This window comes from Haliotis cracherodii, unplaced genomic scaffold (genome assembly GCF_022045235.1).
Source record: "Haliotis cracherodii isolate W230 unplaced genomic scaffold, xgHalCrac1.p SCAF_5, whole genome shotgun sequence".
In the NCBI taxonomy this organism is placed as follows: Eukaryota; Metazoa; Mollusca; class Gastropoda; order Lepetellida; family Haliotidae; genus Haliotis; species Haliotis cracherodii.
In genome coordinates, this window is record NW_027266308.1 from 14,041,254 (window position 1) to 14,113,342 (window position 72,089).

Here is a 72,089-nt window from a genome sequence, read left to right on the forward strand (position 1 = left end):
ATCAACGTTCCATGCTTTAGGAATAATTGAGTCTGATCACACTTATCATTTAGTCGACCCACACTACCAGCATAGGTTGATCGGGACATTCTCCTATGCCCAACAGTTACGCTACATCACAACAACACGCTTAATAATGGGACACTCTGTGCGTTGCACGGCCGAGATACTCTGGTGGGATAGACTAGACACAAAACTCTGTAACACCTTATGCACAGCTTTCAGCTCCCTCCATGTCGAGCTAAGCATTGCCTCGTTCCTTGACCACTGCCCATGAGAAGCGACATTATCCAGTTCCACACAGTAGCCACCGTAACCACCATCACTGGCATCTGGATATACTAGTTCCCTTGAAACTATTGTCTGAGCTAGATATCTAGAACAATACTTATGTAAGCTACATGACCAAAACTATAACTGTTTGATACTTGAATCTGACAACACAATATAGCTATGCCATGACGGGGATGCAACAACATCAATACTTAGAGATCTTGTCATCAGCTGAGAGATTGGACAATTTTCATAGATATTATCGGACCAACGACAGAAGCTATGTATTTCACTGGGACATATCTATGTTTAGATTGTAGGAACATTGTAATGCACTTCAATACCTTATCCCTTTTTCTGTCAGGAACACTCATGATCATAGATGTTGTATCAAACCTGAAACCTAACCACTCAATTGACTGAGAAGGCAACAAGAGGGACTTAACTACTTTAGGAACGAAACCTGGTCCGAGTAGATCCTGCTTAACAGCTGCACCCGACGCGTGTGCCTTGTCCCGTAAAGAACTGACAGGTCTTGCGAACTTTGATTCCTTTGGGATGAGCCTCCGGCTGCAAAACTGGACATTCTCTGGGCTGACACGTTGTTTTGGGGACAGTTTTTTTTTGCCTGAAGTCACCGCGCGTGAAGCATACGACTGCACATACAGCAGCTTACATTATTATTATAATGGTTCTTCCGCTCAGAGCAACATCACACCGTACGACTGAACATACAGAAGCTAACATTAGTATTAAAATGGTTATTCAGCACAGAGGAACATCACATCGTACGACTACACATACATCAGCTTACATTGTATTATAATGGCTCTGCAGCCTGGCGACAACAATACGCTCGAAAATATAACAAATTTGAATCTGTCCCCACTGTCACAAATCTGAAACATACAGACAACAGATTAAAACATTGAAAATGCAATACTTTTCACATAACGAAATAAAAATAATCTGATAACCGTGCTTGCACTTAGAGCGAGAATGAACAATTTAAATCTTGACACCCCTTAAGAACCCCAGTTTAACGCCACCTAGCGGGGCGGACTACCCACTTACATCAATGCTACACACCACTAGGAGAAAGTAATTTCCTATAATTCATCCTTCAAACGAAAGAAATAATATTTATCCTATGCCCAACAGTTACGCAACATGACAACAACACACTTAACAATGGGACACGCTGTGTGTTGCACGGCCGAGAGCTACAAAGAAAGTCAAAGACCATGAGAAAGTGAAACTTTCATTCTATTATTAATACTATCCTTAATATATCCGTCCTTAGCATTCTCACACTGCCATCTTCCATGTCTTTTAAACATACGGTCAGGTATGCCGCTGTTCGCTGCTGCTGTAGCACCACCACTACGTAGACTGTGCAGACCATAACTTTTAATGTTCGTTACAAAGGGAGACAATGCATCTAAGTTCCCTCAGTCTAATGTAAGAAATAGGATTGTTGCCTTTTCTTAACACATAACCAGACGCACATTTGCTGAGGTTTCTGAAAACATAATGATCAGAATCAGCCGGAATACATGCAAGTTTTAGATATCGCTCCAAACATTTAACTGGACACAATTTCGATTGAGTTCTACTGATAACAAGCCAGAACCCGTCTCTATATACATCTGTTTTAGACTTTTCAATAAAAACTGTCATGTGAGATTCATAAAATATTATATCCGAACGAGAAATATTAATCAGTTCAGAAGATCTTAAGAATCAAGCATAAGCCAACAAGCACATCGCTAATATTCTCAAATCAGACAAAGATCCATTTACAATTCTTGAATCGTACACCTCTTTAACAACAGACTTAGCCAATTCACGTTTAGCTGCTTCAAGCCCCTCACTACAATGTGCGTGCTTTAAGCTGTAGAAGGCTCTAATGACTGGTAACACTGTATCGCTCTGTTGGACAATAGATAAAAGATAAAAAGCACAATGCAGGTGCAAAATAGGTAATACCTTGTTCATACTCATAATAGTACTCTGTAAGATTTTTTAGAAAAATGCAAATCATCAACAACGCCATCATGACTGAAATACTCAACTGACAGGTCTTGATTCCATTGGGATGAGCCTCCGGCTGCAAAACTGGACATTCTCTGGGCTGACACATTGTTTTGGGGACAGTCTCTTCTGAAGTGACTGAAATCACCGCACGTGAAGCATGCTCCTGTCTTCTGACCTTTGGCACGAAAAGGCTGGTTTGTGATTGGTTGAATATGTTGCACAGAAGAGGCAGGAAGAAAGCACCTTGCACGGGCCGGGTAAAGGTTGCTGATCGCCTGGATGACCTACTTAGATACGGCGCTTGGCGTGAGCGTTTCTGACGAATATTCTTTTCCAGCTAGCAGTTTCTTAATTCTTTAGCGGTCTGACTGAATTCTTCCCTCAACTCCCTGATGCGGTCATTAAGAGACAATTCAAACTGTGCTCTTTTATTATCTAATTGTTGAATAATAGCATCAAGTTTAGCGTCGGTATTTATGACTAAAATAATCTGATGGTCGTGCTTGCACTTAGAGCGAGAATGAACAATTTAAATCTTGACACCCCTTAAGTACCCCAGTATAACGCCACATAGCGGGGCGGATTACTCACTTACATCGACGTCACACACCACTAGGAGAAAGTAATTTCCTTCTAATTCACCCTTCAAATGAAAGAAATAATATTTCTACTCCATACTAGTGTATAAATTCACGATGTATAATTGACGGCATTAGTGTATAAAGGGGCACCCAGCAATATTCCAGTATTATATATCACGATCGGATGTAAATAATCGATTGTGGACCAGACAGTGGTGATTGATATCACAAGAATCTATCCACGGAATATTGGGAAACGATGACATGCAATCAGCCAAGTCACTGAGCCTGACCTCCCGATCCATTTAATCGCCTCTTATGGCACACATAGGTTTCTGGGACCTATGTGCTTATCTGGAATCCCCACGCGTCAGATTGCCTCTGTTAATAAAAGAGAGGAAGGCAATGGTGCTAGCTGATCCTTGGTGCAATAGCTATTCTTTTCTACTGTGATCTATATTGATTGGAGAATAAAGTGTGTGATCAACTGCGACAATTCTGGACCAAATGTATCACAAATGTCAACACATGACATAACATCCAAACAGGATTAATACGAAAAGATCACTTATAAAGATTATTATAATAATTAATTCATTAGATATTTTAAACATGATTCTAATATACGGGGGCTGGTCAAAAAGTGTGAAACCTGACAAACAAAGCCAACAATTATGAAAGTACTTTCTTTATAACATACACTTTTCATATCATATGTCAGGAAGGAGTCTTCTGAAGCCACCGTAAAAAAAACACATTCACGACTGGTCTTCGTTGTCGTCATAGCGCTTTCCACAAAGGCGTTGTTTCAGTTAGGAAACAGGTAGAAATCACTTAGTGCAAGATCTGGCGAGTATGGACGGTGAGGAAGCTCTTTGAAACCGCATTGTCTCAATGTCGAAAGGTGTGAGAAGAGGCATTCTCATGAAGTAGTAGAATCCCAGCAGTCAGCATTTCTCGCCGCTTTTCTTTGAAAGAATCTCTCAGGCAATGACGCATTTCAGCAAAGTGGACACCGGTAATCTTCTTTTTACCTTCTTAGTAATCAAACAAGGATCACACCCTTTGCATTGCAGAATACAGTGCCCATAACTTTCTTAACTGATCTTGAAGACTTGAAATTCTTTGGTGACGGAAAAGTGGAATAGTGCCATTCCATGGATTGACGTTTTGACTTGGGATCATAGTGGTAGACCCCTGTTTCATCACCCGTTACTAATATCTTTTGGCATTTGACGAATTCCTTTTCAATTGGCTCTAAATATTTTCTGGCAATGTCAGTTTCTTTAGAATTTATAAACTTTGGCACCCAAAGAGCAGATATCTTTTTCATCTGTAAATGTTCATAAATAATAGGTCCAATGGATCCATGGTTTAGACCTGTGTTTTCCTCCAGTTCAGCAAAGGCTATACGTCTATCTGACAGTATAAGTTTGTCTCTCTCCTTGATTGAATCATTGTTGATGGAAATTGAGGGGCGTCCAGATCTTGGGTCATCATCACGACTTCTTCTCCCAGCGTAGAAGCGAGGGCACTTATCCCATGCGGTCATAAATATTTTGGAGAGTACAGTTATCTTAATCAAAACCTTGATAACTGCTCGTTCTTGTTCTTTTCCATTTCTGTGTCCATTTGGACCTACATCACGTTCAATTGGCTGTCACTTTTATACAAATGGCCTCAACAGACCATATCCACTTGCAATGAACAACTCAAACAATGTACTACATTGACTAGTTCACTTTCTTATGGCCCACAGTTAAAACTTTGTCAGGTTTGGAACTTTTTGACCAGCCTTCGTATATGAAAATGATTTATAGCAACTTTGAAAGTTAGATGACAAATGAGAACACACGATATAGAGAACTTTATTGATGAAACACTTCATTCTTGATCATGTAAACGTTTTAGTTCAGGGCATTTTGTCAAAAATGAAAGCAAATGTCATCTGAAGTTAACTGGGAACAACAATATGTGAATGCTTGATTTCATGACAGATAACTTCTTTGTGAAATGTGGGGATAAGATATTGGGGCATAAAGTAGGCATCCCCACATGTACCAAAAGTGCTCTTCCCCTCATTGTTGATTTGTTTCTCTATGAGCGTTTGAAGGATTGCTGCTCGGCTCAGCAACATTAAAACAGAGGAATTTAACCAAGAAGTTTAACATATGCTTCAGGAATATCGAAGATCTGATACAGTTCAATAATGGTCAAAGAGCCACATCCCTTCCACTGTACTAGAAATAAAAGGTACAGGTGAAACAGTCTCATCTGTTTCATATGTAGTTTTAAGTGACCAAAAACTATCCACAAGACTGTATGATAAGAGGGATCCAATAGTCAACTTTCCCCTTCTGTCGAGGAATAGTCCATCAACTCCAGCCCAGATGAACAATTGACTTGCTTGTGTATGGGATATGTGACGTGTGCCACCGGTGGTGAAGGATACGCTCAACCTTTTCGCGAACACCACTTTTTGATGGTGATTCAAACACAGGCTCATGATATAGTCGGAATCGTACAATCGTACTTCTTTAGTCTAATATATGTTTATAATTTAAATCTTGCCAATCTTGTCTTTATGTCTTACGTGTTCAAGTCACACATTTGTTTACATTTCAGTGGAGGAAAAGACTGTCTGACAAATATGGCATCATGATATATGCGAGTGGGATAACTACTGTTTGGTGATCAAATTTAATTCTTAGTGTTGTTTCTGCTAAGATGGGTTTTTGATAATAAGAGCTCACCCGGAAAGATATTCACCACTTTATAATATCAGCAAAGACAGAAACTTTAAACAAGTTGCTGTCAGCATCGACATTTAAATATTTTGAATTATTTTCTGCATTAATAGCCAGGAAAAAACCCCGTCAAAGCTGGAGAATAATCATGCTCAATTATCCCACTAAACAGATACCACTGGGTGTAAAAAGTAAACTAGTGGAATATTTTGATAAAAATGGATCACTGAAATCATGGGTGACACCAGGTGTTCGCGAAAAGGACAAGCACGCCCTGCCCTATCAGTAGCATCCGCCACAATTTGCAAAAAAAGTATGTATTTGTTGCCTGACACTGCACAGCAATTCCCCTGTCATGCAAAGCGTCATGTAAACAATCCAGACCATCAAGTGAAGGTCAGAAATCCAGTCACACGATAGAGCATTTACTGATTTTTTCAAGCAAAAAACAATATGTTAATATTTTGTTGGAAGTTCTTGAATAAAATTCAAAAACAGGAAGCAACAATTTCATGTACGCTCTAACATGGACTGTAATATATTATTTATGTTATCATACACCAAGGATGTCATGTACAACATATTGGACAAACGGAGTGCTTGAGAGACAGAATGGGCGTCCATAAACAGATAAAGGACCCCACGCAAGGTTCATCCCCTAAAGCGCTCGACAAATGCGCAGCGGGAAAAGAAATAGAATTTAAGACATACCCTTTCTGTAAAATGAATACTGCTGATGCCCAGCAGTGTAAAGATAAACAATTGTTTTCATTAAAAAGTTGTGCTCATCTTTAAATAAGTAGCACATGGTATATGAACTATATTTGTATTTATTGTGAAAGTTACCACAGTCATTGTAAAGCCGCGGTGTTATAACTGTAATCACTTCTCCCTGAAGATACAATTGAAGGTGAGGTGAAATGGGCTTTAACGTCGCGTCCAAGATTATTGCACTTATATAGCGACGTGCATGTACGTGTGTGTGTTTGTGTAGGTGCTTGTACTAGTCCGGACTGATGCCGATTTATAGTGCTAGCTCACTGAGATACCATGCCGCAGTTTAACATGAATACCCCACTCAGACACAGTATACTGACTCCGAGCCGACCAGTCCTTGTTCAAGCCCATTAATGCCGAGCGCCAGAAAGGGCAACAACAAGTAAAATCTTTTAGCGTCTTTTGGTATGAAGCGACCGGGCATCGAACTCCGGACCTTCCGCTCTCCGGGCGGACGCTCTACCACAAGACCACGGAGGCGGTCAGATACAATTGAAAAATGTAGACCAAATCGTGTCATTATTGCGTGACTTTCTTTTTATATGTATTTCTTATATATATAAAATCGTGTTGTCTATATATTAGATAGCTATCTGGGTCATCAGATCCCCACAAATGAACCTGTTATCTACTTTTCATGACATAACCGCGCACGGGAACATACCTCCTGCGTGCACCTGCTGTGCGCAGAATCACAACATCGTGACTGGCTGACAGGATTGGTGTTGGTATCATTTGAAACAGAAAGTATATAAGAGGATGAAACAAATGAAGACTTTACTTTGAAAGATTTTCGTTTAACTCCAGACATGAAAGTAACACTGGTTCTCGTCATTGTCAGCACTATTATTGGTGAGTTGAAGATACTAACGGCTTTAATAGTTTAGTTAGTGTCTACGTTAGCCGATGAGATTTGTTATGTACATGTATTTTTTATAATGATAATAGTTCATATTATTCATAGATAATATTATTAATTTGCATTGCGCCTTTTTCCATGCTGGATATCAATGCGTTCTATTATGACTCCGGGAAATGAATCCGTGCGCACCCATTTCAGCTCCCTGGGGAATATATAACCTGATCTGCCTATGAGACACTAGAAGACTAGTAGTCACATAACCACCTCACCGAAAGGGGAACCCACTCACTGCTGAGTGAACAGAGGCATGTTTCGAACAAAGGCATTCGCCTTTGGAAAACACCACATGTACTACTTGGGCTACAGTGTTGGTGAGGTCCAAGAAACTCTTAGGAATCAAGGCTGCCAAACACGCTCAGCCATCCAATTGCTTTCTTCCACAAACTGTGCTTAAAGCCTTGACCTGTGACCTCCAAACAGGATCACGTGCCCCAACTTCTAATGAGATATTGTTTCTTTCGTTCAGCTGTGATCGCCAGCGAGCCCTGCAGGGATGACAATGACTGTATTCACACGGTATGTGATAGTACCGGAAGGCTTGCCTGCTCTCATGGCACATGTACCTGTCTGGTTGCAGCCAATAGCTGCGTCACAGGTAAGTCAGTTTACAAAATAGTGACCATAATAACTGCAGGCAACATATTTCATATGTGAAGGTTTTATTTAGGCATCTGGAAAGGTTCTCCTACAAGAAAAGGTGGTGACTATAAGACAATAAACAAGTTGGGTTTCACGCCGCTGATATTTTTTTAGACAAATGTAGAAGGAACGACAAATATGATACAGAACAAAGATGATTACCATTTTGTTGAAACCATTGGCAATACAAAAAACCCAATCATGGCGAATCTGTGATTCAAACCCACTCTTAACACAGCATCAGCAAAACCCTTGCACAAAACTGCAAATAGGACACGCCCTTTGAATACAAGCCTGCATCAAATGAATGATTGAATCTAGTTCAAACCTCTGACAAATGTTTTTGTCCTTTGTTGTTAAGAATGAGGTTTATATTTAAGAAACTTGCCGTGACCGCCCTGACTGCGACAGCTGCATCTGTAGAGACACCCATGACGAACGCCACTGCTTCGACGGCCGCTGCCTATGTGGACGTGGTGCACCTGTCGGCCCTGGTGGACCTGGCGTGTAAGTAACCATAGTTACAGTTGGAGGTTGTCGGGTATAGTTTTGGTTGCTACACTTGAATCAGTTTTACGTTTCATTGACTATATAATTACTGTCGACAAAAAGTTGATAAATTTGTTTGCTAGTTATGCTTGTTTGGTTTTATGTCAGGGCCAAATCTCTAAATTTAGCCTGAATGTGATTTGGGACGTCAATGCTTTGATGGTGTTGGTTCAGAATGTTGGTGAAACACAATATTAGGAATATGATTTTAGTCGTGCATTTGTTTGTAAAACATACACAGTCGTCTTTGTATGGCATGCATATTTGTCTCATCTCATTTCAGTGGTAATACTTAAATCATTCGACATATAGTAACACTGTATAAGTCCTGTTTGTTTGTTTGTTGTTTAACGCCGCACTCAGCAATATTCAGCTATACGACGGCGGTTTATAGCAGTCCTATGCTATGTGTTTGGATATATGGTTGATAATGTGAATGTAAAACGTCGACGTTTAGCAATCAGTGTCGATCATCTACCTAAACAGATTTCATTGGGCGTAAAAGACAAAATTGCAGTGAAAATTATATGAATGGATCACTGAAAATCAGTGATGACACCAGGGGTTCGTTCCGCAAAGCGATCGCCATCCACATCCATATTATAGTTCTCTATATTCAATTTCTTACTAAATATTCAAGTTTGAAAATGCCACTTTTCATCTACCTTTTTAATTTCAGAGGTAAATAAATCCTGAAAGGAGGAAAACCCATGGAAATTTCGTTTCGGTGTAGATCCTAACACCTTTATCAAGCAATAGATGATAACGTCGCACTAATTGTAATAAAGAAGTTGTTCATCCATAGAACTCGTCTTACTTCATCACTCCAAATTCTAAATGCCACTGAAAGAAGTTATTCCTACATTGTTGGATACACACATGTACACATGTGAAATAAACCTACTACTACCATTTACTGGTTTGTTTTGATGCTGAATATGTTTACTCATATTGAATTGATGCGTAACCTGCTTATACCTATGGAGAACACCCTGTGGTTATTCCGTGTTTCTAGCATATCCTCGTCAGATCAAGATACAATGTTTGGATCTGGATTGGCTAGATTTACGTGACGTCGCTTTTCACTACAGTCTAGCGACAGTCGCGAACCTCAAACGGACTAGACGAATTGGGTGGACAGGCATGGTGGCTTAGTTGATTGATCAACCGATGATCTATCTGCTTCATATTCGACATATGCCCCAATGTTAAACCTTCGATTGGTTGGTTGGTTTGTTGTTTAACGCCGCACTCAGCATTAATCCAGGTGTATGACGGCGGTCTGTAAATATTCGAGTCTGGACCAGACAATCCAGTGATTAACATCATGAGCATCGATCCACGCATTTGGGATCGATGACCTGCATGAACCAAGTCCGGTTAGTCGCCTTTTACGACAAGCATAGTCACCTTTTATGGCAAGCATGGTTTGCTGAAGACCTGTTCTACCCCGGAATCTTCACGGGACTTTAAACCTCAGTGACAACATTGCTGGGATTGTTTTCATAAACCTTGGCGTTTCGAAAATATTGTAAATAAAAGCGACAGAGGACAATTCCTTAATCAATGGAAATCTCTATTTAAATTTTCAAACTAAATCAAAGGCATGTGTTTACGAGTGATGATAGTGAAAAAATGTGTACTTTGTGATGAAAACGTGAAACTTCGTACAGTCGTAGGTTATGACATTCCAAATAGTTAAAGATATGGGGCCACCCCAAAAATCCAACATGGCCGCCTTGGAGCGAGTGAGTGAGTGAGTTGGGTTTAACGCCGCTTTTAACATTATTCCAGTTATATCACGGCGTGTCAGCTTAATGTGGGAGGAAAGCCCGAAGTGATGCAGGTCTCAGACGTTTACCACTTCGGTGAAACCCACGAGCAAGGGTATTGTACTGACAAAACTAGAAACATAATCGGGGCGAACCGGGATTCGAACCCACAATCATAGGTTTCTGGCGTGCCCAAGACGACCGTTGCTGAAGATCAATTTCTAGCCCGAGTCGTAATGGGTCATGGATACAAGAAGTTTCAAAACATCAATAAAGTCATGTAAAGTCATAACTGATCTAGAAGCAGGTGTTACAGAAAGAAGACTTTCTCTTTTCTTTCTCTGACACTCAGCATCAAAATAAGATCAAATAAATACAACAAAATAAATTATGTTTAAGCTGACAAAAAATATGTACACAATTCTTGTTACAGATTTTTTAAGTGCAGTTACCTATTTCATATTTATCATTTTGTCCTCATTATTTAAACAGAAAATATTTGGATATCAATGGTGACACAAACTTTGGCTAAGGGGCTATCTTTGTTGACATTTTAAACTGTTGACTACAAATACAGATGAGCTACAGTGCTGTGGCACTCATTTTTTATAACCTGATACAATTTAAATAAAAAATAATTAGATATTTGAGCCCACCTGACTGAAATCAAGTGAGGTTATGTTGCAGAGCATTTTCCGTCTTTCCGATTGTCCGTTGGTCTGTAACGTTCACTTTCTCCACATTCGCTTCTATAAACCTTTGGCGCTAGAATTTTCAATGAATGAAATCAGTTGTGGTAGACGTGTTGAATCTCTTATGTTTACTCATGTAAATAATCATTTCGGGGTAAAATGAAAATTTTATATGCTGCAAGTATGTCATGTGCGGAAAAACATATACGTTTTGGGCATATAATTTTTTTATCTTTGATCTATCCATGACATTTGACGTTCATTTACCCCGTTGTTTCAAGTAATAGTAATAAGTACATTAAAAATTCCAAAAAATTGAATGCTCATTGCGTTACATTACTATTACCTCGTTAATGGATCAATGTGCCCTTCTTCCTCGGTGTCTTCTCTTAAAGTTCTAAGTTTACGAAGCTGTAATTTTGGCCGTCGTCAGTTAATGAGCAATAGCAATATTCCAGCAATATCATGGCTGGGGACACCAGAAATGGGCTTCACACATTGTACCCATGTCGGGAATCGAGCCCGGGTCTCCGACGTGACGAGCGAACACTTTAACCACTAGGCTACCCGACCGCCTGTCAGTTAATGAACATGCTGTGAGGATGTCTGTTCAGTAGAGACTTCTATTATTTCTTTTGATTGTACTTTTATGGGCCCTGGAATGATATGACCTTTCTGATCTAATGTAATATTCCGTAACATTTCAGGTGAATGTCAGGGCATTGTGTTTTATCATCCAAAACTGGCTCCCACGGGAGATATCGCTTGGGTGAGATCAAGCGATATCTACACTGTAGATATCGCTGCAATGAAATTGCATCACAATGCTTTGCCGACCATTCTGACGTCATTGTTACATGACGTCACAATCAAATGACATCACTAATGGCTCTGCTACTGAAGCTGTTAGCAGTACTTTTTACACTGAAGACACTGCTAATTACTGTCTACAAATTGAAAAAGTTGGAAGAATGATGTTGGATGGTAAATAAAATCTCACCCTCGTGTCTTTTGATATCAAATATATCAACACTCGTTGATAAAAGTGGAAAAACATTTTTCCACTTTAATCAACTCGTGTTGATATAATTTATTTGATTTCAAAAGACACTCTGGTGAGATTCTCCATGTGTTTGTCTTACTTTACCATCTTCGGTGTTACTGAATACTCCCCGTATAGGAACCTGCATGAAGGTCACTGATGGTCTGAACACCACTTAACAAGACCGTCACAGGCAAAAGACAGGACATCTTCAGGACTGAGTGTTGCACTAAAGTAGTCTTTCATAATATGGCCTCTATATCAACACATGCTCCATTACGCGAAAGTCATCTCCCACCTCTAATGGTGCGTCTACCTGCAGTTATGAAATCATACATTCGCTGGCTCAGTGTGCCTGTTGAGATTATGGCTGAAGTCACTGCAGAGTTCAGTCGAACAGACAAGGGGAGTGAATTAATCAGTGAATATTACATTTATTACGCAACAGTCAGACCTATTTCTTCAATTTGGGGAATGCAGTTCAAATAAATTGATAGAAACGTCACAGATATTCATATTCCTGAAGCTCCAGCCCTTGGTATCTACATTTCACAACTTTTGAGGTACAATCGCACATGTTTTTTCTACAAAGATATCAATAAACTTCATACGACTCTTGCTCAGAAATGTTTTGATCAAGGCTACAACATTCAAGGCCTTAATTAAGCTTTCGAAAACGTTTTATTGTAGACATGTGGAGGACATTTCCAAATGTGACGCTTCATTAACAAAAGTCATGCAATTTTGACTTGTACCATGTTCTCGTTTTTTGTTTAAGAGAAACAATTGAATTACCTTTGCATGTGTTTGTGACGGGTGCCACCGGTGGGGCAGGATACGCTCACCTTTTTGCCAACACCCGGTATCATCACTATTTGATAGTGGTTCATAAATACATGCTCATAATATAGTCGGAATCGTACAATCGACTCTGATTTGAGCAATGATTTTTTATTGCTTATCTTTTTTTTGCGAACACCTGGTGTCATCATCGATTTTCAGTGACCCATTCATATAGCTTTTACCGATTTTTTCCCTAAAACCCAGTGCAATCGGTTTCGGTGGATAATCAAGACTGGTTATTCCTTGGCGTTGGTGTTTTATATTTATGATTATAGAAAGGGCTTTGTTGCTTTTATTTGCAAGGTTTAGTTTTACACCACACGTCACTATTATGACGTCACACCGCTCATTCTGGTGCAGAAAATGACTTTACAGTTGGATGCAGAAAATAGCTAAATTTCATGCTCGCTGCGGCCCTAAAACTTCATACTCTTAGTCAATTAGGCATCGTTTTTTCTGGTCAATGTATTGTCACGCATACTTTAAACATTGTGGTATTTGTAACTTATAACTGTACATGTTATTAATTTTAAATGCATTCTGACAATGACTGAGAAAGAAGTACCTTATTCTAAATATTTGCTTTGGGGTGAAGGGGTCGTCAAATCGGTTGTTTCAATCAGAGGCGATCATTTTATACCTCTCATTAACTTATCAGAATACAGTAATTTCCAAAGTCATGGTAGAATTGGGGTTCAATGCCGCATTCATCAACATTTCAGTCTGTGACGGCGCTCAATACATGTTGAAGGTCAGCCTATGTTTTTCTCGGCTATGACTTTATGGGCCTACCTTTTTGTTTTAAGCTTTACGTGTATGTTTGTGTATGTGTTTATCGTTTAACCCAGTAATCGATCATTGGGGTACCACAATGAAACATCAGACCACTGTTTTTTTCTTTATTTGATGCATATGTGTATAACAATAACCTTAAATGTTTGGTAGATTGTTGATTTGTTCCGGGATTTATTTGCCACTGAAATAAAAAAAGAAAGAGTTAGTACCAAAAGAATTTAGGTAACTTTCAGAAAAGCTATGTTAATCATTAAATAACGATCGTTTCACAGAAATTTACAGATCTCAATTCTACATCGGCCTTCCTCAATATTGAACTGACACGAAGTTCTATTCTTGAAATACTTGTTAACTTCAACTCTCTCATAGACTTGCTCAATCTAGAGTTTTATCACCCTTCTCTTGATGAAGAACTAATATAAACCCATCCCTGATCCTTACGTCCACAGAGGCAGTGCCAATCGTAGCAGTGGTGTTCAAGCTTCAGTTCAAGCTTCAAAATTATGCAGTATGTTTCATCCAAAGACATATGGATGTAACAGATGTATTACGTTGTTGATCACAATCTAAAGTCATGATTTAATAAAACACCTTACCGGTTATTTTTCTAAGGGTAGAATCGTCCTGGTTACTTACATGCCAGGTCCAAATCCACGTCCACAGAGACAGTGCCCATCGTAGCAGTGGTGTGAAGCACGGCTGTCTCTACATTTGCAGCCGTCGCAGTCGGCACGGGCTGTGCAATTGGCTGTAAAGTCAATTTCCTTCATTCAATGTTAGGTATATTGAATCAGTATCTGTGTGATTGACGATTTGGAGAAATGTATTTTTATTAGAGATACGTTGAAATAGCGTCTTTGAGTTTGGATGAAAATACAGGTATATTTGAAGGATACTACTTCATATGCTTTGATCATGTGGTTCAGATGAACCGCCCATACTTCTAATGCCTCTCCGTCACGGGCCCTTGCGTCGTTACTTAAATATAGCTTGATCTCTTAATATCACACGAGTTCCAGAAAGACACTATACCGTTATTTCTTTACAGAAGACTACACACTCCGTATGGCAGTGCTCTATGTCTATCGATCCCAAATTAACTCCCAAGTCTTTTTGGCTATGATATAATATCGATAGCAGACCCAGACTCAAACACAAATGTCCATCACTCCCGCTCAAAATTGGGGTTTGTCAGAAAGAAGCTCTCTGATAAGTGGATATTGTGTGATAGTCGTATTTGTATTTTGGGGCAATTCAGTTTGTAAAACTTCGTCTGCCTAGTCTGAAAGTCTGACTGCTAAACAACACTAGTTCATTGCTAGATTGGTGTAAGTGAACAGTTTGGCCAAGAAGTATTGAACGGTCCTTGACTTATGACCTGGAAACAAAACGTGACGGGTTGGGGACGGATGTCGGACATAATCTAATTTTCCAACTTTCAGATCACTTTCGGGGATAATTAAAACAGGTCACAAAACTACAACTACTACTACTACTACTTCTACTACTACTACTACTACTACTACTACTACTACTACTACTTCCACTACTAGACAAGCCCAACTTGAGCGCAGGAACCGACTTTAGTTTGAGGTGCGCGACTGTGGCTTGCCATATCAGCATCTGTTCAGCATACAGAGTGTTAGCCGACGAAATAAATATCAGTTTTGTTGATGAACAGACCTTGTGAGCAGGAACCAGACGAGACTGCACCGATTACAAACAGTCATTAATGTGTTAATCTTGTCAATTTGAAAAAAACAAACATGACATAACCCATAATAAGAAATGAGTTTTCGAAAAATGGTCAATACCTTGAGCGCCACTTATCGTAAACACTGTCTAAACGTTATCATACCTTGAGCGCAGGAGCCAGATGTTGCGGAAGTCAGGCAGGTACATTCTCCATGAGAGCAGCCCAGCTTTGAGGAACTATCACAGGTCAGGTGATCACAGTCTTTCTCATCCCTACAGGTCTCGCTGTAGATAACAGCTGAAAGGGAAAACAGTGTCCAGTGAAATCGTTTTTCAAGGTTTGCTTCGTTTTGAACTTTATGATTCAATGTGCTGTGGATCACAGCTGACAAAAAATGGACACCAAAAATGGGTTTCAAAAGTCTTTCATTTACTTTTTTTAATTATTTATATTTTCATTTAGTTTTAACTTCTTCGGTTTAACTAAATACTCCTTTTACGGGATCCTATAGGTCCTTGTTATGCGAGTTATGGTCTGAACATTACTCATCAACAACGGCACACGCAAGGGCAACAGACACGGCAAACTTCATGACTGAGTGGTTCACTTAAGTTGTTTTCAGAGGTGAAACACTCGTTTGCTTTTTACATGGCTTCAGTATCAGCACCTATCCTTTTTTAGAGAAAGTCACGATTGTTTAATCTCTTAATGAGTAGGTCAGCTACCTGCAGTTATGAATTCCAGACCTCGCTGGTTCGGTCTGGGTGTTGAGATAACGGTTAAAAATTTAGACACCAAAGTTCATGTTTGAGGTTAATCTTTAAAGGGCAAGTTCACACGGAAATGAACCTTTTTTTCTTTTACTTTTTCCACATTAAAAGTGTTAACATAGAAGTGTCATAGACAAAAATATAAAAACATCATATTTAATTAACATATTTTTTGCACTAAAACGATTTATATTTTTCACATTTTCCAAGTGTTCTATTTCCATAACAAAAACACCATGGCTTATGTCCCTTGCAATATGACGTCATTGGTGCCAATTGATAAACATTATGACGTCATCATGCTTTGTTAGAGCCGCTTCACGTGGTGTAGGTACAGTTTTGTGATTCTAGCATCTCAGATGCCAGCCAGAATTGTGTTATGCTGAGTCACCACTGCGCCGGAGTGTGTCGTAGACCATGTTGTTTTACCGCAAACTGGTCCTTGATATCTTTTGCGTTGAGAATAGACAGGGACCCAGTTGAATTGGCACCAATTACGTCATAATCTAAGGGGGATAACTCAGGCCTATTTCGCCCGTAAAACGAAGGCCTCATAACGGCATATCACTTTCACACTATTGTGAGCTTCCTACTTTCACTGTGAAAAAAAATGAGTGTATATTTTCAAACACAGATACTAACTAATTCTAAAATTGCGTTTTGTTTAGAAAAAGAAAGAAAGTGATTTTTGCGTGTACACTTCCCCTTTAAGAAGGAATCTGACCTGTTATACTCAATATTCACGGTGGGCGGGTGGGTGGCAGAGGGGGCTATTCTAGTAAAATGAAAGTGAGATGATCTAAAATGAGGTTTAACGTCGCGTTCAAGATTATTGCACTCTTATTGCGACGTGCATGCGGCAACATATGCGACAAGTGACAACTTTTACATCGGCGTATTGTCTCCATTGTTAGGTGTAGTGACGTTGAATACAATTGTTTAACTATACATTCCCGTTGTGTTTTGTTTCAGTCAATTTCACACATTGAGTGATAATTCGACTCTCAACAGAGATATTACTTTAGAAGAAATACGCTCAGCTATCTCGCGACTGAAGCGTAATAAATCCTCAGGCCTTGACTTAATTGAAAATGATTATTTGATTGATTCAATTGATATTCTGGGTGACTTTTACGTTTCGTTTTTTAATTTGATTTTATCCACTGGTGTTATCCCTTACTCTTGGTTGACGGGAGTGATTCGCCCAATATATAAGAAAAAAGGTGACTCTCTTGACCCGAACTCTTACAGGCCCATTACCATTCTGAACTGTTTAGGAAAGTTATTCACTTGTCTTTTGAATTCCAGATTAAATAGTTACTTAGAATCAAATGAAATTCTTAGTTCATCACAGATTGGCTTTCGAGAAAATATGTCAACACTTGATAATATATTCATCTTAAATATGCTAAATCAGTATTTTAAAAAATCAAAACGAAAACATTTTTGTGCTTTTATCGATTTCACAAAAGCGTTCGACAGTATTTGGAGAGAAGACCTCAAGATGTTATCATACAACATAGAGGGGAGATTCCTCAAGTTTGTGAAAAACATGTGCAGTAATATAAAATCTTGCGTTATGGTTGATAACCAAATTTCTAACTTCTTTTATAGTTTTCCCGGGGTTCGACAAGGAGAAAATCTCTCTCCATTATTATTTTCGATTTTTCTCAATGATTTAGATGTATATCTTGAGAGCAAAGTTTGTAGGGGCGTTGACATCAATTGTGTTCATGATGATTATGTGTATATGTGTATTAAATTCTTTATTTTGTTGTACGCAGGTGATGCGATACTTTTAGGTGAATCCCAGAAAGATCTCCAAAATTCTCTTGATGTGTATAAAAAATACTGCGATGTGTGGAAACTCAATGTTAACATTGCCAAAACTAAGATTATTATATTTTAGAGGAGGCGTAGGTAAAAATCTAAATTATCTTTTCAATTTGATTCTAAACCAATTGAAATTGTAGATAATTATCCGTATCTAGGTATCAACTTTCATCGCAATAGGAGATTTAATACCGCAATAAACAAGTTACTGTCCAGCTCTAAAAAGGCCATGTTTGCACTCCTGAAAAAATCAAGAAACCTCAATCTAGCACTTGATACTGTAATCCAATTGTTTGATATCTTAATACTACCTATAGCCTTGTATGGATGTGAAATATGGGGTTGTGAAAATGTTATAAACATTGAAAAATTTCACCTGAAATTTCTAAGGTTTGCTACTGGGTTGCGATCATCAACTCATAACTTTATGGTTTACGGTGAACTTGGACGTTTTCCTGTGAACATTACAATTGCTAAAAGAATGATCTCATTTTGATATAATTTAGAAACCATATCTTCTCCTTTCAAGTAATCATCACGCATCCTTAAACTGTTCAAATTAGATCACACCCTCAATATTAGTAATAGTAACGTATGGATATCTCACATAAAAAGTATTTTAAACAGTTGTGGCTTGACCTATGTATTTGATCATCCTGGTTGCGTTTGTAAACAGTGGCTTGTCTCTATGGTAGAAACAGTACTTACAGATCATTTACAATGGAGGGATGACATAGATAAAAGTTGAAAAGGTAATTACTATAAATTGTTCAAAGATCTACCGTCGTTTGTGTTATGTTAGTTATTCCTTCAAAATCAGGACGGACGCAGGAGTGTGTTTGAGACACGTTAATTCGTGAGTGCTACATCATGACAACTGTGGTTGTTTCCCTTTGTGCATACCACTACAGTTTTGAAAAATACCTCCTGCTACCTGATTATCTCTCTCGACCTATTATGTCATCTCGGACATCGAATCATTATTTACCTGTAGAGACAGGCCGCTGGAAAAATATACCCAGAATCAATAGAAATTGTAACCTATGTAGTTCACCGGCGATAGCCGACGAGTTTCATTATTTATTTAAATGCTCCTTTTTTGATACCATGAGATCACATTATATTCCAATTTATCTTTGTAAATGGCCGAATCTCGCAAAGTTCAAAGTTTTGTTTACCTCAAATAATTGCTTAATCGTGAAAAATATCTCCAGATTTATAAGAATTATTAATAATGCTGTCAGAAGATGAGTACAACACTATAATCTACAACTTACCAAGTGATCACTACAATTTATTGTTTATGTTATAACTTTATATGAATTGTTCCTGTACCACCTATGGTGGTTTGTTGGAATAAAACATTGATTGATTGATTGATTGAGAGAGCAATCCAAGCGCACGATAGCAAGCTGTCAACCGGGTCAGAGAGCCTGACACTTTAAGCCGCCTCAGACCTGCAAAGAGTAAATTAAATGCTTGAAATATTCTGTCAAGCACAAAGTACAGAGACACCATTACATGTCTTTGTATATGAAACAGTTAGAGATGAGACTCCCACATAACACATGTCTTAATAAAAAACAACTAGTTTCACAATTAATAATTCAGTGTGGTTACTTAATACTACTTGTATGTCTCCTCATCTCGTTAAATTTATGTTAAGTCCATAATAGTAGAGTGAGTGAATTGGGTTTAACGCCGCTGTTAACAGTATTCCAGTTATATCACGGAGTGTCAGCTTAATGTGGGAGGAAAGCCCGAAGTGATGCAGGTCTCAGACGTTTACCACTTTGGTGAAACCCACGAGCAAGGGTATGGTGCTGACAAACCTAGAAACATAATCGGGGCGAACCGGGATTCGAATCCACAATTACAGGTTTCTGGCATGTCCAAGGGACGCAACTCTTCACAGCGAATCGCGGTGCCTTAGACGACTGGGCCACCCGTGCCCCCTAATAGTAGGATGAGCTTTCGGAAATCAGAATCTGAATACGCGAAAAGGTGGAGTCGTTTCCCTCTTGTTGTGTTCAAATGGTAGTCGAAGCAGTTAAACTTCATTGATATCGCTCGATTACCTGACTTGCCTTCACTTCGTTGGGCCAATATGTACGTACGAAAGAGCTCCATGTTGACTTTGGAGTGAAATCGTACGGGAATATGTACATAAAGGATAAAGAAATGATAATTTACCACCTGATGTGTAGTTACATACACATACATTATTACTCAAATGAGCACTGATTTAATGACTCTCTTAACATTATCACATGTAGGTACGTATAATGTCTCAACATTCGGAAACATTATAAAATGATATTACTGTGTTAAGTACATATTCTTACTTCACCACATTGCCATCTATCTTCCTCTTGGCAAGTTCAAAGTCTATATTGGCCTGGGAGGTTGTAAGGTGAGGTGAGGTGAAGTTTGGTTTAACGTCGCATCCAAGATTATTGCACTTATATAGCGACATGCATGCACGTGTGTGTGTGTGTGGCTGCTTGTACTAGTCCGGACTGATGCCGATTTATAGTGCTAGCACACTGAGATACTGTCGCAGTTTAAACATGAATACCCCACTCAGACACAGTATACTGACTCCGAGCCGACCAGTCCTTGTTTTAGCCCCTTAATGCCGAGTGCCAGACCAGGTAACAACAACTACCATCTTTAAACGTCTTTTTGTATGACGCGGCCGGGGATCCAACCCCGGACCTTCCGCTTTCCGGGCGGACGCTCTACCACTAGACCATGGAGGCGGTCTGGGAGGTTGTAGGTATATGTAGCACGTACGTCTTAATTACGTGTTGACGATTACGTATTACGCTAAAACATGAGCGTATCCTTCCACGCCGGTGACATCCGTCACAAACAAATGCAAAGCCATGTCAACAGTTCTCTTGAAGGGCGGTCGGGTAGCCTAGTGGTTAAAGCGTTCGCTCGTCACGCCGAAGACCCGGGTTCGAATCCCGACATGGGTTCAATGCGTGGAGCCCATTTCTCGTGTCCCCCGCCGTGAAATTGCTGGAATATTGCTAAAAGCGGCGTAAAACCAAACTCACTCACTCACACTCACTTGAAAAAAACACTCCATGTCTCCACAATTAAACATTTTGAATGATTACTGAGGCCTTGAACGTTGTAACCGTAAACAAACAACTTTGGGCAAGAGTCACATGACGTTCTTTGAAATCTTCGTAGAACGATCATACTCGATTGCACCTCAATTGTTGTGAAATGAAACCATCAAAGGCTGGAGCTGAAGGAACAGTGCTCGAGAAAGAGGTAAAGTTGACTTTGGGAAAATTGAAGTCATCCCTCTTGAGAGTTTATTCTGTGACTCAGAATCGTTATGCATAGGTCGGAATATGAAGCAGATGAAATTACATCGAAGACATTGTGAAAAATGTCACTTAAAATGAGAAAGTAGTCAACAATACTACTTACTGGACGGGATATGAATGTATAATTTGCAGACGTATCTTCTTTTGAGAAAGCAATTTTCCCAGTGTTGTAATACTCTTTCGAAGTAAGCTAAATATGTCTTGTTAAAAAACCTACTGCCACCCGCCAGATCAACGTCCGAGATTGTCAAATCGTTTGGCGTCACTATGAAATAGGCCATAAGCTGAAATACATTTTTCAATAGTTGGTTTGCATTTAAACACATATTTTCAATCAAGCAAACGTTAGCACGAAAACATACATAAGCGTTCTTTCTGATCATTTAGAACCTTTATTCCTGGTCGCAAGCTCCGACGTTCATACAGTTTGGCCCTCACTCTATGAAGGTTCATACTCCAATGAACTCACACAAAGTGAAGGTCAATTCTTAAATACCTTTGTTTTTTTCGTATCGTAAGTATCCTAGTTTTCGTGACCTTATGGACATTCCTCGCAGATTCTGTCCATGCCGAGCAAGAGGTCTGTCTTGTTGAGATAAGGGCTAAGGTGAAATGGAGTTTAACCCCGTGAGCAATGCCTTTACTAGTTCGGACTTAAAGTACTTGCCCACTGAGATAAAAGGCTGTCCTTCAGTTCAGAGTTCACAAATAGACGTATTTGTATCTGAATTGGGCAAATTTTACGTTATTTAGAGAACCTGTAATTTTGTCTTATATACTTACGCTTCTTAACCATTTTGACTTCTTTTTGTATTGGATGAATAGAAAGAATACTAGTTTTCAGGAATGTGGGGTCCAGATTGAAACGGATGTGATTCACCCTCCTCCATTAAGTTTCCTTCCGAAATTAACAGATAATCATGTTGCTGACGCATATTTTCTCACCGCTGTTCCCCCGTGTGCATTACAGGATAGGGCCCGCGAAGATCCGGGGTATAATAGGTCTTCAGCAACCCATGCTTGTCGTAAGAGGCGACTAACGGGATCGGATGGTCAGGCTCGCTGACTTGGTTCACCTTTTCGCGTCAACCTGGTATCATCACTGGTTGGTAGTGTTAGTAGATATTTTTTATGATTATGGAAATGGTTTTCGTCGCTTTTATTAGTTTCCCAACCACGACACACACACAAACACACACACACACACACGCACGCACGCACGCACGCACGCACGCACGCACGCACGCACACTTCTCTTTTACTATACTCCCTCTGAAAGGGTCAGCTATGAAAATCAACAATGATCGTGAGAACAGCGCCCTACATTTTATTCATGTGATAGTAAAGCGTTTCACATATTTAGAACATGAAAACAGTCGTGATGAAGCTATCTCTATCAGTCTATTAATAGAACGATAACCTAGTAATGGTTCTGTACTTCAAGATCGTTGAAAGATGGAACTTGTTGTTTCGCTGCCTGATGGCATACTGGCTCTGAGTCATCACAATGAGTTTGAGTGAGGGGATCCCCGTTAAACGAGTGAATGGTATCTAAGTAGGTTAGCATTATAAAAACTACAAAATAATACGTGCGTACTATAGCTGGTACGCAGCCACACACACATACGTGCATGTACGTCACTATATGAATGAAATAACCTTGAACCCAATATCACCTCACCACCGTTAAAGTCAAACGTGGTTGTGTTTTTGTGATTTCTGTTCGTCCATTTAGTTCAATAATGGCTCTTTTCTCCATTCCCCACATGCGTATATATCTAGAGTAACAATCTAATGAAACGTTTGTTTTTTTATTGATACTTTATCTTTATCTACACTGGATATATAAGTAAATTCCTCCGGGATTAAAGGAATAAAACAAGGTTAACGGTGTAGTATTGTATGCCAGTGTAATCTATTGTCAAACATTGTTGCAATTGTATTACATTGTCTCAATTATGATTCAGTACAAATTCAATGACAATGGTTAGTTGTCATGAATGTAGTACTAGCTAATATAAGCAGTGGTATGGAAGTTACTATATTTAGATGCTTTTGGAGTCATGTCTAATCTAGGAGCTTTTGCAGGCTAGACAATTCCAACACTGTTTAGAACCTTCTGGTAGGTATTTAGACTATATAAGAGGGCAAGTGCCTGCCTAACTCATCTCGCATTACATCTCGCATTACATCAATACCAGCAGTTGTGTGAAGATCGCTTTTCACCTTGGATATATTTTGGAGTGAGTAGGTTGGAATTGACGCAACTTTTAGCAATGTTCCAGCAATATCACGGCGCCCTTTTTTGGAAGCTTGAACATTGCTGCTGCTTGGGGAATATTATTATCACAATATCTTTATATTTGACACTGCCATTGAATGTTGTACTGACACTCTGTTGTGTACTACCAGTGTCATAGCTATGCAGGTATGCATTTGTTAGACCCTACCGCACTCGAGCCTGTCACACAATATCATCGAATTATCTGCATAAGAGCAATCAGTGTTTCTGAACATAATGATCGAACACAATGTATTATTTTTAGATATTTCATTTCATAAATGAAGAATACATGACTCGGTGAGAAGGATCTGTTCATTCATCTGTTCCCGTTGTCGCCTATTTGCCACTGAAAGAGAAAACCGTATTATCAGAATTCAGTGGTCTCTATCATTGATTTGCTAAAATAGGCTTTACTGATTGCTGTAATATATTACTTTTATGTACGAATAATATATTTTGCGTCGCTAGGTGTCTGAAACAATGCTAATTCAACGTTAAGTTTTAACTTACTTTTCTCCGCTGCACACAGGCTCCCAATATGACACCTTAATCACATCAGACAGGAAAGAAAGCTTGTTAGCTTCGAACCTAGTTATGTGGTAGGATCCAACACAACTGACTCACATCCCACAGAGTAGACTTGGGAAAAGCTACTACTACATGCCAAAGATTTACTTACAAGCCCCCAAAGCCACAGAAGCAGTGACCGTCGTAGCAGTGGTGTGATTGGCGGCTGTCTCTACATTTGCAGCTGTCGCAGTCGGCACGGGCCTTACATGTGGCTGAAAAATACACTTCCCTCTGAACATGAACCACTCATGACATATATAGCTGTTACATGTGGGAATTAGAGTCGATTATCCTTTTGATGCTGGATTGTATTTAAAGGGCATGTGTTATTTGCAGTTGTGAATGTTGCCTTAATAAATCTTCCGTTTATGCTCTACGGATTTAAAGGGAAGTAGAGGTACATGACTTTGGCAGCACCATGGCCATGCCGATGGGTTTCAACAAATTGGTAAACGTCAAAGATCAAGACCATTTCTCTGTGCTTTTCTTTGAAAATACTGTTTAAAGCAGCGTTAACAATATGTATAAACCTATTCATTGGGATCGCATAAAGTAAGAGACTTCTTTCTATAGGCATTAAAACCTATTGTTAGGTTTTACTTTCCAGTCGGGTTAAATCTCATAAACAGGGACTTTGTAATGTCCCTGGGATTTTATATAATATCCCAGGGATTTTATAGGATAGTCAAGTCATATTTGCTATAATATCCCAGGGGTTTACATAATGTACTGGGTATTTTATTAATATAACTTCCGTTCAGATAGTAACATGTAATGTAATGTAAAATCAAATGCAAATGTTTTCTTAATAATTCCGAGGATCGAACTCCCAACCTTCATATCTGTAGCCAAGTGAGTGTACCACGAGGCTACTGAGATGTTGATATGCCACACTGGTTTTTAAAAAGTCGTTTTCAAGATCCGTACGCCAGCAACAGATATTTTACGAGCGTTTCCTAAGGTTCATGGAAAGTATGTTCGAAACATAAAAATGTTGATAAATGTTGTTTTAAGGTGTTTTTTTTTCGGTTTATAAGTATGGAAAAACACTTTCCCTCGGTTTTGGTAGACAGAGCATGCCCTGGGGGTCGGGAAAAACCGCGGGGGCTTCGCCCACTTGGTTTTTCCCTCTCCCCAGGGCATGCTCTGTCTACCAAAACCTCGTAAGCGTGTTTTCTGCAATACATAGTCTGCTCGGTTCAGAATTTAAAGGGAAATGTCCGTTGATCACAACAATCTCTGTCCCTCTGAATGACACATTTCCAATAACACATTAATGTGGTAATATTGTCATTTTGAAAACAACATAATAAAATAAGCTTAATTAAGAATAAGATGGTCATGGTCAAACAGTTCCTCATACCTTGAGCGCAGGAACCAGCAGTGGCGGAAGTCAGGCAGGTACATTCTCCATGAGAGCAGCCCAGCTTTGAGGAACTATCACAGGTCAGGTGATCACAGTCTTTGACGTCTCTGCAGAGCTCGCCGTAGATAACAGCTGAATGGGGAAAAAAGTTTCAAATTAAGTTACATTTGAACTTGATGATACAATGTATACTGTCTTATGTAGGACTCGCCCTGGATCACGTCTAACCCCTAAACAGGCAACAGGTATGTCAGATGCTGAAACGAATTTTTCTTCTTTTTTTTTATTAATGATTGAGATAGAAGCATTATGATCGAGGGTGATCACCGACAACGCCGTTATTTCCCCTATATGAATTTATACTAAAAGCTACAAAACCCTTTTCCTTATTCATAAGAAATCTCCAAAATCGCCAAAGGCAGCCAAGCTTGGAGGAACGATCGCAAGTTGCATGGTCACAGTCCCTCTACGGTTTTATTTGCTCCCGACCAGTGGATCCGTTTGCCTTCCAGTTACCATTCTCAACTCCCTGGGGAGTATACGTTAACATTAACATGATATTGGGGTGAGGGCGGCCCATTTGTCCAATACGTTTTGAATCTTAGCCGTGTCAGAATCCGCAAATAGTGGTTTCGAAGTTTCCGATTATTAGCTTCATCTGAACCAGTGCGCATGGCAATATGTGAGTGAGTGAGTTAATATTTAACGTCACATCGGCAATATTTCAGCCATATCGTGACGAACATGGCAATATGTACGATGATCACTTTGTTATTTGTTTCACCTAGGTTTGGCTGATACGTTGTCATAAAACCGAAAAATTTTAAATCAGCATAGTGTACCTCACTTTCAGGTGGTATTATTGCATAGATAAGAAACTCCAGTAAAGAAATTCAATGAAAAAAGTCTAATGTCTTGGTTGTTGTTTTACGCCGCAGTCAGCAATATTCCAACCATATGACGGCGGTCTGTTGATAATCGAGTCTGGACCAGACAATCCAGTGATTAATATCATGAGCATCGATCCACGCACCCGATCTAGCGACTCGGCAAGAAAGAAACGCAAAAGTGACATTAGATGTATCACATAAACATATACGTTGTCAGATGAAAAATGTTAAATCAGCACAGCATACCCCACTTTCAAGATACATAAGAAGCTCCAGTACAGAAATTCAGTGATAAAAGTCTAATGTCTTGGTTTTTGTTTAATATCGTACTCAGCAATATTCCACCTTTATGACGAAGCCTGTAAATAATCAAGTCAGGACCAGACAACTCAGAGATTGAAATTTAGAACAGAAGAACATTAACACGGAATCATCCAGGTCACCGAGCCTCTAAGAACAAGCATGGGTTGCTGGGAATGCCTGGAACTAAACAGCAGAGCTGTACTCTCGTCTGTACTTACCAACAACAGCGCAGGAGACAGCGAGGAAGAGGGTGAGCTTCATGGTGGAGACAGGGTTTGTTATGTTCTGAAAGAAACGTTGACTTTTTTCCTTATATATCTTTGATTTTTATCTTATCGTCACCTATCCTATTTAGGATTTGATCCTTGGGGGTCAAGAGTTCTGTCTGCTTGAGATAAGAGGCGGAAAGAGGTGAAATGAAGTTTAACATCTCGATCAAGACTATTGCACTTATATAACGCGTGCGTGTTAGTGTATGTGTGTGCGTGCGTGCGTGCGTGCGTGTGTGTGTGTGTGTGGTCCTGACTAAAGCCGGTTTTATAGTGTTATCCTACTGAGATTCTATGCCACAGTTTAACATGCATATAAATACCTCACTCAGACACATCATGCTGTCCGACCAGATCTTGTTTTATCCCCTTAAATTAACGCCGGCTGTCAGGCAAAAATAGGCGAATTTGAATAAATTTGGGTAATTTCTTGTTATGCACTTGCTTCTTAAACATTTCAACTTCTTTTTATATTTGACAATTAAAAAAGATGATGTTCTAATTCATTTCCTGGCTATCTCATTGAAAAGGAATTTATTCGCTGAAAAAATTGTGTTGTTTAAGAGATTTGATGTGTTGCTTAGTCACCATACTAACTCCTGAAAGGGTCAGCTGTGAAAATCGACAATGATCGTGAGGACAGTGACCTACATTTTAAACATCAGCTGATAGTACACACCGTTCCACAGAACAGGAAAACATTCGTGATGTAGCTATCTCTACTAATCTATTTATAAAAAGATAATCGTTTTTTGATTCTGTACTTCACTTCAACCTTTGTCTCAAAGATGGGTCAACATCAAAGTCGACTTTTACTCTTATATACACATCTAACCTCTGGTCCTTTAGATTCTACATGTTTACTGGGAGTTGGGATAACACAGGGTTCGGATTACAAAGTTCGTTTAAAGGGGAGCAGTTATATGTCATATTGAAATATATATTTCCATTCTTGGCGTTAACATTTCGCTGTCCTGTTCAGAAAAGTGGTTGATTGCGTAATTGTTCTTTTACGAGTGTCGTCTTCTTGACAAACAGGGGCGGTCGGGTAGCCTAGTGGTTAAAGTGTTCGCTCGTCACGCCGAAGACACGGGTTCGATTCCCGACATGGGTACAATGTGTGAAGCCCATTTCTGGTGTCCCCCGCCTTGATATTGCTGGAATATTGCTAAAAGCGGTGTAAAACCATACTCACTCACTCTTGACAAACGAGGAGGTCAGGTAACCTTCAAGACATGGCCTAGTTACAGAGAGAAACAGCTTCGAGATCCTGGAATTGAATTCGAGTTTAGTGTACACCTCTAATTCCGGGATTTTTTGTGTCAAGTGGAACTGAAATTAATTAAACATCCCAAGGCATCAGAGCTATTCAGACAACAATCACACAATCTGTATGGCAGGGTGTCTTTGTCAGCAATTACACCCTGAGAGCGACAAAACCTCTTTCAGAACCGTAAGAAATATCTGCCAAAAGCAGAATTCGTTGTACGATTCCAACAACTGCATATGTAAATGAATCACATGATATGGCAACCGTCTTTCATTTACTCAGCAAGATCTTGAAAAAAATGAACGATTGGGTCCCAAAACAGTATTTGTCAGAAACATTTGTCATAATTCAATTATGCATTTTCAGAGAGCGTCATACACCTCTTCCTCAAACCTTGTCACCTTTTCGTGAACACCTGGTGTCATCACTATTTTCTATGGATTCATAAACGCATGCTGATGGGTCGGAATGGTACAGTGGGCTCTGACGATTTTATTTATATAAAATACATCATTTTACAAACCTTCCGTTGCCAACAGAACAAATCGGTACTGTTAATTATGAGTTGAAAATATAAATATTTTCGGACAGTTCCGTATGGTTCCCAATAGAGGGTGAATCAATTAATTAACATATGGATGAAGTGATAACAATGTAAGTTTACTTTACAAGAGTACCGTGAGGAGGTTCAGGTAAAGTAAGGGACGTAAAGCATTTACACGAGAGCAACGAGGGTGGTTTGGAAGTTTGAAACTGCGGTGATAGATAGATTGTCTTCATTTTCCCCAGTATTGAAGATACATTATATAAGATAGATACATAAATAAAGATAAAACTAAACAAAATAGTTACATGTCATAGTGAAGGGGGTATGAACAAATGCTGCCACTTGTTAACATAATGAGAGACTAGTAACATAGTTTCGCCCCATATTTCAAGCTCAAGGTCTTTCATGCAATCAGACAGTCCGCCTAATAGGAAAGACACGACAACATCATCATCATTCGACCAAAGGTCAACATAGGAATTCGCATCTGTGATTTCAAATATATTTTTGAACATTTCATTTCTTTCTTGCATATTAATAGTACATGACATAAAAATGTGTCTGACTATCTCATGAGCTACAGTTCCGCAATGACACTCTCGCGATTCTATCTTATAGCATCCTATTTTGACCATATTAGACAGAAGAAAAAACTTTGAAGGAAATCGTAAAGAAAGTTGCCAAATCCTGATCTGATACTAGTATATCTTAACAGGTCCTGTCGGTCGCACATTTGTTTCACAAGCCCCACAGAATCTACATTTCTTATCTTTTCATTCACAAGACTAGTCCATTTACATTTACTGGGAACATAACAATAAGCTATGTAATCATTCCAGACATGGGAAAGATCGTATTTATGTAAAAGGCGCAGCATGTTGAAACAGGTAGATTTATAACATCTTTTTGTCAAATCTGGTTGACATTTGTATTGCCCAAGTCTGCAAATAAATAGTTGTTTGAAATAGAAACAAATGTTACGGTTTATGAAGGAGGGTGTGAATTAAATCCTACCGTTTAATTTTGATTTGACATGTAATTGGTACTACTTGTGTTGCAGTAATGTCTGTGCCTATCATACGTAAGAGAAGTGGATCCGATGTGTATGGAATATCATGTGGTTAACATGCTCGACTGCAGGACTGTTGAAGCAGTGACTTGCACGATGTTTTGTTTAAATTCTTGTGCTTAGGACTATTTAGGCTTGTGTTGCCAGTGTGGAGTTCACTAATAGTCTTGGCCGTTAATTTGTTTTCGTGGTGTCATGTAACTTTGTGTTGATGTAATTTTTACTGTTTGTTTAAGATCTCTTGTACCCGTTGAGTTTGGTATTGAGTTGATCATTTCGCTTTGAGCTTACGTAGGGTAATAGCTTGGGTCTGATATTGCTGCGGCTGAGTTTGGAGTTTACCGTGTTAAAGCCCTGATTTGGCAGCTTTGCGGGTTCTTCGTTTTTGAAATATTCCGATGTGGGTTAGCACCCAAGCCAAGTGAACCTCCCTGTCCTGTTTTTGGATCGTTTTTACCATTGAGGGTATTTTACCTGGTTACCCCTCATTTTAGAATGATTATTTTGCAGTCCTTTTAAGCTACTTTGTGAATCAGTACGTATTGCAGTTGTGGTTGTTTGTTTTGGAGAGGAATGTACAGGGCGTTGTAGATGACAATGAGCTCATATGTTGTGGAGATGAATGAAGTAAAAGGCGCGACACCTGACCTAAGCTATGTCAATGGCGATAGTGATAAACTGTCTTATTGTTGCCAACAACAATAACCCTGCATTGTAAGGACGAATCATTCTGATTAATTGGTTTGTTATAAACATATTTTATTCCCAATAGTGAAAAGGATGGGGTTATAGCGGTCTAACTTAGAACACCTTATCTATAATATTTACATCACCAGGCAAAAAGAAGGGATAGAGAAGCAGAATAGAATAATTAATATTTGACGAATGTAATTACAAAGCAATGATTTGTATGGTATATATCATATTTGAACAGCATTAACTATACATTCACTTTCACTCGCAGTGAAAAATGCATTGCCGTTCAAGACTAATTTGACATCTAACGGAAATGTGTATTATTCAAACTTGTTGACAACTTTTCTTTGAGGGGCAATTAGAAGTTGGAGTACTAAGTAAGGATAAGATATATGGATGAACAACTTCTTTATTACAATTAGGAGCGACATTTCCCACATATCATGTTTGATAACGGTGTTAGAACCTACACCGAAACGTCGTTCCTAAGTGTAATAAAGAAGTTGTTCATCCATATATCTTATCCTTACTTGTTGACAACTCATTACGTTGTTTGTTTGTTTATTGGTTGATTTGTTGTTTAATGCCGCACTCAGCAATATTCCAGCTATATGACGGCGGTCTGTAAATCATCAAGTCTGGACGAGACAATCCAGTGATTGACATCATGAGCATCGATCCATGCACTTGGGATCGATGACATGTATCAACCAAGTCATCGAGTCTGACCACCCGATCCTGTAAGTCGCCTTTTACGACAAGCATAGTCGCCTTTTAGGGCAAGCATGGGTTGCTGAAGACCTATTCTACCCCGGATCTTCATGGGCCTCATTTCCTTGTACAATTATATCAAGCATACAATTTACATAAGAAAAAAGTAATGAAATGAGTTTTCACATGGATCACGACAGCAACACTTTGAATTTATAATAATACCTATTCTATATAAATTTTAATTTAAACGGCTAGTCATATATCTTAGCATGGTATGAATGATATCATAAGTTTCCTTTGCCAAAGGAACAATATTTAGGCGCAATCGAATTATCTTTCTGAAGATTTGCCCTGAAGTTTGATGAAGGTGTTGAGTTTCTGTAAAGAAGCGATATATCGTTCCTATTGACGAAAGGACAAATGATAAATGAGAATGTTTTAATCTTGTAAACGGACATTGCGAAGAGAATACATGTTCTTTGATCCAACACTGCTGGGTATGATGTCTTCAAGATAAGATGCAAAGTGGGAGAGTAGGTGATTATTGCTTAACTCCGCATCAACAATCTTGCAATAATCAATGCATAATTTGGAACAGCGGTTTCTATTCTTGCAGCTTCTAATTGAAGATTGTCTGGTTGATCCCTCCGTTCCAGCGTACACCCTTCACAAGCTTCAGTGATGTTCAATGCAATTAGCTATTTTTACGTGTACTATATCTTTTTTGTGTAGTTTCAGGTGAACACATGACTTGTCTTTGCACGGGTACGATCGGACATGTACACCTTTTCGCAAACACTTGGTAAAATTACAATTTGACAGGGATTCAGAAACACATGTTTATCATATAGTCGGAACAGTTCAATGGACTTTGAGATTCCTAATTATTATGGAAATGTTTTTGTCGATTATATGTGTATGCACATTCCAAATGCGACCAAATAAAAACTGCATGTACTTCCTATTCAATGTATTTCTATTAAACATATACTTCAACCTTCTCATCGAACATTAAATGTTAAATTTGTTTGTTATCAAACATCAATGGAATAATCACCAATCGTGCTTATCAATGAGAGAGTTACCTCATCAGCGGAACAACGTCTTCGGGTGATTGGAAGCAGGAGAATCGCTGTCAGATGTAGCCAGGGTATGTGTTCTAGAGCACCATCTCTAGCATGGTACATCACGTGACCCATCCAGGTCAGATTGCTCTGTGTTTCTACGTCATCAACATTTGCGACAAAGACGTACAACAGCTTCCTGTACAACGGCAATAATTGTAGGATTCTAGGATATTTGTCCAGACAGTGCGGGACTGCCACTGTCAGGCATGTCAGAGGTGTTATTATCGCATCGACATCGTCTACCACGACATCAGTTTTGAAGTTCTGATGAAATCAATGAAATTGTGTGCCCAACATATCCACAGAGAATATCAAATGATCAGTCCTCACGAGAATGTGGTCCTTCAGCACCAGACCTTTTACCTTTTACCGTCCTGGGCGCGTCACAGAAACAGAGCTCTCCGACAGCAGTGCCGGGCAGCAATAGAATTTATACAAATGTAGTCCGGGCCCCGGAAAGAATCCGTTAGTGACAGGTCACTGCTGGAAAAGAATAAATACTCTGCAAAAAAAATAAAAAAATGCTAAAGTAGTAAAATTGTAAATATGTGACAGTGTTGCCAACACACATACAAAATTAATACCAAATACGAATTTCTGCATGCATGGGTTGGTTTGTGTGGAAAGAATGAGGTACTGCAGAAAGTTGGTGAAACATGGAAAAAATCGCAACATCACTTGTTGGGATATAAAAAAAACCGTTGGGTTTTCATTTGCATGCCATCACACTCTGACAGCAAATGAACAGCGAAACCATGCCACGACTGACGGAAGCCCAACGCAGCCACGCCATCGGCTGACGGCAAACAGGAGAATCGTTATGCACGAAACTGAATACAGGAAGTTGACAGATTTGGTGTTGGTAGTGTGATGATGTGGGCAGCCATCTCCTACACGAGTAGAACATACATGGTGCAAGTTTCTGGGAATTTAACGGCACAACGTTACACGGATGAGATTCTTCGGCCACGCGTCATTCCAAACATGCAACAACCGGACGTTATTTTCAAACAAGACAACGCCTGACCTCACACGGCAAGACCGACAACAGCCTTTTTCAGGAATCAAAACATCCAGGTCCTGCTATTGCCCTCCACGTCACCAGATTTAAACCCAATCGAACATTTATGGGATGTACTGGATCATCGACTGCAAGCACATCAGCAACAACCACAGAACCTCCGACAGTTGGCACAAGCTCTGCAGGCAGAGTGGGTGAACATTTCCAAGGCCACGATTCGGGCTGTCATTGCTCCCAATGCTGGTCAGTTGTGAACTCTAATGGTGGCCATACACGATCAACTTCACCTTGAAAATCTACTGTTCCATGTGTACCGTATTTTACCTTGACCAACGACAATGATGTGTGCCAATTTTGAACAATCGATTACCATCTGTTGACTATTTATGTGACATATGCGTCTTTTTATTATTTGGTTCAATGAATATTTTAATGAACAAAATGACTCCTAATGTAGAAATTGACCACTTCATTCCTCTTTACTTATAATACACCCAGGCAGCCTGAGCACAGCAAGCCCTGTGCTGATGCCTATTCAATAATGGGTTCATCAAGAGAAGACATCTTCATATGTGGTCTCAGGGAAATGTGGGGTAGCCATTTCTCATCATCATGGTTCAGTTGTTGATGACTTTTGGAGTGAGTCAGTGAGTGAGTTGGGTTTAACGCCGCTTTTAACAGTATTCCAGTAATATCACGGCGTGTCAGCTTAATGTGGGAGGAAAGCCCGAAGTGATGCAGGTCTCAGACGTTTACCACTTCGGTGAAACCCACGAGCACGGGTATGGTGCTGACAAACCTAGAAACATAATCGGGGCGAACCGTGATTCGAACCCACAATCATAGGTTTCTGGCGTGCCCAGCGAATCGCGGCGCCTTAGACGACACATGCAGGAATCACAGTCAGCGCGCAGCACAGGTGGCTGAAACACAAATAGTCAAGGTTGGATTGTCAGTAAATTTTAACCACGACCACTTTGCTATACATGAACAGTTTCTAATGCTTTTTTCTGTGCCTACCTACCAACCAACCAAGCGTGCACTGCTATGGAGGGACCGACAAGAAGCTTAAAAGACGAGTGACGTAAAAACATACCACACATCAGTAATAACAAATATATACTGCGAGCCTTAGACACGGTCTGGTTATACGTCGTTTCCATCGTAGTCACCGTCGTCTGTAAAGGTTTGGCAGTTGTGTGTGTGTGTGTTTGTGTGTGTTTGTGTGTGTTTGTGTGTGTGTGTGTGTGTGTGTGTGTGTGTGTGTGTGTGTGTGTGTGTGTGTGTGTGTGTGTGGCTACTTGTACTAGTCCGGACTGATGCCGATTTATAGTGCTAGCTCACTGAGATACCATGCCGCAGTTTAACATTCTTAAACTCAGTTTAACCCCACTCAGACACAGTATACTGACTCCGAACCGACCAGTCCTTGATTTAGCCCCTTAATGCCGAGCGCCAGACAGGGTTACTACGAGTACCATCTTTTAACGTCTTTTGGTATGACGCGGTCTCCGGGCGGACGCGCTACCACAAGACCACGGAGGCGGTCTTTTGAATTTGACCCTGACTTGACTATTGCATTTCGTCTATGCTTAAAGCTGAATTATTCTTTATAGAAATGTAATAAAAGTTTGTGTACGTGTAGTTAATAGTGGGGCTCGACAATATGTTTTTGTATTTAGTTGATTTAGTTGAGCTTGATTTGACCTTTACATTTGGACCAAGCTCTCTAATTCTCTCACAATGCGTATTTGGCGCTGTAAAATCTTCTCTTTGAAATCACCAGGCTGAGGGAGGCTCTTATGTTTCTTCTTATATTTTGGTGTGAGTATGAACACTGAAATATTTCGATATCAGTGAAGACAACAACTTTTCTTAAGTTTCTCAGTTTTGTCACTGATGTCCTCAACATGAACAAACTCTTTTGAAAACTTGACTTGAGGCCTTGAATGATGTAACCTCGATCAAACCCATTTTTAACGTCGTATGACCTCCTTGAAATCTTCGAAGAAACAACATGCTCGATTTCACCTCAAAAGTTGTGAAATGTAGACAACAAAGGCTGTAGCTGCTGGAATATTACCTATATGTTGTTACGAGTTGATTAAACTAAATAATCGGTGTTATAATCAATAAAAGGCAATACAATGTGTCGAATGTTCCAAAAGCAAAATATAATAGGCCCTATTACATAAGTCAGTGTACTCATGAATATCCAGTATGGGGTACAGTCGATGTGTTGAGTGAGGCACGTGCTCCAATCTGTAATCCAGGAAACGGTGTTGGAAGCAGACAGAAAAGTCAACGATTTCAGATAGGTATCCCGTCCAGACGGGGCAAGTGCAATAGTCAGATCGTAGAAGGCTTCGAATCGCCCTCGTCTCGCTCACAACCAGCTGTCTGGAAACTATTTCCACGTGAAACTTTTCTAAAAATACAGCCTATCCAAGTGTTGATCCACAAAGGAGGATAACTCTGAAGTACTCTGATTGTCGCACAGGGTTAATGAAATATATCTTGAAAGAACGGCACTTGACATTTTACGAGTGCTTCAATCTGCTGCCATCCAACAATCATATACTTATAACCCCTAGTACCACATCACAATGTATTATACCGCTCTTGAATGTAGCAATACATGTGTTGGTCTTGGTATCATGATGTGTGTTTATAATATAGTCGGAATCGTACTATGGACTGTGTGTGTGTGTGTGTGTGTGTGTGTGTGTGTGTGTGTGTGTGTGTGTGTGTGTGTGTGTTGATTTGATGTATGCTGTTTGTGTTTGGTTGTGGTGAGGCGTAGAAGATGGACTGGGCGCGGTGTGTGTGAGGAGTAGGGGTGATGGTGATGGTGTAGGGTAGTGGTTTTAGATTTGGTGAGGGTTACTCGAGTACAAACATGTGGAAAATATGACACAAAGACACTTATTAGGTGATTTGGGGAAATCTTGGAAGTAAGATGTTATTTGTGATCGATGTCATTGTTGAATAATCATAAGCTCTAAACGAAAAAACACGAAGATGGAAAGCGAAGATACAGTATGACTCACTCTGCGGGCAGGGTGCTGTGCTTGCTCCCTCCAGACACGTGGGAACATCCAAGTGTCGTCGAGGAGTCGCATCTCACGTGGGAACAGTCACCCACGTTACTGCATCGTTCAGAGGTCACCAGGACTACATTACATATAAGGAAAACCTAAAGATATACATTAATGCATCGGAATGAGCATAGAGAAATATATATAATGGCTGTATGACGCAGTCAACCAAGTTCTATTTTCGATCCCAAAAGTGTTCAGGTTCAAGTGTACTTATCCAGTGCGTGTGCGAAATGAGGACCTAATCGTGTAAATGTAGCAAGAAAAATCAGGAAATATCGAATCGTCGATAAAAATGGAAGAAATCGTTATATGTAATACTTTCTTTGAAAAATAACAACATTGCCTCGGGTTGTATTGCATACTGGATATCCTAAACAATCTGTGTGGTTAAACAAAATATCAGCTTGTAAAATATTGAAACGTGAGTGAAAGAAATCAATATCCCAGCTATATCATGGCAGTCTGTAAATAATCGAATCTGGGGCCAGCCAAACCATTGAGTGAAAGCATAAACAGCGAAAAAACGTAATGTCTTTTTACTCGATCCTCATCATTTTTAAAGTCAAATGTCAAAAATAGTCAAAGACAACCAGACATCACATTAAACATATCATCATTCACCCAATCAATGTATTGTGTTGTGCAGACTCTATTATTGACAGGCATATTACTGAGTGCGGGGTTAAATACTAGTAACACACCAACAAACATCATTCACCCACAACAGCATACACCAGTACGAGAGTGCACTTCATTGTTGTAGTGTAGTGCAATGTGTCAGTGAGCCACGCCAGTTGTAATTGATAGTGATGGTGTTATCTAGGACCAATAGTTTGGAAGGTGTTTCACTGACAAAACAAACATAACTGATCTGCGTTTAACATTAAAAAAAACCACGCGTTTCCGACCTGACCTGGATTATAGATCGTGAAACAGAAAGATTGAACTTTTTTGGTCTGTTACACACCTCGCGACCATGTGTCTTGTTTACACTGATAGACAGGAATCGTGACCATGAGTAAACGTGGACGGGTCCATGTGACAGAAAGTTAACCCAAATAGAAAAAGATTGATATATTCTCACACGAGTTTGGGGGAAAACAAACAACACCCCAATGTAGTGATATTCTTTATCTTCTTCTTATGATTATGATGATGATGATGTACAGATTGAAATAAAAAAAAGCAAAGAATGTTTGGATGATCCTGGCAGTCAGGCTGGTTAGGCTCATCATCAGCTCAGGACCCTTGCCTCCTCTACACGCAGCCCAGACAGCGAATGGGACTTCTCCCAGGAAGCACTGCCTAGTCAAACCCTCCCAGAACTTTTCGGAGATTGTGAAGACTCCCCAACACTGCAGCCTTCTGCATTACCAAGATTGTCAGAAGGGTTGTATTCCTGGGCAAATCCGGGTACTCTCCGGATGTCAGTCAACAGATTGGGAGGTACCAAACATAACACACCGAGAACAATGGGGAGTTGGACAAGTTGGTACTTGGAATGCAAGCATGACATTTCGAAAGCAAGGTCTGACATAATTGCCATGTTTTTCTCTGAATCTTGTCAATACCATTAGTGTCAAAAGGAACAGAAAACTAAATGATATAAATTATTTCATCGGAATTATCAAAAAGGACAATATCAGGTTTGTTGGCCTGGATAGATCTAAGGCTGTATACGGCCAATTCTAAAGAATTGTGTATTTATCATTTCCATGAAACCCTCTACATATTCTGGGTCGTACCATAGATGGACCTCTGAGTCAAAACCACAAGCATGGCAAAGACGGTAATAAAAGGATCGAACCACTCGATCATGTCGCTTAAGTTACTGTGTTTGTGCCAAAGCTGGGCATCCACTGACAATGTGTTGGACAGTCTCATTAAATTCATTGCATAATCTACATTTCATATTTACATTATGATGCAAGATCACACATTGACGGTTTCGAGTGGGAATTGACTGGTCCTGAGCATCAAACAGAAAGCCTTCTGTTTTACTTTTCAGGACAGCCTACCTCATCGCAGCTAAGGACTCTGCAGGGTTGCTATTTATCTCAACACACTGCACATAAACTCGATGCTGTGGTCGTTCAGATAGCCACTCATTCCACCCTTTTATATCAAGGAAACAGTTTCCAATACTGACTACATCAAATTCAACAAACTCAAAGAAATCAAGTAAACTGTTTTAATAAATCAGCATCTCTTCAGGTGTAGGCATATTGCACTGATAGTTCTCTAATGATTTGTTATATTCAGAAGGATTAATCGAGAGAAGAGAGTCCATCTTGGAGCCACATAAACTATGGCCCCGCCATGACGTTATGTTATTAGGAGACGTTAAACAGAGTCATCATAAATAGAGAGTAGAACATGATCATGAGTGCCAAAGTTACCAAAAAGGGCGTCAGAATATGTTTCTGAAAGAGACCGAGCCTTAATTAATTACTAATTTCTGCAATATTTGTATGTTTGTTGTTTTACGCCGCAGAAGGCAATATTTCAGCTGCATCCCATGGTGGCATGTGCATAATCAATGGAAGTCATTGTCTAAAGCATGAGAAATCATCCATGCCCGATCTTTCCCCAAAATGGGGTGATGTTATTTGCTTTTATAGTTCGGTACAATTTCGTTTTTTCCCCATCGGAACATGCCATGCTTAAAATCCCATAAACGAATGGAATACCAGGAGATGGCGAGGTGAAATATATGGTATGCACTTACATACATATGCACACATATATACAGCCATTCACATATTAGATGTGCTATCAAATCTAACAGAAAAGCATACATTCAGAAAACAGTTTATTCGCATAAGTAACAAGCCATTGGTCGCCAGAGTCTTCACTTTCCGCTGAAAGAATGAGAAACAGTATTGAATGAATAATACTAATGATGATCATCTAACTATTTACAAAAAGTCCCACTTCACAGTTGATATGTAATCATGTGGAAAAAAGAGATACCCTCTATTTCCCTTTCAATCATCTTCCCGAGGCAAGAGAATTAACTAACTTTTAAAGTCCAGTTTCCACCCTTGCCGAACTAGGCTGGAATTCCTGGGCTCGATCGTAGCTCCACCAGTAGTTATTGCGAGTTATGTCCCTTCTAAGCCTCCCCTATGTGCCAATCAGATTCTACCTCTCGTATCACTTGCATTTATATTGTGATAAAACGGGTCTTACATCGTGAAGTGCATCAAATCACTTGAACACCTTGATTAAAAACATGAAAAGATTTGGAAAATATCTGTTGACAGCGAGTTGTCGATGCACATGTTTTGCAAATCCTGCAATCGACCGAAATCTGCACGACAGTTGACGAACCGGATTTCGATTTCGTTTCGCGATTTTGATTGGACTATGCATAGACTCGTTAGTCCAGGCAAAATGTACCTCCATAATACCAGCCTAGTTCGGCAAGGGTGGAAACTAAACTTTTATAGTCAGTTAACTCTCTTGCCTAGGGAAGATGCTTTCAATCTGCTGTAAACTCTTACGACAATGAACACAACGAGACATTTCACCATGACTTGATCGTGAGTGAAGAACATAGAAATTACCTCGTGGAATGTGGATTCAAAATGTATCAATATTAATTCTTATAAGAACATTGTCACATTCACTGTTTACCTTTGCGTTTTTCTCATCATCTTACTATAGTTTCTGTTATGGGCCATATGACATTTAGATGTATTAACTTACAATCCGAAGCCACAAGTACAGCGTCCGTCGTAGCAGTGGTGCTGCCTGTTGCCGTGACACGAGCAGGAATCACAGTCAGAGCGCGCAGCACAGGTGGCTGAAACACAAAGGTCAAGGTTGGACTGTATTTTCTATTCGTATGCCTTAACCACGACCACTTTGCTGTACATGAACAGCTTAACGCTTCAGCGTCAGTATTTAAATATCAATGTTGAAACTACTTACTACATTCACATATGAGCTGCAGTGTCGTGGCAGTATTTGTCCTCATAAATTGATGTGTAATGAAAACTATATTGAACATGAAATTGATAAATTCAAACCCAGAATAGTGTTTGAAAATGGTTTAAAAAATAATCCCTTAAACGCAATTAAACAAATGGTTAAAAAATAAAAGCAACAAAACTAATTCCACAACCATAAAAATTATTCACTAAAACCAGACTCCGTTGTATGATTCCGACTCTATGGGAGCATGTGTTTATGAATCACTATCATATACTAGTAGTTGTAACAGTGCACCATCGACGGCAGTCATCACAAACAATTACGATGGCAAGTCAATTGTCCACCTAACAAGCACGGGAACATATGGTACCAGTCAAAGTAGGGAATTGTATCGGACATCAGTTTTGTCACTGATGTCCTCCACATGTCTTCGATAAATGTTTTTGAAAACTTGACATGGGCCTTGATTGTTGTAACATTGATCAAACACATTTTTAAAGTCGTATGACCCCTTTGAAATCTTCGTAGAAGCAACATGTTCGACTGAACCTCAAAAATTGTAAAATGTAGACAGCAAAGGTTGTAACTGGTGGGATATTGCTCGAAGTTACGACATACGTTACCTATATGTCGTTACGAGTTGATTCCCCAGTTAAAAAGAGAAATTAACTCCAAAATCGGTGTGTACAGAACTAAATCAAAGAATAATTAACCAAATGGGTCGAATGTTCCAGAGGCAAATATAATAGCAACCATTACATATATCAGTGCACTCATGAAAGTGCAGTATTTGTCACAGTCGATGTCTCGGGGGAAGCAGGTGCTCCAATCTGGAATTCAGAAAACGGTGTTGGAAGCAGGCAGAAAGGTAAACGATTTCAGATAGGTATCCCGTCTAAAGATACAGCCTATCCAAGTATTGATTCACAAAGGAGGATAACTCTAAGAACTCTGATTGTTGCACACCGTCAATAAAATATATCTGGATAGAACGGCACTTGACATTTTACGAGTGCTTCAATCTGATGCCATCAAACAATCATCAGAAATATACTTATTACCCCTACTGCAACATAATATGGTATAATATCGCTCTATGCCTCATCACGTTTGCTTATGATATTGTCGGAATCGTACAATGGACTCCGCTTTTTACAGGCATTTCTTGTGATTACAGAAATGGTATTGTTGCTTTTATTTATAAATAAATGTGTGTGTTACTCACGTCAACGTGTGATAACATGTGGAAAATATGACACAAGGACGATACTAATGGTGATTTTGAGAAATGATGGACGTAAGATGTTATTTGAACATGGAAAGGGAAGATACAGTATGGCTCACTCTGCGGGCAGGGGGCTGTGCTTGCTCCCTCCAGACACGTGCACTCTCCGTGGGAACATCCAAGTGTCGTCGAGGAGTCACAGCTCACGTGGGAACAGTCACCCACGTTACTGCATCGTTCAGAGGTCACCAGGACTACATTACATATAAAGACAACCTAAAGATATACATTAATGCATCGGAATGAAAATAGAGAAACAAATACATTGGCTGTATGACGCAGTCAACTAAGTTCTATGTACAATCCCCTAAGTGTTCAGGTTCAAGCGTCTTCATACAGTGCGTCAGCGTATGCAGGGCCTTATCGTGTGAATGTAATTACAAGAATCAGGATGTTTTGGTAGACGAAGAAGTAAATATGCATCGGTAACAATGGAAGAAATCGTCTCATGTAAGGCTTAGTTTGAAAATAATTACCTAAGGTTTTAAGAAGTATATCAAAATGCTCGCCACACATGCTGGGTATCCTGAACAAGAGAATCATCTGGTTAATTATTGAAGCGGGTGTGAAATTAATGCCTAATACAGCTATATCATTGCAGCCTGTAAATATTCGCGTCTGGACCAACCAAACCATTGAATGTTACATACAATCTTATTACACGATCCTCATTTTAGTCCGCGCTACATTTTTCAAAGTCAAATGTCAAACACAGTCTAAAGAGAACCAGAAATCACATCAAATATATCATTCACCCAATCAGTGAATTGTGTTGAGCAAACTCTATTATTTAGAGGTATGTTACTGAGTGCGGGGTTAAATAACAAACCAACAAACATCACTCACCAACAACAGCACACACAGCAGCCAGAACGAGAGTGCACTTCATTATTGTAGTGTAGTACAATGTGTCAGTGAGCCACGCCAGTGGTAATTTATAGTGAAGGTGTTATCTAGGACCAATAGTTTGGAAGATGTTTCACTGCCCAAACAAACATAACTGATCTGCGTTTATCTTTAAAAAATATTCACACTAGATTCCGACCTTACCTGAAGTTAAGATCTTGAAAAAGACATTTGTGGTCTGTTCCATGTGACTAGTTTACACCGATAGTGGGGAATCGTGACAATGAGTACCTCACACGGTCACATCATAGAAAATTAACATGTGCATAGACTCTGAAATATGTTCTAATTTTCGGAATGAGGTATAGCCTGACACTAGTTTCCCAAGGTAATGATACATTTGATATGTTATCTAACTTTAGAATTAGCTGAGGTAGAGCCTTGAAACATATCTATAATTTTATCGAATTAAACGGGGGAACAAATCGTTCCATAAAATTCTTTTAAATTTTTATAGATTTTAGACTGTTGTAAAGAAAGACAATGCCTGCAGCAAAAAATACACTGTTGCAAGGTGTTTTTCTTTTTAAAAAAAAACAGGCTACAAAATCAGATTTAAAAAATTTAAAACTTAAAAAATATTTGTGGCTGTCGCTGAAAAACAATATGGTGTTGCGGTCAGCAGATGGTTTACTAGCATCTCTCCTTTAACTGATTGTAATTACCGTAAAGCTACACCAATTGGACAATTTCGGAGCATAGAAGATACACGGTATTATCATTGCCGACCTGTCCTTGTTTTAGCCCTTTAATGCCGAGCGCCAGACAGGGTAACAACAAGTACCATCTTTTAACGTCTTTTGGTATGACGCGGTCGGGAATCGAACCCCGGACCTTCCGCTCTCGGGGCGGACGCTCTACCACTAGACCAGGGAGGCGGTCCATACCAAAAGACGTTAAAAGATGGTACTTGTTGTTACCCTGTCTGGCGCTGGACATTATGGGGCTAAAACAAGGAGTGGTAGGCTCGGAGTCAGTATACTGTATCTGAGTCGGGTATTTATGACAAACTGCGGCATGGTATCTCAGTGAGCTAGCACTATAAATTGGCATCAGTCCGGACTAGTACAAGTAGCCACACAAACACACACACGTACATGCACGTCGCTATATAAGTGCGATAATCTTGGACGCGACGTTAAACCCCATTTCACCTCACCTCATGTGATGTGTGGCCCAAATAGGCCTACTCCTGTAGCTTTTCCCCTTCCACAACCACCACCTCGAACTTCAATTCAAAGAATATTCAAGTAGACGCGGCTATAAATATTGTGATGAAGCTTCGACATATGTAAATGTTTTATTTATCAGCGATGCTCAAAACCTTTCTAATATGATTGCAATACAATACGAGCAGCAGGAGGGACCTGACATTGTTTTGCACTCAGCAATATTCCAGTTTTATGATGGCGGTCTGTAAATAATCGAGTCTGGGTCAGACAATCGAGTGATTGACATCATGAGCATACGATGACATGCATCAACCAAATCAGCAAGCCGCCTTTTACAACAAGCATAGTCGCCTTTTACGGCAAGCATGGGTTGCTGAAGACCTATTCTTCCCGCGGATGTTCACGGGTCGGACCTGACACTTTAGCTGTCTTAAGGGCATCTGGGATGTGCAAGTTTTGTTAATTCCGCTTTGAAGTATATTTCAGTTACATCGCGCAAACCAGCTGTGATGGGAAGGCTCGAAGAGACGCGGGTCATAGACATATGCCGGACCGCAATTAGACAATATGTGACGCTCAGCAGATACTGACAGGACAAAGGGAGCGAACTCCCCAAAAGGGATTTCGGCGCCTTGTTCACTCTAGAGGTGTGTATACGATTATATTTAATCTAAAGAAAATACATGATGATAGCAGGACTACAGAAAATAGGCTTTCTACAGAGATATTGAAAAGGGTGAAGTATCTCCCGACTGAGACACACCACTGGGACACATCTATCAGCAATTTGACATGAAGACCTATTTTTTTCGGACTTTACTTGGTGTTGTGGTAGGTTCAGTGAGCTAGTTAGTGAATCGGTGAACAGGTTCGCAGTTACACCACGACATGCCAACTTCATGTGGCAGAAAAGCCCTAAAAAGCACAGACCTTACAACTTTAGAGTACGTGTGTGAGTGAGTTTGTTTTAACGCCGGTTTGAACAGGATTCCAGTTATATAGCAGCGTGTCACGAGATTTCGAGTTAGAATATGATCCCCCAAATCCTATCATTGTCGTATGAAGCGACTTACAGAAACGGGTGGTCAGGTTCGGTGACGAATTGGTCCCGTCTAGAAACTTCTCTAAGCCTGTATTTTCATTTGCACAGCAAGGGCAGATAACTCTAATTCTAGTAAATAGATAACTTGCTGTTCAAATCTGGCCACGACAGCTCTTGGTGGAGCTGCTGGTGGAAATGTCACTGACAACCGCCACAAACACCCACAGCATTCTCCACCGCCACCAATATTACCGACACAGAACAATGGGTTCTCAGAGAAATGCGGCTATCAAACTGAGAATCAGGGGCTATAACAAGTTCATACTGCCAGACAAACTTCAAATCACGATCTGACAATTGAGAAATCGTGCGGTTGATCACAACGGCAGATTAAAAGGTTGGTGGGCCAGTCGGTTGTGTGCTTGTTTGCTGAGAGCATTCGCCACCAGTCGCCTCTTTCCGTAACCTGCAAGAAGACTCGTCCCCCATCGATGAATGTTATGTGCGAAAATACGACAAACCAACCAGAATGCGCGTATGATTTCAAGTTCTTCGTCACAGAATCCCTCAGAAATATTTTTTGATTTTACATATGTCTTGCATCTTAAAATATACCAAAGACTGCATCTAAAAATATACCAAAGACAAAGTTAAATGTGTTCAATCATACTGTATAATTCCACATGTCCATATGTGCTTTAAATTGCATATGAAATATATATAATATATTTTGAAATATATGTGAATTATTACGCAACGTGTTGACAATTGTTTTGGGTATGCCCGTTTGCGCTAAGACGGAACCCGGTCGCAAAAATGGCCATGAGTCGCGATTCAGCTTGTCCCGGAATAACACGAGCTGGTGACGAATGTGCTTAGAGCTCAGTTTCCTCATATGCACTTGCTCCACGTGAATCACGTCACATTCTACTGCAGTCCCCTACTCAATGGAAATGGATTCTTCCGCTGCACTGTGTTCACGTCCAGTTTTCAAATACATGTATTTGCTCAATGGTGATCATGTACAGAATGTATATATTATTTCCGTATCGGTACATCTTCAAATGTGTGTTTCGGGTAAAAAAAGAACTCGTTTCAACGAGCATTTCAGAAATTATAGAATCATATGGATATCCCCGTGAAATCGTGATAAATTGTTAATATAAACTCGTCAGCAGGAATACTAACTCAGTCTGGTGTGCCCCCTCATGATATTGCTAAAATAGTTCTTAAAGGGGCGTAAACCCACTCTCACACACTCACTAACTCACTTATGTTACCTGTTGAACACCTTGACTGAGCTCTCGTGAGCGCTAAGCCTGGTGCGCGTAGCAACAGTGGCACCAGTTTATCAGATTCACCCGGACTATTAGTGGCAGGAGTTGTCTTCTCCATATTTACTGCATACCTAATGAAGATACGTAAAATCTGGCCAAATCTACCCCTTCCGTCAAAACAGAATCAATGGTTGTGGAATAGTCGTCCTGTCAGTTCTTGGGCTATATTTAATCAAGAGCTACAGTTAGATTTTGTCTCATTTCTACTTGCTATTCTTCTTCTATGGGAATTCAGAGGTACTCTAGATCTGCGTTCATATATGTTCATAATAGATCCCAATTGCGTGTATCGATTTTCATGATATTAATCACTGGATTGTCTGGTCCAGACTCGATTATTTACAGACCGCCGTTATATAGCTGGAATATTGCTGAGTGTGGCGTTAATCAACCAACCAATCATAATAGATTATGCTTCCTCAATACATGTCCACATCAAACGATTCTGTGGTGTCAACAATACAACACAAATGCAACGTTCAATTTACTAGTGACCCGTGAAGATCCGGGTTAGAGTAGGTTTCCAGCAACCCATGCTTGTCGTAAGAGGCGACTAACGGGATCGGGTGGTCAGACTCGCTGACTTGGTTGATGCACGTCATCGTATCCCAATTGCATGGATCAACGCTCATGTTATCAATTACTGTATTGTCTGGCCCAAACTCGATTATGTACAGACCGCCGTCATATAGTTGGAATATTGCTGAGTGCAACGTTAAACAAACAAATTATTTTACAAGCCCCCAACAGTGACGAGAATGTTAGTTCTAATGGTATATGATATTTATTTCAGAGGGAGGTAGTTGCTGGGGAAGCTTAGGCGGAGACGTGGCCAAAGACGACATCTTCAATGGTTTTTTTTTAAATGTTATGAATAACATTTTCATAAAAACTCAAAAGAATCCCGTGGAGGTTCGTGGTCGGAATGGAATACCCAGTACCCCATGCTTGTCTTTAAGAGCTGAGTTATATGAACTTTGTGACTTGGTAGACTGCGAAGCCTACATCGATGGTGTGTGGACCGTTCATAGCGCAAACAGTCACTGGCTTGTCTGGTCCATATTTTCACTGCGTTGTTTATTTATCATCGTTTGTCACATGCATTCTTTGGCTTGATAATTAAGGTTTGGGAGTGTTGGTGTATGACTGATAATTTAGGAACATTTCTTTTATTATATTTTTTAACTTTTTGAATGACCCCCTAACGATGTAAGGATTCGAACTCTCACGTTATGGGTTTCAAGCGAAGGTTCAGCCTAGTGTGCTACCATACAAGAAACATATAAAAAGATATGGGTTCCTTTACTTGTGAATAGGATCGTAGTGGCTGTCATTCATTCTTCAATCTCTTCGATATTATGTGTATGTTTGTTATTTGTGGCAATAATTTGGTTACGCCCGATAAACTAAGAGGTTTGAAGGTTTGCCGATGCGACATTAAATTTTAACTCACTGACACACATTCACGAAGACGACTTTACCATGAGAAACACTATTTGCGTTAAACAAGAGTTGTCTCCCTTCCATCAAATTCTAAACCTATAGCAGGAATAGGGGTTCCCAGAACAATGTTGCGGTCTGATATCTCTTAAATTCCTTTCTTTGAAAGTATCATAATTATATTTGCTAGCCATGCGACAGAAAATGATCAACAACTACTGAGGCATACGTTTCCCCCTTGCCCTACATAACGATGTTGTACCAGAATGTTAGGACGGGGCATAAAAAGAGAGTTATCTCCCTTTCATCGCAGACAAATGACGACCGACCCGGGACCCTCTGTCGACAATCACGCCACACTATTTATGCAAATCAAGTTTTTGTCATCCGTATGAATCACCTCTATTTCAAAGTCTGAAGAATTGAATTTTTAATCTCTGTTAAAGGCCCCCTCGAAAATTTATTTTAACGCTGTAAATTGTTTTAATTTATTCACTATAAATTATCATATTACATGACTGTCGAGAACTTGCGAGAGCACTGAGCGTGAATGATGCACATTTTTTTCAAAAATAAATTTTCATCTAAAATTTAAATTTGGCAGAAAATAATTACTAAAAAAAGAATTAATATCATGATAATGACAGTTTCGGTGCAAATACGAGTGCAAACTTTAGTCATTTATGATACAGGATCGAAAAAAATGAGACACCTTCTGTCAATGTCTAGTTAGAAAACACAAGCAGAATATTTCCGAATGTTAAGTTATGATATTGCAAATAAAACGTTGAGTATTAGTAAAAAAAACCTTAAAGATAGTCAACATTTTTTTAATTGGGTGAAATCTGGAGTTTGCTAAAGTGTTGGCTTAACGAAACGAATTCTATAAAACTGAAATTTTCCGATCTAATCTCGTTCCTGTAACATTGCGTATATATCGGGTTAATAAATCTGGAAGAGTTATATTAATACCGAAAACGTTTTTAACCGATCCGACATATAATTGACAACAGATTCAACATTTACCGCACATTCGATTGAGTACAGCTTGCCCGTACAAGATATATAGACTATTCCTACGCGCGTTCTCGCGTAAATTGCACGCGCTTTTATACGTACTGACCCGCTGCGCTTTTAGGGGAATTTCAAAAGCTTTTTTTCACGTGAACAGTGGCAGCTGTATGAATGTCGACTAATACCGTGCTGCGAATTTAACTCCATTTCATCTGTTAAACAATCTACTGTAATTCTAAGCCTGATACTTAACGTAGCCCCGAACAGCTGTTTCAAGATTACCGCATTTCGATGTTAGGCACAACGCGATGAAAAATTGCTGTTTCTTTCAGCTGCTTGAGATCATGTTTGTTCAACCGAAGAAATTGGAAATCGGGAATTGTTGAACAGAGGTGAAATAACAAAAGATGTCCAAATATCAACGCGTGCGAGGCTATATATAGTTTATTCTGGAGGTCCATCGCTCTCTATTGAAATGTACCCTGATGAGGTGCCCTGTTCTGGTGCATTATGGAGGCAGGTGCGCGGTATTAATGGGGGAGCGGAGGCAGATGACCACATATGCTTTGTGTACCTTTGACCCCATCAGGACGCGCAGAGGGGGTATGCTATGAACAAAACTTGGCTTGATACGCACCGAGATAGGATGCAGCCGGCACAGGGTGTACAATTAACAATGAATATATTTCACCGATTTATCATATGCTGGATGGCTATAAAATAACGGTCATTTGTCTCTTTTATGTTTTAACATATGTCGCTTTGTGGTGGGGTGTGTGTGTGGAGTTTTTGTTTTGTTTTTTGGGGGGTTGGGGTGAAGAGGGGGTGGGGTGGGGGAGGGGGGTTGGGGAGTTGAGGATGAGGTGGCGTCGGGGGTTTGGTGTTATTCCGACTGTGTGTACAAAATGCCTTGTAATGTTATCCAAAATGAAAAGTTTGCACAGTGAACCCATACCATACGAAAAGCATACTAACACATACGATAGTGTGTTTAGTGGTAACACTGTAGTTAATGTATTGTGGTTTTGCAAAAGAATATATATATATATAGTTCAGTGCCTTGTTTGAATTTAAGGTATGTTATATATTGCGAGATTTCCCCAGGTGAACGATAAGAGAAATTAGAAAAGGGGTAATAATATGTCATAAATCTTCTTATTGGCTATTTGAGCATTATGATGGTAACATATCGGATGATGATGGTTGTTGATGATATGTGTTTATTAATAATGCGCCAAATCCACACCCTGAAGCAAGCTCAAAGCACTGCATTGTGTGACCCCAGTCAATGGATCGGTGTGCGCGCAATTTTCAGTTTCAACTCTCTAGGAAGTGTACAAACTAAACTACCCGTGAGGCGCTAGAAGGCTAACAGTCACATTACCATCTCATCCTACCGGGTACCCATTCACTGCTGGGTGAACAGAGGCGCATTTCAAACAGTCACTTGCCTATAGCTAAGGAGAAGCACTAGAACGCTCAGGAGTCAAGCTGCCTACGCGGCCACCCATTCAGCTACGTTCCCGCGACCAACGTTGCTTAGCTGCACCTGATTTATGATATTTGTGCTGTACACAGGACCACGTAACAGCATTGTTTTTGTACATGATCGTCGTCGTCGTCGTCATTATCATTTTCATCGTCGTCGATGCTATCATAATCATCACCAGTACCATCATCACCATAATTATCTATGTAATGATCATTGCCGTAATCATTACTATAAGTATCACCATCATTATCATCATCAATATTATCAGATCCGTGTTAGAATTGGTCTTCAGCAACTCATGCTAGTCGTAAGAGGTGAGTACCGAGATGGGTTGTCAGGCTCGATGACTTGATTCATGCATTTCATCGTATCCTAATTGCGTAGATCGAAGCACATGGTGTCAATCACTGGATTGTCAGGTCCAGACGCGACTATTTACAGACTGCCACCATACAGCTGGAATATTGAAGAGTGCGGCGTAAAACAACAAACAAACATCATTGTTATCAATTTAAGAAAAGAATGAACACCCATTTCAGAGTTGAAATACATCTTTAATGAGTACCAAATATTTAAAAATATTATATAATTTTAAGAAACATACTTTATCTAGAACTTCAGACACGTGTGTCACCACATACGACGAACGTGTAAATAGATTTATGAATTCAGGATCGTGTACCAACATTATAAAAAATGGAACAAATTGTCTTTTAATACACTTCGGTCGTGCGTAAGCCTCGTGAAGCAGACGAACAGCAGATAAGGCCCCGTATCACTCCTCGTCACCTAGGAACTATTTGTTCAGGTGGAGGCGCACGTGTTGGTGTAATTAAGTGTCTAGCAACATCACTTTAGTATCCTACGTGGATTGCAGGTAGTCCGTTAGCCACTATCTCTGCGCGGTGTTGTAACAGAAATGAGTTTTCTTATCGTGTGTAAAGAATGTTTTTAATATAGCCATTTCAGTTCTTCAATGGGAGCTTTGTTCAGCGACCTGGTTTCCACCTTCTGCCTTGGTCTAGACATTGCCATTCATACCTTTGATAAAATTTGAATATTGTCACTACCACAAGTATGTTTGGGAATGATGATTTTTGTATTACCCAACCGGGAAGCATGAACCACACACGTGCTTCAACATTCGTTACCAATTCGTGTTTTTCCGCGACAAGCCGAATAGCGACTCGTGCCCCTCGCAAAGCCATTTTTGCGACCAGGTTCCGTCTTAGCGCAAACGGGCATACCTAAAACAACTGTCAATAACGTTACGTACTGGTTAACATTTATGTCCCCATATATTATATATATTTCAGATGCAATTTAAAGCACATCAGGACATGCGGAATTATTTCTGAGGGGTTCTGTGACGAAGAACTTGAAATCATACGCGCATTCTGATTGGTTTGTCGTATTTTCGCACATAACATCCATCGATAGGGGGACGAGAACTCTCGCAGGTTACGGAAAGGGTCGAGTGGTGACGAATGGTGCTTCAAGCATGGGTAGTACAAAAATTCCCGATACCGGAAGACAAGAATTCCATGAAGCACGCACGGATTGAATAATCACTCTTCATGTCACACGTATTGTTAGGTGCAGCGAGAAAATAAAGTGTCAACAATGACGTCATTGCTGTGGGGGTATCTATTAATTTGACGTCACTGGAATCTGTATCACACCAAAAAAGATGTAGGGCGCTTAATAAAAGTATGAATTTTGATTAACGGGTTTTTTTTTTTGACAACGGCGAATTTTGATATTGCCGATGCACCGTTAAATAGTAACTCCCTCACTCTAGGCCGCAATTGTGTGTCATATTTTTGGCAGAAGGAGAAAATTACTGCTTATTGTGTGGAAACACTGTCACGTGCATGGATGCAATTTGGTGAAGTTTATTAGAGGTAGTCATCTAGCAGTCGTTCCAAACGCTGCTTCCACCAAATAACGAGGTTTTTATGCTTAAACTATTTGAAGCGTCAAGGATGTTCCCCATTTGTCTTGTATTGTGAGATAGGTTCATGTATGATGGTGTAGTGATAGGAGATGTGGCGAATTTAGCTCACGTGCTACTTTAGATCGTCCAGCCGTAGTGCATCGCTCGATAACTTCCTTTAAGAGAGAGGGGTCTGAAGACACAATATATACATAAATATACATAATTACACATAATTTGCGCTAGCCTGAAGTTCATCATAACACAATGAATACACATCGACAACGTTATTAATAACATTTTAAAATATTATGAAAAAGCGTTTACGCATGATCATTATGGCAATAAATAAATTAAATTTATAACAAAAATACCACGACAGCTTAAACTTTCAGCATGATCTATTACAAATGTCACTTTTCTCGAGATATGTTTTCGATCAAGATGGTATTTTTGCTCAACTTTTCGTCTAGCCAAGGAATAAATTTAATAATCAAAATAAAAAGTGAGTTGGGCCAAAACAATAATTTTTCAATTCCATTTCCAAATGATGCCATTTTTTCTACACTATGACCTCACCTACTCAGCGGACGCTGCGTAACGGATTTACATTGTTGATTAATCAAGGCATATAATCAATTCTAAGTAATTGCACAGATAATAAATCGGACCGACAAAGATGGAAATAAGAGGTTACACTACCGTGCACACTAGGAAAGAAAAGATAGCTACAATGATTAGAGCTTTTAGCGAACTTCTGTGTTTACAACATATAATCGTAGTTTTCTGTAGTGATGTGTGTAGAAGCGATTCTTTTACACAGACTACTGGACAGCGACAATGCATCGACGAGGTGGAACATTGCTTCTCTGTACAATACGACCCCTCCCACCCCAGTCATGTGTGGGGACGCTATTTCATTATCCCAGGCAGGTGCTTGTCCGTGGGAGGGGACAGAGATGCATTGGTTCGGAAGCCTTCATTGTATATATTCCGATGATCAAACACAAGGTGAGGACAATGCAATGTTAAAACTTTCAACTAAATTGTGCACTTGTTAATGGCTGTTGTCTTGCAGAAGGAACAATAAAAGACACAGAGAAACGGGCGAGAAGCTTTGGGGGCGGTCTCATACTGTAATTACTAATAATTACGGGTACACGTACCTAAAAGCATAGAAAATCACAGAATAAAAAAACATAAAAAATTGGTACGCGGGATTTTGTTTCAGCGGATGTGATTGTGTTGTATATCGATTGACATGTGAACTTCAGACCTGACTCTTGACCTTCAGACACACGCTCCCCTATACCCCTGAAATTACCTTCTACAAGTTTTCCCCAGCACATATTTCTCCGACAGGTGCTTAAATGAACGTAATGTTATCAATTACTAGTTGTAATACACTTCATAACCCTTAGGGTCAATGCTGGTTGCCCTTGCTGGTCGTTAGTCCCAGTGGCGACGCTTGTCGTGAGAGGCGACCAAATAGATCGGGTGGTCACACACTGTGACTTTTTTTATTGTGTGTCATTGTATCCCGGTGGCGTGGATTGTGGCTTACAATATCAGTCACTATATTGTCTGGTCCAGACTCGATTATTTACGGGCCGTCGTCATATTGCTGGATTATTGCACAATGCGGCGTTAAATAACAAACAAACAAACAAACAAACGTTTGAGACAACTAAATTGGGGACCAGGTGGTCAGGATTTGTGACTTTGTTGGTTAGGTGTAACCATGCCCGGGCAACACTGATCCGACTATCAACCGCTGTCGGTTATCTAAAGGAAGCCATCAAACGATGCCTGAAGACTTGAAGACCGAAAGTCATACTTGACCTTAGACGTAACAATGGAATTGCCATTCTTCACAGGACAACAGTGTTATGACTACCAGTAATAACGTACGATATCACACGATACTGTCAGCCTCCTTTGGGATTAAGCAGCACTTGAAATGAGCTATCGATGTCGACCTTTAACGGCCGCAGTGATATTGATGACTATTGCATTAAGCAAGAGATTGTGAGTGAGTTAGGATTTACGCAGCTTCGAGCAATTTTGACAGTTTGGTAAGGAAAAGTGATGTTAATGGCAGGCTGTGTGGAAATTCGTACCCTGATCAAAGACTAGCAGGGTGGGGTTCGCACTGTTATCGAACGTGGGTGTTGCATTCCTATTGTCACTATAATATTGTTTAAACACTTAAATACAACCTCGAAATACTTTAAGGTTATACAAAATTCACCCACTCATACAATGATAGATATAAGGTTTGAGTGAGTATTTTATATTTTTTACGCCGCTTTTAGCACCAGAAACGGGGAATCGGCGTGACGAGCAAACGCTTCAACCGCTAGGCTACCCCACCGCCCCATAGACATAAGGAACGTGCGACGATGCGGCGAGTTTTTATATCCTTTGAAGGCAGGACTTTTTCAAGGAAAAATTGTAGCAGCGAAATATCGCCACGTGAGTTTCATAATTAACCATGGGATTCCGACGAAGAAATAATCAATAATTTGGCTTTAGTATGGTAACTGCGAACATCTGGTACGACAGCTCAATCTACAATCTACACTCACTAACCAATGTAATATCTGCTGGCATTATAAAAGACTCGACTCATTAAATGTATAATTATTTGAATATAAAACCTTTTTCAGTGTATTGTCATAACAGGGTCACGTATGACTAATTCCATGGCATTCCGTTTATGAAATGTTCATAATCAGATATAACATAATGGCTTCAAAATGACCCCATAAACAGGCTGACTTTATGACAACGTGAATGTGCTCAGCTGGTCCCCGTGCAATCAAATGATACGTATCTCACAAAGGATGTATCGCCCGAGGACAAGCCGTGCAATATTAGAGGCAATCAGATAGGACAGGGCGCAACTGTTTTACCTGCGCAATGTTGAAATACCAACGTAGAACGCCTCGAGAAATGTACAGATATGTTGGCGATACTGATTTGCTGCCATCGTATTTATGCAGCTGACGCACTATTGAAATAACTAACATGAACGTATAACTAAATCGGGGTTCTTTTGGTCGTTAGAGTACATAGAACTAGTACATGTGTTATGCGCGTCAAGTGAGTAAATGCAGTTTTAGGCCCTTTTTAGGAATATTCCGGTAATACCCAGAGGAAGATGTGAGTTATTGGTATTTTTTCACGTCTTAGCAGCATTCCAGGAATATCACAACGGGGACACCATAAATTGGCTTCACAAATTTTAAACATGATGGGAATCGAACTCGGGTCATCAGCGTGACGAGCTAACGCTTTAACCACCAGGCTATACCAACGTTCCAGGGTTTGGTGTGCTTCAACCATTGTACCTTGTGGGAATCGAAATGAGGTCTTCGATGTGACGAAAGAACGATTCATCCGTTAGACTACATGGAAAAGTTACAATACATACCATGAGATAATCGATTTCGATTTTCAAAATAAGTATTGATACAATCCCCGAAGCCCATTTCTGGTGTCCCGCCATGATTGTGCTGGAATATGCCTAACGGTGTAAAACCATATTCACTCTCTCAGTAACATCAGTGTGTCACTTTGTGTACTTAAACAAAATTAATGTGCTTCGTCAGAACGCTATAACGGGATAAGATTTAAACAAATGACTATTTCATTTGGAAATTCAAAAGATACTTTACTTAGCGGACACTTAACAAAGCCTTCGTGTTATTTGTTTCCGAAGTAAAACGCTTTGAAACCAGAGAGTCAATCCAAACGTTGAACCAACATACTACTCCAAAATACAGACCCAACAGCGCAAGAGTCTGGTAACATTTCCCCAACCACTCGCAGAGACGCAGGGATATATCATAGCGACACTCACTCCCTCAGCATAATAAATCACTCATGTTTAACGTTAATCTCGTCCAACGTTCCCGCCATGCTGTTTAAGCCTTTCAGGCCAAACGCGGCTTTGCCAATATTTAAGTCAAATCTATTGATTCGCATGTCAATGGGCAATTACATTATACACAAGATATCTAACAAGTGCGGAGGAATATATCATTGTTGACAGATAACAGTTGAAGACATAATGTAGATCCATCCGCGGTCAGTAATGAGTCCCAACCAGACAACGGGCGCCATCTTGCATGTTAAAAACAGTTTTTCAGGTTTTGGATCTCATTTTCGTATCGATATTTTATTACCTGAACGATTGGGAGTAAACCCGATGCGGTCTCAGGATCATTTGCTCGCATCCTTTAGTAAAATCGATATTCTTGGAATAATTGTAGAGATGAATTAGGGATAATTATGTGTTTAACTACTTCACCTACTAAAACAGAGGGAAAGTGCTGAACAGCATTAATCAATGTATGTATTTGGGGATGTAGACACATGACTAAAGATAAGGCATTGATGGTATTGATTCTGTCGGGGAATCATTGGAACACGAACAATTTGTTTCGAGATAGTTTTTACTTTAGAACAGGTTTCATGTGTACTGTTCACCAAGTGTGAAATAGAATAATATCCTTTAAAAAAACCCACAAAAACCCATGTGAAACAGTACAATAATTGTTGTGCAGTGGCACATTATCGCGGCAGCAGCTGACGCCACATTAATCATTCCTTTCCATTTGCAGTGGCAATATGTTTGCTCAGGCACGGTGTTATACTCGCTCAAACCACTGTAGATTATGTTTTTTGAATGATTAGATATATATTTTGATATCAATTTTCTTGGTCCACTTAATATCACAGTCGTAGTTTTCTATTAATTTTTATTTTTTTATGAAACTTTTCAAAAGTATAGGAACGCATCCTTGGTCTCGTGTAAGAACGTCTGTCTACCTGCGGAAGGTCGGTGGTTCGATTCCCGGCCGTATCACACCAAATGACGTTAGAAGGTGGTACTTGTTCTTACCCTGCCTGACCCTCGGTATTAAAGGCATAAACAGGGATTGGTCAGCTCGGAGTCAATATATCGTGTCTGAGTGGGGTATTCAGAGACACACAGACAAAGACACAGACAAAGACACACACACACACACACACTCTCTCTCTCTCACACACACACACACACACACACACACACACACACACACACACACACACACACACACACACACACACACCGTGTCAGTGTAGTCTTCAATAAGCTCAGAAACGTGCACCTATGTAGCCAGTAAAGACCAATGAGACTTCCCTACTGCCTCTCACAAAGTTGTAAGTCCTCGGCTATTTCGATTCCAGAGATGACTGATATGGATCGTCATTACCAGTGTTCTTGGTTTGTCGGACAAGTCCCGTGCTTCTGGATTCCACAGACCTAAAACACCTTTGGCTTTGTCCTTCCATATTTCCACGACAAAGCATGTAATGTATGGACAACGGCACCATATAAAGTGTCATCTAACTCAAGTTAGCTCTTCCCCATTGCAGTAAACATAGATGAACAATGAATGAATGGATAACAAACACAATGCTCAGTTTCAGTCAAGGGACTAAAATATTGACTGGAATATAATATGACTTCCATAACATATGGTTACACAACATGTACACATCACTTCAGAGGGCACAATGCCAGAAAACTGAGTTAGCACCGAGGCCAAGAAAAGCAGTCGAACGGGACATTTCTACTTTGAGCACTGGGCCGATTCGCGAAGTTCGGTGTATCTATAAGAATAGGTGTGCCTTGTGGACTGCGACTTCACAACGACATCGTCAGCTGCAACAACCCCATGACCCGCCCTGTGGGGAACAGCAGTGACATCATAACTGTCTGGATGGAGTTTCATGTGACTAGTTTATGTCTGAATTTGTTGCTGTTACTCAGACAGTGATACCTGACGGCTTTCTTGCCGTGTCCTAGAAAGGTGAGTTCCAAACCAGGAACGTCAGTGAGTATGGAGGAGTCAGTAAAATACGTCATGACTATGGGATGGTATGGCGACCGCAATTCATTATCAACAACGTGGTGGATAGGGTTAAACCTCTTCGATTGAACTTTGGCATAATGAATGTTCAGGCAAACGGTTTTGTGACTTGGAAACCATCAGACACTGTCAAGACATTCTGCCAAATGGATGTTACCAACTTTCCATGAGATGAACACGAAAGTTTGTACGAAGTATTTGTTTTGGGGGACCTTCCCCGAATGAAGTTAACCTGAAACGAGTGAGTACTCAAAATGACTACACTTTGTTGACACGGTCAATGGGGTATCCTTAACTCATCCTCTGCAAGCTTTGTCTTTGATACCATCGGCAAATCAATTTTGGTTTGTATACTTAAAAATGACACTGAAGAGATAACCGTCTCTGAAGATACTGACTACTCTCTGCCTGTCTTGTTGTTAGGATTAGTCAATGTGGTGGAGTTCCTCATTCCACTGGAGTCTGGGGAAAGGCAGCCATTTGCCATCACGGCGTTGCTGTCATTCAGCGTGTCCTTGTCCTTCATCCCAGCACTGCTGTCACAGAATGGTGACAATATACCTGTATTCTCTATTTTTCTTGTTGGCCGGTTTGTAATGAGCTCTCTCTGCGTGTTTCTAACCATCGGGATCGTGCAAATATTCTGTCGAGACGCCGCCATCAGGCTCGGTCCCTCCTCGACGGGGCGTATGACAAGGGCCTGGGTGAGAAGCTTCTTCGGCACTCCTGCGGTGGGAGTCAAGGATATCCTGACCCGGGAAAGTAGGGAAGCTTCCGATGACCCATCACCCTGCTGGTAGCGAGTCGGTAAAATGGCTAATATGCTGTTTTTTCTGTTTGTTCTTTACTCTATGTCACAGCAACAACCGGTAATTTCTTGATAATAGTATAACATGTGCTTCCTGAATTGATCTGCAACAAATATTGTTGTTAGTATCTGGGCAATACATAAAAACCGTATATTTACTGCCCCAGGGCCGTCGACAGGTGCGCAACTAGGCAGGCAATTTTAAGTGTAAGCAAAACCAATGTTACGAGGGCACGAACAATTAGATGTTCTTAAACGCTGTTTCCTGCGTTTACGGACCGTTTTTTAAATAAAAATGTGAGTGGTTTGCTGACCTCACAATACTACCACTATAATCAATAAGTGCGTAAAAATTCCGATTTCCAAGTTAGATAATAAATATTATGTTCAACATCATATTTACTGCATAGGTGGTAAATTGAGTTTTTTTAAGGTTGATGTACAGTATGTTTGCTATCCCTTATATATACAGTAAACTACGGTTATAACGAACTCAAAGGGGCCACTAATACAGCAAATAGACAGGACCAAAACATAGTTCGTTATATCCGTCAGTTCGTTATAAGCGTGTTCGTTATAACCGTACTTTATTGTACGTTGTTTACACTCTTCTCATACATGTTGTGAATATTTACTTCTGAGATGTTGCCGATGGTCATTAGGTTTCCCATACAGACGATATACACTTAATAGCTTCAACATTACATTTCATTAACGATGTCCATTAACTTTCTGTTGGGTAACATGATAGTAAAAAACGTTTTATGTTGAAAGATCCTTTGGTGTAAAATAGAATACACCCAAAGCATTGGCATTTGTGTTACCAAAGTGATAAAACATTGTTGCGGATATTAGAAACGTCATTTGGCAAATAGCTAGGTGTTGAATATGTATTGCAAAGTAAGAAGGTAAGGGCATCCTGAAATCAGCGAAAAAGAATTTCTATGATTTGTGTGAACGTAATTTCAAAACAGAAGAATATCTCCTTACATGTCTATTGAATAAATTCAAAGTACATATTTCTACATTTAGGTGTTTAATTACATGCACATTTTCCGAATTAAAATAAATTGAATTGTAAATAACATTGAATCGAACGATGATCAGTTACGGATGACAAACACTGACATTAAACAATTTCATCAGCAAGCATATACACATTCATAGATAATATTATGTCCCTAGATAATAACAATGCACTAGGATGCTGGGTGGATGGGTGCGTGCGTGCGTGAGTGAGTGGGGTTTTACAACACGATGAACATTATTTCAATCATATCACTGCATGTCAGCTTTATGAGTGAGAAAAACCCTTGTCACGTGCGTACCTGCAACAGTCACGTGCTTTTATTGCATTAGCTACACTTTAGCTGTTATGGACCATATGACACTGTCTACAGTTACATTAGTCATGTGTTTAGTCCAAGTGGCATCATCTGTTGAAGTTGACTGTTTCCACGCACCCACTACCATATCTTAACACTGGCGCACTTAACCGAGAAAGATCAAGTCAGTACGGAAATCTGCCTTTTCACTCATTTTTGAAATATAGCATATTCAATCAAGTTGACTGACAGGTAATATTTTAGCTAATCCGAAACTTTCCATTATAAGAGACAAAAACATTCCGTTATACACTATAAAATGGGTAAGCAAGATGAAACCTGTTGTCCATAGTCAACACGATTTAGCTTAGAAGGGAAGATCTTCTGGATACATTTCCACCTTGAATCCCCCTCGTAAACACACCAAGTAAACACCACCGCCCCACACCTGCCCGTATCCCCCCCACACATACACTGAGTCAAAAAAAGCCATCACTTCAAGTTAAGATCTACACCTTACACTAAGTCATTACTTCTACACCCCTGCAACCCCCCACCCCACCCCCCCCCCCCCCACCCAACCCCCAAGCGGCGTAAAATCATACTCACTCACTCACTCACTCTACGCCCCACAAACCCAAACAACCCGATCACAGATTCAAATGACATAGAGGATCACCGTTAAATCACTATCAAATCAAGTTTGACAGAGGCCGTTTCGTCAAAATTCGAAAAGATACTCACTCGCGGCTGGTAAATAGCTTTCAAATATGACAAGAACTGTCTTTTTTTAATATCACCTAACGTGGTCACTTATATCACCTTTGCTCACCTCATACCTCAAAGATCGATTATCAAAACCTTGCTCGTCATTAACTGTTCCCTCACTAATTAGCCCATCGATCGAGCCCTCTGTTTGCTAACTGTTGATGTTCGCCATGCATAGAGGATTGTGCCTTGACCGGAAATACGCCCTGATCAGACAAATGGCTTCCAGTAGTTACCGGAAGTACACTTGTGACCATCGACGTCGGTTTGCGGTTGTCGTAAATGCCCACCGGTGTTTTTCATGTGGCCGTTCCCTTAATGAATCCTTTCACGCTGGGAGCTTCCTGTTTGTCAGCTAGGGGTGACCTTAACCTAAACAAAGAGGATTGTAATTAGACTTGCAACTTCATTAGAATTATGGCATGAAGGAAGAGTTGAGCGGTCATATCGGAATTATGGTTTACAAGAATCACGTATGTGGTCCATACAACCTGAAAGGGCAGACAACACGAATACATATGTCACGTCACAAAGAGTAAAGGACTCTCAAGTCAACATGTATGCCTCTATATTTGAAATGAAAGAGGTGTGTTACAGTAGACTCAAACAAAGCTTTGGTCGCGAATCGGTCAAGGGATTTTATCATAAAAGATTGAAGATATAATACCCTCGATAATCGAGGATTGGTTGGTCTTTAAAAAGCTCGATTGTAACGGTAGCCATGTTATAGCAATAGGCCTAGATATATGATATCGCCATTGTGACCATCACCATGGCAACATTTCAACTGACATAGATAAACGCGATAAGCACGTACCTAGTGTATGTCCTAGACTACGTGTTACTCAAAGCCATCAGTACCAGCAGCATCTGTGCCACCGGCCTGGACCATCTCACCATTTCACACTCACGACTCTTAGCGTTAATGAATATCACAAGGGGGGTAACTCATGTGTGGCTGAGCAATGTTGTTGTACGTGTGAAGATATTTATTAACATTTCATCTGAACATCTAACACATCAGCATAGCCGGACATACAAGTGTGAAGCTATTAAACAGCTAGTGGTTTATGACATACTGTACCATCTGGTGACGACAAGGGAGATAATTTCAATCACTTCAGGCACCAGCTGGGTGTAGGCCTGATAATGAGAACAAATCACGACAAGGTGTTGGACCACAATCTGTTGCACGTAAAATGTCCGTGGGGAACCTATATCTGTTTTCACATATTGCAGTTTGCTGTTGTGAACACCCTTCAGATAAAAAATATAACCGTCGAAAATGAGCTCAACCAGCAACACGTAAAATGTTATTTTTAGTGTTTACAATATGGATTAAATTTTGCTTTTCACAGAAATTATTTAATCCAATAACAATATAACATGACATAAAAGCCGAAGTTAAAAGTACCGGTGTAGTGCAGTCAAGTTACTGTCGGGGTGAGTGAGTGAGTGAGTGATCACACCGCCTTTAACAGTATTCCAGGGACATCATGTCATGCTTGTTTCAAAACATACTGATTTAAACATCTGTACTTGAATACAACGCATTTTTTTACGGATTGCATCCAGTATATTGTCAAACTGTAAAAAGTACGACCTAATTCAACGATGTACGTCATTGCCTTATTCTACAGTGAAATCTGTACATGAAGACAAACACAAGGCCTAATATTAACATAATCATTATTTGAACTCACAAACATGTTCTTGCATGCTCGGAACCACATGGACAAACACCTGTACAATATCATACGCGTGTAAGCCATGCAATAGCATTCTCCAGCAGCCGCTGTGTGAATACACCATATAGCCTAATTCTACAGTAGCCGCTGTGTGAATACACCAAATAGCCTAATTCTACAGCAGCCGCTGTGTGAATACACCATATAGCCTAATTCTACATCAGCCGCTGTGTGAATACACCACATAGCCTAATTCTACAGTAGCCGCTGTGTGAATACACCAAATAGCCTAATTCTACAGCAGCCGCTGTGTGAATACACCATATAGCCGAATTCTACATCAGCCGCTGTGTGAATACACCACATAGCCTAATTCTACAGCAGCCGCTGTGTGAATACACCATATAGCCTAATTCTACAGTAGCCGCTGTGTGAATACACCAAACAGCCTAATCCCACAGTAGCCAGTTTTTCTCATAACACACATGTGAAAACGGTGGAGAAACGTTCACGAGCTGTTTGTGCATCTAGCAATACGACTTCGACATAACGAACTTTCACATATGCTATCCCGTTTCTTACCGTTTTTCTGGTCGAGACATCATAAGGTCGTCATATTAATAACTAAGATGACAGTTTTGTTAGTTGTTGTAAGGTCAATCATTGCGTACCCTGAAAGGAAGCGCACATCTGAATTTGTGTGAATATAACTAAACGCAGCGTAAAACCGCATTCACACAATGATAACTATACATCATCGGTGCCCGTGTCAACAATACGTCATTGTCCTGCCGAATATTCTGATATGTATGTTACGTTTACGTCGAGTATCAATGTATCGGGGGCGGTGGGTAGCCTAGTGGTTAAAGCGTTCGCTAGTCACGTCGAAGACCCGTGTTCAATGCGTGAAGCCCATTTCTGGCGACCCCGCTGGATATTGCTGGATTATAGCCAAAAGCGACGTCTTTGTAAAAACATCGACAAAACTTTCCCAGCAAGTACTTGGAAGTAATCTCATTACACACACAAAAAAAGCAAGGTATCGCGTTTCCAAAGACAAAAACGTCGAGAACTCCTTTTGCTTAACGACCTCGCGGACTGTCATAATGCCAGGAAGAATCTATCAGTTTTGCTTCGGGGTAACAAAACTGTACCGTGTATAAATCATAGGCAGTAATCGACCAAAAGCCACAAAAGGGACAGCCTCTCACTACGGCTGCGATTGATGCCAACTAGGAGCATGGCTGTCTTGATTTACTTTATCGCGAAGCGACTAAAAACAGTGCAAATACGTTTCCTAAAGCATTAGGGTTTGATCTCGTTAATACGCATTGTTCTCGAATTAGGACATAACAGAAAAATGTTAAAAAGGGACCACCGCAAATACAGATGCAAATGAACCAAATATTGAAGAATTAACTTTAACTTCTTGGAGTAAGAACCTTCAAAGCGAGGGTAAACTGTGTGAAATTCGGAGCCTGCTGTATATTGCGGACCTTTTCGCGGTAATTTAATCGTCCTTAAGTCCAGTGGACAATCTGCATGTCCGTTGAACGTAACGTTGAAACAAACTTAAACTCACAATGTATAATATGTTTAAAATAAATAGGATCAACAATTAACATAAGGAAAATATTTGTGAAATTAAGGAACAATTAATGCCTAAGTGTACCATCTGTGTCCTTCAATTGAGATATAACTGACTACTACAGGAAAGTGAGTGAGTTGGGTTTAACGCCGCTTTTAACAGTATTCCAGTTATATCACAGCGTCTCAGCTTAATGTGGGAGGAAAGCCCGAATTCTGATGTCTGATGCAGGTCTCAGACGTTTACCACTTCGGTGAAACCCATGAGCACGGGTATTTTGCTGACAAACCTAGAAACATAATCGGGGCGAACCGGGATTCAAACCCACAATCATAGGTTTCTGGCGTGCCCAACGGACGCAACTCTGCACAGCGAATCGCGGCGCCTTAGGCGACAGGGCCACCCGTGCCCCCACTACATAAATAGCGTTGTGAAACAAAATTCTTCACTTCGAGTATGTGGCTATGACCAAGCAAAAAGGACTTTTCTAATCTGGAACCTTTAATTGCTATCAGAGTGGCACATTGATCCGTTGTCTCAATTCGCTACGCCGAGTTGTGCCCCTTAGCAGTGTCGGGATGCAATATGGGTTCGAATTCTTAATTCGTCAGCACCGAACCAGTACCCTGGGTATAGCAATGGGCAAAAACGTCCCACATAACATTAAGCTTTGTGTCATGTTTAGCTGACACACCGTGATATAACTGAAATAATGTTAAAATCGTAGTTAAACCCATATCACTCACTTATCCACTCCATTCTGTTTTCTAAATTCATGTTTTCAGAAACGAGAACCAAACTATAATTTTTAGGATACACAAAAATCCAAAATTTACATGTTATTTCAGGTTTGAAAGCCTGAGACGTCGTTCAGAAATTCACCATACTCTAACCTCATAAAAATAGTATTAGGATACAAAAAAAGAAGAATAGATTGGGTCATTGATAGTTTTGCCCTTTGCTTGTTAAAAAACGTTAACGTTTTGGATGTGGGGAAGGAAAATACGAGCTGACTCAGTATCATCTAATCTCAGAATTCTTCTACAAGAAACGTTGGCACTAAAAGGCTCTAGCTATTAACATTCATATACATTGTCCTAATGCATAGTATCATGTCCACGGGATAATGAATAATTCTAACGGCAACTGACGAAGTGCAGAAGCAAAAACAATCATGATTAACATTTCGAAGTAAAGTCACATCAGCCTCAGTTACAGCAACGTCATCTCTACGTCTTCCGGGTGGCACTTCATCTCCTCGAATGCATTACCATCTATCAATTATTCAGACTCGATATCAACGGAATGTTGACCAAAGAAATCGACTGCGTAGTACCTTAGAAACATGGGAGTGATGTGATATATCATAGAGACCCGTGTTCGTCGTGGCTGGAGAAGGTATGAGAGTCCCGATGCCTGACTGCACAGGTTGGACTCGGTTTATGGGGCGGGATCTCGGTTTGCCGTTTCGTTCCAAGCCAGGGTCTGAACAGATGTTGTGGTATTTCTCTGTTTAGTTGACTTTCGTTATCGAACCTGTGATTTACAAGTCGCGCCGGTTGTGCGTCGTGATGGCGCGTTAAGGGTTGTGTTGATGTTATTGCTTCGACATAGTTTGGTACCATGGCGCTGCGTGAATGTCTGATGGTGTTCAAGAGGTGAAGTGCTTTGATAAGTTAGGTGCGTGGATAGCGAAAGAGCGTCAGGTCAAATTCGCTGATAAGTGTCCACTGAGTTCCCTTACATGACTGTGCTGATGATATAATGATTATGATGATGATACTACTACTACTACTACGCATCTATCCACGCAATTGGGATACGATGACATGCATAAAAAAAATCAGCGAGCCTGACCACCCGATCCCGTTAGTCGCCTCTTACGACAAGCATAGTCGTCTTTTACGGCAAGCATAGGTTGCTGAAGACTTTTAGTAGTAGTATAGTAGTAGTAGGCGACTAACGGGATCGGGTGGTCAAGCTCGCTGAATTAGTTGAGGCATGTCATCGATCCCAATTGCGTGGTTCAATGCTCATGATATTATTCACTGGATTGTCTTGTCTAGACTCGATTATTTACAGACCGCCGTCATATAGCTGGAATATCGCTGAGTGTGGCGTTAAACAACCAACCAACTTAAACCAGGATGATATCTCTGAGAATGGCGCTGTTCGAGTTAATGCGGTCCACTGTATGTGTCAGGATCTGCAGTCTGATATGTATTGACCAGGGTTTGGGACACCAGGGGACCATGAAGAAACAAACCATAGTGATGGAGACCACACCTCCCAGAAGGCCACCCTGAAGACACGGAAAGGGCGGTGCGTCGTGGATATATGACGCCGAGGCTAGTTTCAACGTAAAGAATTGTATTTCAGTTTACTCGCGCACATTTGCAACACTCCTGACTGCCATTGTTGTTCATATGTAAAATTGAGAATGGTGAAGGAAACGAATTGAGCATATCAAAAGTTAAACTAAGCAACGAAACGAAATTAAAAGACATTTGGGTTCAAACGGCTTTCTGACAAATATGACAATCACAAGGATAGTAGTTGTAGTAGTAGTAGTAGTAGTAGTAGTAGAAGTTGTTGTTGCAGTATTATTATTATTATTATTAGTAGTAGTAGTAGTAGCAGTAGCCGAAGTAGGAGCAGCAGTAAGCGACGCAGTTGTTACGTGGGTGCCGCGTGTTATGAAACGAGTGAGTGAGAAGTGTTTTACGCCGTTGCTATCACCCTTTGTATCCGCGTATGGAATCGAACCCTGTCACTTGTGAGACGAGACAATGCTATACCACTAGGCCACCCAACACCTCGTTAGTATGGACGCCGACAAACCAAAAAGTTGTTATTCCGGTCGATTTTACAACACTTCCGTCCAGATAAACGAGGTTTCACTGTCGTGAGGTCGGTATGTAACGACATGACTCAACCGATGATGTACAGATACTGCTTCAGAACAGACTGCGCGTCAACATCGCTATGGAGAACCTCCGATTTTTCCGCTCGTGTGATTGATCATTCGCGTACTCTGTCAAGATAGCGAGACGGAATTCGCTGTGCAAATGTTGAAGCTCCGAGATTGGGTTGAGTGGAATACCAGCCTCTGTAATGGAACTTTCTGAGATAAATGCTGATGGACCCCGACCCATAAATAAACGGATGTAATATTTCTCTGGGTGTTTATCTCAGTTGATAATAATCCTATCATTAATATTTCATTCGTCGTTGGCATTTTGTCTTATTTTAGTATTGCGGCAATGTCATGTATCGCAAATACTTTCATGGAACTAATTGATGTTTACAAAAAAATGACCCAGTCATTGCTTAAACAAACTGTTGCAGGATGAGTGATGGTTAAATTGACATAATCAATAAAATAATAATTCTTTCAATTTCAATGAAATAATAAACAAACTCGGTATAGCCTCTTTAGCCGCTCATCTTACCTGCTGACAAGCTAATTTAAAACACATGTAACCCCCCCCCCCCCCCCCCCCCACCATACATTAGACACATTTGTACATCGTTTTAAAACAGACATGTCAATGCTTCGATTCGTTTTAAATGTATGCCAATACATTTCATAATCTAATGTGACCATTGTTAATTTGCGTAGCTAATTGACACAATAAAACATTCCCACCCGAACACGATCCATAACATAAAAGACACGGTATCGTCATAAAATGGACGACTTTCGTTTTTTTATTGTCAGAGCAGCTTTGGGAAATTATTAATATCAATAATCATTATACTGATAGTGTAAATCTCCAGCATATTACCAGCATAGGATTGTAAAGACCACTATATGGGAGAGGCAGATGGCCGCCATTATTGAGTACGGCTCGTGGAGTAATAAAACATTAATGCTAAATATGAAGTGCTCCACGGCGGGTAGGCATTCACTCAAATGGGCGTCTCAAACCGCCTTCAGCACTCTATGTCCTGGCATGCTTGCATGCACGGTCGGCGACAGATGGAGGGCAGATGCATTTAACACTATCAAAGATTGATGAAGCTTGAGGAGCGGGTACCTGTACCTGATGTACCGTTAACACGTGGGGGGGGAGGTCAGCGCGAGGTGACCTCCCTTGGTATTGTGGCTCAGTCACTGTTGGTTTTATGACCCACGGCGGTGTATACTGTGGTTGAAGTTTTGCAAGCATTCCCATGCGCACGATTCTATAGTACTGCTTATGAATATTCAAATATGTGTAGGTTTACAAACTGTTATTACTAGAATGTGACCACATTTACTTGGGTAATATTGGTACACTGATGTATGATCCGGGCGGTTGACAATATAGTGTATCATATATATATATGGTAACTGGTATAGTTTATTTAAGATTAAGAAATATATTGTTTTAGAAGGATAAATTGACACTGGAAACATATTAAGTACGAAAACAATTAAATATTGTAACTCGTCAGATCACATCTGTATGTCAATTGCAAACTGAATTCCCAAATGATATTTGCCATTGTTGCAAAAATGTTTGCCAGCAAACCATTTCGAAGACGATATGAATAAAACACTTATATCTCGATAATCGCCCGGTTTAACGAATCATTGGCAGGGATGATAATCATTTGTACCGTATTTCCTGTACTAAGCGCCGGTTGCGCATACTTCACAATATGCGCCGGGTATCTAATAAGCGGCGAAAATATTAGCTTTAAATTACTTCTCCTTGGAATAACGATACTTAGAGACGAGGAAGAAGAAATTGAAGTGTTGTAAAGAAGAAGAACTGTGACATAGTTTAAATATTATGCGCCGGGTCTCAAATTGCTACTAGGCCTCCAATGCCCGCCGGTTTTAGAAGCTTATTCAAAGAATAAGCGCCGATGCGCTTATTAGAGGAAATACGCTTTTTACCTTAAGATCTTCCAGTAGGTCGGGTCTCCGGACTCACGAAGTTTCACTGTACAAAGGGTTCCGAAGAAAAAACAACACAAATATGAAATTGATAACATGATTGACATACCATCCCATGATGGGAACGTATGTCACAATGAAAGATATAACTGTCTTTGAAAACAATTCCGTGTATCCTTTCTTTTAGGAAAATAACGAACAGTCTATGGATAATTTATTGCTGTTACCGGAGCTAAGTTAAATCCAGTGCACTGAGCACTGCGCATCTATAGCGAATCCGGACAGTATGGGCCAAGTGAAATCGTACGGATTAACAAATGTCCGGATTAACGAAACACAGGTAAAGGGTTATGTAAGCTGACGTTCCTAACAGTACTCGTCCGAAAAGCAGTGTTGTCCGGATTAACGAGGTGCGAACTGTAGGGATTTTACTGAATAACTGGAAAAAGTATACAAATATCTAACTTTTATCCAATTATCCGACCCTGATATGGACACACAATTGAGGTTTACAAATGTCATAAAAGCACGCTCGTTAAAATGACGAAATCCATTGCTCACACTCTTAAAATCAATTAACTAACTATAACCTAGAGTCATATTAAATCTGATTGATCATCTGTTTGTGATTCAAGCTGACGGTATCCATATTTGGTTAAGCTTGAGATTAATATCCTTGGATGACACATCAAGTCAATTAGCGTGTGAAATCATGCCCGGCTCTATGAATTATGCACAACTAAGTTTGATTGCAGAGGTACACGTCATGAGGGATGACATACCGACGTTGTCCGTGCGAACACGTCATTGTCGACGCGTCATCGACCACGTGTCCAGGGAAGCTGTCGTTCCGATACACGGATGTCGTTACTAATTAGTCAGCTGAATCTGGACGCATTCATTGTGAGTCACAATAGCATTGTTAGATCATCGCGTTGTTGTAGTTGAAGATGTCTTGTTGATCCGTATAAAAACTCTGCATTATTTTGATTCGGCTGGCTATGTTTATCGTAGAGTTTATTTTTTTCCCATTCATGTACATTTTTTTAAAAATGAATAAGGATAAGCATTGGTTATCATTCAGTTGGTGAAAAATTAATAATTTAAAAAAAAAGGTGTGAAATTATCATAGGGTAGTTATCATAAATATTTAATTTGCATGATTGTTTAGTTAAGAATTTATTTGAAAGTATTTGTGATGTTTATGAACATTGTAATCGACACCTTAACCACTACAAATCGGTATTCAGTTAGGAGGGGATGTCTAAATTTTACAAGTTCTGTCGTTTCTCGCGTAACCATTTCGCCGAACTTCGTTATCTCGAATATATCGATGTACTGAACTGATAATTTTTATATGAAGTAACAGAAGAAACGTATCCCGTGAATTAAATTTGAATACTGATATCTCGAACAGATTGATGGGTCCTCACTTAAACTCATTTTTTCTTGACATAAAATGACATACAGTCAAGTCTCGTTAATCCGACACTCGTTAATCCGACAATCGGAAATGTAAATGGCAAATGTCTGCTTATCTCGAATGTTGATAAAACAACAAGCAGCAGCAGCCCCGGGAACACTAGGGGGATTAGTTATAGTTTCTGGTAAGTCTGCTCACCATGACCGCATGTGCCAATGAAATGGTTAAAATCATATTCATGTCAGTTAAACTTAGTAACAGACTTGACATGGGTAGGCATATAAGAGTTCGTCACAGATGCACCATTATAACGCACAGGTTAATATCTTGTACATCACAAATGTTCAAGGTGGGAAAAAGTTCTATTCTAGTTAATATGCTTACTGTATCCTTAAGTATGTTATATAAATATACACATTTAACAGCTAACTGTATGCTTGAGTATGTTATTAATAGATATGATAAATAACGTGTATACAATACGTGACACGGTAATGAAATAATCTTTTTCTTCTTCTTCTTCTTCTTCTTCTTCTTCTTCTTCTTCATATATTACAGTATACCCAAATCCCATTATCCTCTAAACCCAAAGTTAGGCAAAATGGGGTAGACCACTTGTACACCCCCTTACATAATCTGAGAGCCAGGTTACAACTCGCTAGTCTTAATAAATACTTTCGTCACTTTTATTTGTAAAATGGTTAAATCTGCAGTATTGCCTCAAATGGTGATCCGTGAAGATTCAGGTTAGAATTGGTCTTCAGCATCCCTGCTTGTGGTAAGAGGCAACTAACTGGATCGAGTGGTCAAGATCGCTGACTTGATTGTCGCATGTCATCCTATCCCAGTTGCGAAGATCGATCCTCATGATGTCAATCACTCGACTGCCTTGTCAAGACTCCATTTTGTACAGATCTCCGTCATATAGCTGAAATATTACTGAGTGTGGCGTTAATTAACAAATAAACAAAAACCTAAAATTATCATCTTTGTAAAATACGTATGTCCCAGAAACACATTGGTTTACTCTTAATTAATTTAATCAAGGAAGCATGAACAAGAACATTTGGTTCATAACGTGACTAAAGTCATTTTGAAATTTGAAATTTAATTAGTTATTGAGCATAATTGCCATGAATGAGCTGCTGATGTGTATGTGTCAAAGGTAACGCATTTAAACCTGATGCAACGGGATATTACGAGACTTAAAATAGAGAGGATGCTGATATAGAGGTCATCAATCTGATATAAAAGTAGCTTTCTCTGTCTCCGAACCCCAGTGAACACGACATGTATCACAATTGAAAAGTGAAAATGAGAAAATAAACTTTGACGTTCCCGCTCTTCGTATTTAACCAGTTTTAAAATCCCGGATCTTTCGCATCAGGATTAGAATTAAATATCCCCTGTATCCGATTTTATGTCAATATTAACGCATTTAATTTACCCACCATGGATATGTTGATACCACTCAAGCGACAATGGATGTGACACACCAAAGGCATTGTCATCGGGACGGGTATATGACGTCATCACAGCGCTGATAACCCCGGGCTCGTGTGGAGAATAGTC

At 39.9% G+C, this 72,089-nt stretch overlaps 4 protein-coding genes and 2 pseudogenes across 4 annotated transcripts; 2 read left to right on the forward strand and 4 right to left on the reverse strand.

Annotated features, from left to right (window-relative positions):
• Positions 1-1,508: 1,508 nt before the first annotated feature.
• LOC139443542 (uncharacterized) lies at positions 1,509-2,010 on the reverse strand (annotated as a pseudogene).
• Positions 2,011-7,157: 5,147 nt separating this feature from the next.
• On the forward strand, positions 7,158-9,437 carry LOC139443214 (uncharacterized). Its single transcript, XM_071224185.1, has 4 exons — positions 7,158-7,267; positions 7,804-7,932; positions 8,357-8,483; positions 9,205-9,437. The coding sequence occupies exons 1-4, from the start codon at positions 7,225-7,227 to the stop codon at positions 9,212-9,214; spliced, it is 309 nt and encodes a 102-aa protein (XP_071080286.1). The 5' UTR covers positions 7,158-7,224; the 3' UTR covers positions 9,215-9,437.
• Positions 9,438-13,693: 4,256 nt separating this feature from the next.
• LOC139443476 (serine protease inhibitor Cvsi-2-like) lies at positions 13,694-16,027 on the reverse strand. Its single transcript, XM_071224460.1, has 4 exons — positions 15,915-16,027; positions 15,528-15,662; positions 14,306-14,417; positions 13,694-13,850 (listed from the first exon to the last, which is right to left on the reverse strand). Exons 1-4 carry the CDS (start codon positions 15,955-15,957, stop codon positions 13,841-13,843), a joined length of 300 nt encoding a protein of 99 aa, XP_071080561.1. The 5' UTR covers positions 15,958-16,027; the 3' UTR covers positions 13,694-13,840.
• A 7,824-nt stretch (positions 16,028-23,851) lies between these two features.
• Positions 23,852-27,039, reverse strand: LOC139443087 (serine protease inhibitor Cvsi-2-like). Its single transcript, XM_071224018.1, has 4 exons — positions 26,947-27,039; positions 25,533-25,667; positions 24,279-24,381; positions 23,852-23,945 (listed from the first exon to the last, which is right to left on the reverse strand). The coding sequence occupies exons 1-4, from the start codon at positions 26,987-26,989 to the stop codon at positions 23,936-23,938; spliced, it is 291 nt and encodes a 96-aa protein (XP_071080119.1). The 5' UTR covers positions 26,990-27,039; the 3' UTR covers positions 23,852-23,935.
• A 12,302-nt stretch (positions 27,040-39,341) lies between these two features.
• LOC139443088 (serine protease inhibitor Cvsi-2-like) lies at positions 39,342-42,727 on the reverse strand. Its single transcript, XM_071224019.1, has 4 exons — positions 42,613-42,727; positions 41,826-41,960; positions 40,254-40,350; positions 39,342-39,403 (listed from the first exon to the last, which is right to left on the reverse strand). The coding sequence occupies exons 1-4, from the start codon at positions 42,653-42,655 to the stop codon at positions 39,394-39,396; spliced, it is 285 nt and encodes a 94-aa protein (XP_071080120.1). The 5' UTR covers positions 42,656-42,727; the 3' UTR covers positions 39,342-39,393.
• Positions 42,728-57,285: 14,558 nt separating this feature from the next.
• LOC139443543 (neuronal acetylcholine receptor subunit alpha-7-like) lies at positions 57,286-58,829 on the forward strand (annotated as a pseudogene).
• The last annotated feature ends 13,260 nt before the right edge of the window (positions 58,830-72,089 follow it).

Bases quoted from the DNA above. Each gene is read 5' to 3' on its own strand.
- LOC139443214 (XM_071224185.1), top strand. From the start codon at position 7,225: ATGAAAGTAACACTGGTTCTCGTCATTGTCAGCACTATTATTG. The intron at 7,268-7,803 runs GTGAGTTGAAGA...TCTTTCGTTCAG, and splicing joins CATTGTCAGCACTATTATTG to CTGTGATCGCCAGCGAGCCC. The intron at 7,933-8,356 runs GTAAGTCAGTTT...TTTATATTTAAG, and splicing joins AGCCAATAGCTGCGTCACAG to AAACTTGCCGTGACCGCCCT.
- LOC139443476 (XM_071224460.1), bottom strand. From the start codon at position 15,957: ATGAAGTTTGCCGTGTCTGTTGCCCTTGCGTGTGCCGTTGTTG. The intron at 15,663-15,914 runs ATGAGTAATGTT...TTTCCCTTTCAG, and splicing joins CCTTGCGTGTGCCGTTGTTG to CTGTTATCTACAGCGAGACC. The intron at 14,418-15,527 runs GTATGATAACGT...TTGACTTTACAG, and splicing joins ATCTGGCTCCTGCGCTCAAG to CCAATTGCACAGCCCGTGCC.
- LOC139443087 (XM_071224018.1), bottom strand. From the start codon at position 26,989: ATGAAGCTCACCCTCTTCCTCGCTGTCTCCTGCGCTGTTGTTG. The intron at 25,668-26,946 runs GTAAGTACAGAC...TTCCCCATTCAG, and splicing joins TGTCTCCTGCGCTGTTGTTG to CTGTTATCTACGGCGAGCTC. The intron at 24,382-25,532 runs GTATGAGGAACT...TGTATTTTTCAG, and splicing joins TGCTGGTTCCTGCGCTCAAG to CCACATGTAAGGCCCGTGCC.
- LOC139443088 (XM_071224019.1), bottom strand. From the start codon at position 42,655: ATGAAGTGCACTCTCGTTCTGGCTGCTGTGTGTGCTGTTGTTG. The intron at 41,961-42,612 runs GTGAGTGATGTT...TATGTAATGTAG, and splicing joins TGCTGTGTGTGCTGTTGTTG to TCCTGGTGACCTCTGAACGA. The intron at 40,351-41,825 runs GTGAGCCATACT...TTTGTGTTTCAG, and splicing joins CACAGCCCCCTGCCCGCAGA to CCACCTGTGCTGCGCGCTCT.